Source organism: Agelaius phoeniceus, chromosome Z, assembly GCF_051311805.1.
Source record: "Agelaius phoeniceus isolate bAgePho1 chromosome Z, bAgePho1.hap1, whole genome shotgun sequence".
In the NCBI taxonomy this organism is placed as follows: Eukaryota; Metazoa; Chordata; class Aves; order Passeriformes; family Icteridae; genus Agelaius; species Agelaius phoeniceus.
This window is the reverse complement of record NC_135303.1, coordinates 13100721-13171848: the sequence shown is the minus strand read 5'-3', so window position 1 is coordinate 13171848 and position 71128 is coordinate 13100721. Positions and strand designations below refer to the sequence as shown.

The following is a 71128-nucleotide window of genomic DNA, read 5'->3' as shown; positions in this document are numbered from 1 at the left end:
TGAAATTTTCATGAATATTTTCTTCAAAACAGTCATTTTTATCTTCTAATTAAATGTCTAAATGTTCATTTAAAAAGATATAATCTCTCAACTACTGCTGGAGAGAGCAGGTTGTTTTTTTTATTGGAAAACAGTTGGTGACACAGTCCCTGGTGAATAGTTTCCAAATGTTACATATACTCCTAACAAAGAAATCTATTATTATATTGCAACCAGTTCTAACATCTCTGATTTTGCCATTTTTAAATCCTAAGGTGGAGCAGTGGCCGGTGGAAAGTGAAACGCCCAGGCTAGATAAGTGTCCAGCCAACCTCCAGCCAGTCAGGTACTTCCCCAACCCGAAGTCAGGGCCTTGTGCCCAAGGCGATGTCAAGCCTTGCGGACGTGTGGCCGCAGTAGAGAGCTCCGAAGTCGCAGGATGAAATGAAGAGGCGACCCTCAGTTTCTTCGGGGGGGGGGGGGGTGGTTTTATTGGTAGGGAAACGTGGAGTTTCAGGGAGAAGAAGCTGAGGGCCCCGAGGCAGGGAAAGCCTCGGTTTTACAGAGGGTGGGAGGGGTGAAAGATAGCAAATCAGAGAGGGATACATTAAGGATTGGCATGATCGGAGAACCCATCAAACACAGTTGCGGGAGGGACCCTGGCCCCTAACCCAATCACTCGACACCCTGGCCCGAACTCTCTAGAAAAAGAGGCAGGGGTGTCGAGTGACAGGCAGGCTGCCAGGGGTGGGGAACAAGAAAGATAACCAAGACAGCTGGGGAGGGGTTTGGGGATTGACACAAACTGGTAACAGGGCAGGACCTTCTGAGAGAACAGTGGGGGGAAAACTGAACAAGCATAAAACACACCACAACACTAAGGTTTTAATTCCAGTATATTTTAAATTGGCAAGTGAATGTGACTGGAGATAATTTTTGCCCTCTGTCCTGTCACTGTAAGATTAGCAACCTTTCTCTTTTAAAGTTTTTTTTCTTTCTCTGTGGTTTTCTTTGTCTTTGCTTGAAGGACTTTCCAAATGAGACTCCACACTGCTTTTCCACTGGAATTTCATTACAGCTCTACACTCACCATTTCAGCAGCACTGTGTCCTACTTTGAACTTGATTAATAGTGACCACTCTCATTACTTCTCACACATTTTTATTTTGGTTCATAAAGACTGTTTTTCCTGTTGTATTTTTCTACTCCCCTAACCCAAATCAATTAACATCAAATTCACTTTGTAAAACAATCATATATTTGAAACCTGTCTTCACATTCACTACACTGAAGGTCCACCATTCTTCCTGCTTTCTTTTTAATACTTTATTTGTTAAGCAAGCAAAACTCTAGGTACCTGCAGAACATTGTTATCATTACTACAGGTATTCAGACACTGAAAGGAAAAACTCTAGTTCTCAGTGCAGTACTTGTGACCAACTGCTAACTCTAACCCCCAAGATTCAGTTAAGTAAATAAATGTGAGCTACATGTTGATAGACCAGAAGATAACTCTGTTACTGTAAAATGCTAAAAAGCTCATGTCATTTAATTCTGGTTTGAAAGCAAAACCAGTGAAAGACTCCACCTCAAAAATACAATTTATTAGGAAAAGGGGAAAAAAATACATTCAATAATACAAAAGAAAAACGACTGACAGAGTCAAAATACAACCTGACACCCTGCTAGTTATGGTGGTGGTAGCAGTCCCGATGAAATGGTCTTGTGGAAGTGGAGATCCCGTAGAAAATATCTGGTAGCTCTTGTGGTTCTGGAAACCAGTGGGTAAGGGCAGCTTGTTGTGTCCCAAACCCCAGATTATAGCCAGGTGAGGATGCTTAGCTCCTCTCCCCTGGGCAGAGCATCTCACAATGGGCTGATACCACTCTGAGTCATGCAGTGGGTCCCTGATTGCCAAGGACCATCCTCCTGCAAGCCTGACTCCCTACATCGAGCTCCTTTACTCTCGTGGGTAGTGAAAGACTCCGAAGGGCAGTCTAGGAGAATGGAACTCGCTGCTGCTAGACCAGACTTAACAGAGTCTGCCACTGTGGTAGGAACACTCAAACTGAAGTCGTGCACTGGAATCACATAATGAGGTGGGAAAGGACCTCAGGAAGCCTTTATCCCAGCCTCCTCCTCAACACTGCATAAGCCATGGCAGATTACGCAGGGCTTTGTCCAGTTTCTCTTGAAAACTCAAAGCAAGGAGAGTGCACAGCCTCTCTAGGTCTGCACGGGAACTCCCAGAATCTGGTTAGTTGCTGAAAATGTCTGGCCTGCAGAACACTAGTCTCCCATCTTAAAATAAAAAAACAAACCAAAACCAACAGAACCCCAGCCAACCTCTAAACCAAACCAATGTTCTCATTGAATTGTGGCATTACAAAAAAATTTAGACTAGTATTTTCTATCAAGAGTTATCACAACATGATCAACCTTTCTACCAGATGAAGAGCTGTTTGCGCAGCTGGTGGGCTGATACAATGTTTATTCTTCAAAAATGACCGGCCTATGGAACTGCACAATACTCATTCTAGGACCATGTTGAACATTAACCAAGAAGAATAGGAGAGTAAACAGCCCAGTTATGTCAACTTTTCCGCTAATTTGGAAAGAAGTACTCAATTTTTAGGTGGTCAGTTATGACTTGGGGGTCACTGACCACCAGGGACCAACAAAGAGACCCTTGAGACAGAAGATCACGTGGACAGAGTGGAACAATCATTTGAATAATTTGGAGAAAATGATTATGAGATGTATGTTTATTCCAGGAAAATCAATGATTACGTACATAAAATATAATACATTAACAGAAGTTTTTCTATATTAGCATGCGTGGTATTTCAGAGGAGATATCCCCTTGTGCACCTGGCTAAATAAAGGCTGCCTGCTTCTTATTGATTAATTGGTGTTAAGGACTTTTATATAACCGATTTGTGGCAATAACTTGACTCCGAGCAGATGAACTAAACCACCTAATCATCTTGTGGCAATTTTGTCAGTACTGTATTTGTGTAAGCTTGTGCCTTTATAAAAGTTTATTTGTATGGAAAATGTACAGAAGTTTTCCTTGTACAGTTCTCAGTCCCTCCACAGCACACACATGTGCACACACACACATACATAACTCACGACAGCCTTTAAGACATTTTATAAGAAGCATTTGTTCGTGATAAACCTCTTGTTGAAAGCAGTAGCTGTTTCTCACTACCTGAAGAACAACAGCAGAAGAAATTTCCTCATATACCCCAGTAGATAATTTTCTTGTTGGGATCTGACTTGGCAGAAATTACTCTGCTTCCCCACATTCAGCCTTAGAGAGGTCTGAGCTTTGTTCACTGAGAATGGGGAAGATGAGGGCAATGCAAGGAGTCAGAAAGAACATTAACAGAGTTGCATTTTGCCCATAACTGTTACATCCTCAGCTCCAAGGAAGTTGTGAAGCTCAGGCCCATGTGTTAAAATAACTCTCGCAGCTCAGAGAGAGGGAGAGGAGTGCCTTGCCTGGGTGGCAGAGATGTAGAATCTGAGTGCAGCAAGTCAAGGCAATGGTGGAGATTTAAATGCAGCACAGCACTGCCAGCACTGACTGCTCTCATCATGATGAGGTGACTGGTACTGACAGTTTTCCTTTCCTTTTTTCTGCAAACCAAGGCTTTCAGTGTTTCTGTGTTTGTATTAATGAGAAGGATAGCATTTAGGTTTGTGGTTTAATGGAGAGAAAAGCAGTGTCCAAATTCAACTGATTTCATTTTTGTTTTGATTACATTTTTTTCTGTCCTAAAAGTCTGAAAATCAAGGACATCTTTTTGGAAGTGCTCAGAATCCAAAGTCTCTGACTTTGCTTTGGTAGTAGCTGAGTGATCCCTCAGAGCCTGTTTGCCTTGAACTGAGTACACAAAGATGTGAGCTTTTTCAGCCTCTTTTTTTAGAGAGGAAAAAAAAAAACCCAGACTCAAACTTAATTCAACCTGTGTTGAACTCTTTAAAAAAATCTGACTTATTGAAGGAAGTAACATTTTGTGACACCTGTTGTATCAGAATGTGCAAAATTTACAATTCATTGAGACCCTTGTTAATCCAGACCAGTTATTAATGTTTTAATACAGTTGATAGAAATAAAGTTACTTGAAATTTTTGCTTCAGTCTTCAATGATATTTTGAATATGAGAATATTCATTTGGGAGAGGAACAGAATGTATTTACACAGTTCTAGTATGGTTTTTTTCAACATGCAGATCCTCTCATTTCTCTTCTCTAACTTAAGCAATAAAGCAAACTACCTGCTTCTAAAATGCAGCTAAAATGTAACTGTTTCTGCTATTTTGCTTTTTTTTTTTCATTATCTGAAATATTCAGATGTAATTTGCTTTGTAGCATGCTTTATAATTGTGGGACTGAAAAAATGACCAGAAGAATTTTTCCCAACCATAGAATGTATATAGAACAGTATTAGACTCTTTGTCAACATTTGTATTTTGCTTTATATATACCATTATTAAATCTATGCTTTGTAATAAATTTTACCAAGCAGTTCAATTACAGCAATTGCTTTTCAGCAAGCTAGACGAAGAAAGCATTCATTTAGGAAAGCAAGTTTTCCACATACTCCTTGTGCATTATTCCCCCTGAACGAACTCCTTGCAGTTCAATAATTACAGTGTAATATAACAAAATTATCAGCTACCATATAAGAGTATAAAAGGTTCATTTATTCAAGTTAACGTCTTCATTCCAGCACCACTGCTGTATCTGGGACTACATTTTCAAATGTGCTCACATTTCAGTGTGTCATGTTCTGTCACTTACTGAGGGATCTTGGACCCCCCAGCACCAGAGAACTGCCCCAGCAGGGACTTCACCAAGCACTGCATGGAAGCAAGACCTGGGAATATGCAGTTGTTTCCCAAAGTTGCTGTAGGCTTGCTTGGTCCAGGTTTCATCTCTTCCTCTGATGAGAGCCCCTCAGGACTGCAGGGTTGCACAGGTGCCTGCCTTGGCCTCTTTCTGGGTGGGGGAGAATCCTGGGGGCTGGGAGCTCTCCTCTTTCGGGCACACCGAGGCTCCCTGTGAGACTGGTCCCAGCCCTGCCCCTGGCTGCAGATGCCGCCCTGGGCAGATGGACCTGCCACCACTGCCTGCTCTGGTTCCTCCTGGGACTTGTCCCTCTCTGTGGGAATGGGCGCAGGTGGGCAGTGCCTGGGACCCCCTTGGAGGGCGGCCTCTGCTCCTCCTGCTTCCTCCTCCACATTTGATCCTGCTGGGACACTGGCAGAAATCCTCTCCCAGGAGCTGCTGGAACTGGAGCTGCTGGACATGGAGCTGGAGCTGGCCCTGGCCACAGAGCTGTCAGTCTCCTCCCTGCCAATGCTGAAAAGCAGCACCCTCTGGGCTTCATCATTGCACTTGGCCACAATGACAGTGATGAGGTCATGGACCAGCAGTGCTGTGTGTTCCCCAAGGCAGTTCTGCAGTGTCCGGACCAAGTTCTCCACATTCAGACCATGGAGGCAGAGACCATGCAGGATGTTGCTCTGTGCAACTTGTACCAGCCACCACTGGTCCTGGAATATTCCCTCCAGCCTCTCACACAGCCAGGGCCGCACAGGATCCAGGAGGTCCTGTCGTTGTTGGAACAGTCTTGCCCACACCTCAGGCAGAAGGCCACCCACAGGCTCTGGTCCAGCAGCCCCCTGCTCAGCTGGGGACAGCGTTCCCTGTGGAGAAGGTGCAGGAGACACCAGAGGCCCATGGGGGCTGTTTTCATCCAGGAGGATGGGAGCTGCCCCCATGTGGCTGCTGGTTTCTGGTGACTCTGGTGTCTCTCCTTCAGGGGAGATGACAGCAAACAGCAAATAGTCCTGTTCACCCCGCTCAGAAAACCTGACAGTCTCTATCAGTGTCCTGCAGAGTGGGCATGACGGATTTGCTTGTGTCCACCGTATGATGCAGCCCAGGCAGAACTGGTGGTGACAGGGCAGAGCAGAAGCCACATCCTTTGGAGTGTCCTGGCAGATGAGGCAGTTACTGTAATTTTCTCTGGCCATTTTTGTGCTTGGCAGCATTTTGGGGAGAGCTGAGGATCAGGAGCTGCTCCCCTTCATTGGCGTCACGCACTGCAGGAGAAGCTGTAGTCACTGACTGTCCCAGGGAGGGGAAGAAGGAATGGCCAGGCCCCTGAAGAAGAGCACTCTCCCGCCTCCTTTAGTCCCATCACTCACCCCATGGCCACCCCAGTGGCACATTTTTGTGCACGGCTCACCCTCAGTGCTGCACCTGCAGTGCCCAGCTGCCCCAACCAGGCAGGGCAGGGAAATAGGAGTGATGGCTCTAGGATGGGCACTCTAGGAGAGATGTTGATGGCAGCCCCCAACACACCCCCAGTGCTAGGAAAAGCCTGGTTTGACTCTGCAGACCCCAGAGTCTTCCTCAGCACAAGTCAAGGCCTGGGCCAGATTGGCCCAGTTACTCCTGGTACCCAAATAAAATTAGCAGTAGGTATGTTGTCACAATCTGCTACTTGGGATGTCACCTTCCAGAGCCTGGTGTTGTCACAATGGGATGTTCCCCACTACAGGTGCACAGTGACAGGAAAGAAAATAAAAATAGTTTCTTGTTTTGAACTTCTACATTTTCATGTTGCTCTCCCTTGGTCATCTGTGTCATGCATCCATGGCTGTGTGTCTTGTCCCTGCTCCTGACATATTGCCAAGGTGTCCCAATGAACAAGAATGCAGTGGGAGCAATCAGCATGGACTGCCTATGGCTGGATGATGCCTCCTTCCCTCACTGCCTTTCCCTGTGCAATGCCAGAATTTGGAGTATTTGGGTGGGGGTGGCCAGCCCTGGGTGAGAGGAAGGATCCCCTCCAGCTGTAGGCATGTAGGCCACTGTGCCCAGCTGCGAGAAGAAGCCCCTGCCAGGCCCCTCAGGCACATCTGGTGTGGGGGAATATCTCCTTGTGATTCCCCATGCTGACACCCTAGGGTGGTGCCCAGGTTTCCAGGGATACTCCTTTTGGGTGGGAAGAGCTCAGGATGACCTCCAGGCACTGGGACCAAGTGGGGCATCAGGGAGCTGCCAGCAGAAGCCAGGAGTGATGCCCAGTTGGATCCTCAATGTACTTGTGGCAAGATAATTTGCCTTTCCTGCGCACTCCACCTTTGTCATCTGCTGCACCGTGGGTGCGTGGCTGCAGCAGGGTTTTCTGTGGGAGGAGGCACCACTGATATGGCCCTGAGACTCCAGGGCTCATGGCTGTACCCGTCGGCATGCAGGTGCCACCAATAGTGGGGCACAGGGAGAAGGGTAAGGGCATTAGTAGGAAGAGAATCACAGAGACTGTGTGAGTGAAACAACTATTTATTTGCTTTTAATATTTCCTGACTAAAGGGTTGCAGGAGTCCTGCTAGCATTGCTGTCAGGGTGGGCTCCTGCTGGGAGGAGGAGAATCCTGGGAGCTAGGGACCCTCTTCTTTGGGGGGCCCTGGGACCCCTTGCGCAAGAGCTTCCTGCCCTGGCTGAGAGCTGAGGGGCTGTGGCTGCAGCCCTGGGCAGAGGGACCTGCCACCACCGGCTGCTGCCGTCTCTCCTGGCTCTGGTCCCACTCTGAGGGGTTGGGTGCAGATGAGGAGCAGCTGGGGCTCCCAGTGGAGGTGGATGCTGATATACCAGGCTTTTTCTCCACCTTGGAGGCTGCAGAGCTGCTGGTAGGGGTCCCCTCCCAGGAGCTACTGGGCCGAGAGTTGCTGGATCTGGATCTGGATCTTCTACAATTGCTGGAGCTCCTGGAGCTGGAGCTGGAGCTCCTGGAGCTGGAGCTGGAGTTGGACCTGGATCTGGAGCTGGACCTGGAGCTGGCCATGGGGCTGATGTTCTCATCCCTGACAGGACCAGAGCACAGCAGCCTCTGGGCCTCCTGGCTGCACTGGCCCACGATGACACTGCTGATGTTGTGGATCAGTGGCACTGTGTGCTCGCTGAGGAGAGGCTGCAGCACCTGGACCAGCATCTCCACATCTGGACCATAGATGCAAAGGCTGTACAGGATGCAGCTCTCTATGTCCTCAACCAGCCACCACCGGTCCCAGTATATTCCCTCCAGCCTCTGACGCAGGCACGGCTGCACGGGGTCCAGGAGATGCTGCTGTTGTCGGAACAGTCCTGCCCACACCTCGGGCAAGAGGCCACCCACAGGCTCTGGCCCTGCAGCCCCCTGCTCAGCTGGGGACAGTGTTTCCTGTGGAGAAGACAGAGGTGGCACGGCTGCATGACTGGGGCTGTTTTCATCCAGGAGGAAGGGAGCTGCCTCTGCCTGGCTGTTGGTCTGTGGTGACCCTTCAGAGGCTCTGATGACCATGTCTATATAGTCATCTTCTTCATGGCCAGGAAACCTGACAGTCTCTACTGGCCTGCTGCAGAGTGGGCACACTGGACTTCTCCTTGTCCACCGCAGGATGCACTCCAAACAGAATTGGTGGTCACAGGGCAAAGCAGAAGCCACATCATTTTGAGTGTCCTGGCAGATGGGGCAGCTCCACTCTGTCCCTGTGGCCATTTCTGTGCTCTGCAGAGGGCTGGGGAGAGGTGAGGACCATGAGCTGCTCCCACTTGTAGAAATGCTTGGCAGGAGTCAAGGTTTGAACCAGACTGGCCCAGGCTCTGCTGGTGCCCAAATATCAGCAGTGAGATACATGATGTCAGAATCCATCCTCTGGTGAGGTTACAATCTGTCACTTGTGATGTCATCAGGATGTGAGACAAGATGCTCTCCCCTGCAGGTGCACAGTGCCAGGAGGAAAAAGGAAGAAGGAGTTTCTTGTTTTGAACTTTCATATTTCCATGTTGCTCTCCCTTGATCACCTGTGTCACACATCCATGGCTGTGTGTCTTGACCCTGTTTCTGATGCATAGAGTGTCTGCAGCTGGCCCTAACTGCCTTTCTGTGTTCAATGATGGGATTAGGAGGATTTGGGTGGTCTGTGGCTAGCCCTGGGTGAGAGTCTTCCACCCCTGTGGGTTGATTTCCTGCTTTGGGGAGAAGCAGAAAGGAATGTTTTACTCCAGCCCTATCCACTCCCACTGGCACTTGCCCACAGTGCCAGATCCCTCTCCATTTCCCAAGTCTCCGTGTTTCTGGAAGCCAGTGTGTTGGTCCTCCTCAAACTCACCAGCAGTGGAACCTGGTCTCACAGCCGCAGGAAGGAGCTGGAGTTGCTGCCTTCCTGAATAGGGTAGAAGGGCCCTTTGCCCATGACTCCAGAGTGCCCAGGAACCATCACTATTGTTGGTCCCACTGTCCCATCATCCCTTCTTACCTCGAGCTATTGTCAGCACATTTGAGTCATTAGCACTCCACCACTCCTTTTCACATTTAGAAGAGCACACTTCCTGAGCCTGAGGGCTGGGTGGTGCAAGTTGGGACTGCTGGGGGGGCAGCGCAGGCGCTGGCTCTGCTCAAGTGACAGCCTCAAGTAACACCTGCTCGAGTGACAGCCCTTTGTCTCTGTTCACGGGGCTTCTCCTCTGCCCCCCTGGGACAGGCCATCACATCCAGGTTTTTCAGGCCCACACCAGATTTTCCTGGGATTTTTTGAAGTCGGAGTCTGTCATCTCTAGAACACTGCTGGATCAATGGTGATGGCACAAGGACACTTTTTGCTGCTTTCTGGGACTGTGTGACTGTTCTGCTTTGCTTAACCATTAAAAAGCTTTGGGAGTTGAGTTTGGGAAAATCCCCAGATGCTCAGACATAGATGTTCTCTCTTTTCTCTTTAAGGAATTGTAAACTCCTTCCCAGTTTTTTCCCAGACACCTAAAAGCTACAATTAGGTCAGGCTTTTTAAAAAGGTAATGAGAATCAATCAGTTTCATTAGACAAGTTTGAAGATTCCTTATTGACTTGAGGCAATTCAGAGGTGTCCAATATAAAATATCACAATCTGTTCTGAAATATAATAAAGAAAATTCTCATGACAAGTTTTGTAAGTATTGCCAGTGGTTCCATCTCAGAAACTCTTGCTTCTGTTCTTCACTGTTTTGCAGTGGTTTTCCTTGTGCTTTTTAGCATGATTTATTTATAAATAATTTCCACTGTTCCTCCAGGGGGAAAAAATGAAACCATCTACTAATCCTAAAAAAAAATAAAATAAAATAAAATATGCACAAAGTTTTCCTATTCACCAATGCTTATAGAGCATCCAGTTGATTAATACTGGGGCCAAAACATCATTTAATATCCTGGTGAATGACCTGGAAGCTAGGACAGAGAGCAACCTCAGCAAGCTGGGCTTGTCCTTAATTTTTGTGGTTATAGAACTGCATTGTCCAGGGACTCCAGTGGCACCAAGGCTAGCTGAGCACTTGCAGGTTTAACCATCAGAACCTTCTTTATTATCCTCTCTCAAAATGCTCAGTCATGGTCTGGTCTTTCTTCAGCAGAACTAGAAGTAAAAGTTACTTCTTGCCTGTCTCTGGTGATGTGACTCCTCTTCATGCCAAAATGCACGGATGGAATTTGGTCACCTCATAAAAGATGATGAACAAATATTGAAATGTGATTATTGGTGTCCTAAACACAAGTTTGAAACACAGTGCAGACTGTAAAAAATGAAAAAAAAAAGTTTCTGGATATTAATAATCCTTAATCCTCCAAAAGAGAATTTTTAAAAAGTTTAAATAGAACACTTTTTCCTTCTTTTAGACTAGTCTGTAAAAACCCCAGTAATATAATTAGCCATACCTTTTGGTTCACAGCAAGGACATAACTAACAATTGGCACATAGCAATGTCAGCTCCTTAGGGAGCACCCTGTAGGTAAATGTGCCACACATGTAACACCAGCAGCAGACAAAAGAAGAGATACAGAGGTCTGGAGCCTTTGATCACCTGAGGATCCACAGGATTCTGGGGGCTCTGTTTTTAACATAACCATTAGTTTTAAGACCAGTAACTTCAAAGCAGAAGAGAGAAAATTCTGCAAAGAACTCTGCTGCTCTTACAGTCTCTGAGCACTCTGAAGTGGTGGGTGTTCCTGAGTACCAGTTCCACCTGGAATATGCCATCACACCATTCTTCCCAAGTTTAGAACTGGATCTCCATACAATACTCTTTTTTTGCCTTATTTGCATTGCCAGCCCTGTGCCACAGCTACACTCTTAGGTCTGCAGCTGTGCAAGGCAGAGTCCCAGGCTTGGCTCCAGCAGACAAAGGGAAACCTTGTGGAATTGGCATGCAGACGCTGCATGGGCTGTCTCAGGTTTTTGCAAAACCCAGCCAAAAAAGTTGTTCAGCCCTCAGATTCCACGTGATTGAGCTGTCTGTGGATGTGCAGCAGCATGAGATACATCCCAAAGAGAGTCTTCAAGCATGAGCTGTTTTTAATGCCTATTGACAGGTTTCATTGCAGATCTTGGGTGACATAGGGGGTTGAGATTTGTTTTTGCAAAGCAGGAGAATGTTGGCTCACAGAGAAGAAAATGCCTTGTGTCAAATTTAGTGTATTTTTAGTGTTTTACATAAGTTTACATTTTCTGGTAGTGCGGAAATGTTCTCTGTATTGACTTCATAGGGGGTTTTTGTCCTGAAGATGCTTCTTAGAAAAGTCTTAAGAGTATCAGAAGACAAAACAGTCTCTGGGAGGCAGTAAACTCTGAGTCTCACTCAAGGCTAATTTAAAGCAAAGAACATGAAATTCTAAACTCTGCAGAAATGTTTGCATGCCCTAATTTTATCTCTCCTTTATAGTTTGGCCACAGATACTCTGAGGTGAAGAACAGATGCCAGTATCTCCACAACAAGCTGTTAACATGAAGAGATTATTACAGGAACTGGACAATCAGGAAGTGGAGTCCTGGTGCCAGTTGTCTGCTTCAGCCAGCCAGTCTATCAAGGGTAGCTTATTTACTTAAAATTCAGGATTAATACCTGTAAGATTATGTATGCCATTATTGAATTGTAACTTAATTATTTAAGATTATGCTAATTAGTGTCCAAATTTGGTATTAAAGACGTTTCAGTAACTACTTTTGTTGTTATTGCTTATACCATATTTCAAGCTGCTTTTTTCTGGTCTTTTTCAAGGCTTAGTTTTTGTGCATTGAAATTAATTTACCAGTAGATACTGGAGGCACAGTAATTCTCCTGTGAAGTTGTGCACATTTTAAGAAAAATATTGTAGGAAATTGAAATACTTTAGGATAAGTCTAAGTCTGTTTTCTCTTCTCTCTTGTTATAACTATTTGCCTGGAGTGATAGAGGGACTAGAAATTTGGAGAAAAGAACAAGAAATTACCTTGTTTTGGAGGGTTAAAGAGGCAGAAACTCACCCCTGCAACTTCAGCCCCCATTGTAGTGATGGCTAAATGTACTTGCTTGTAGCTGTAGGTTTTTCCTATAAAATTGCTACTTCCATTGTGGAAGATAAGAGCATTCAACAATCTAGTGGTTCCTCAGCTTTAATAATATTGGGAAAATGAATGTTTTACAAAAATGAAACATATCTAGGTTTTGGGCAAGATTATAATTGAAACATGTTAGTATCTATTTATATGCTATTATCAAGTATTTTTTGAAAAGAGAGAGGAAAATAAGGTATTGTTTACATGAAATATTTATTGAAAGACTTTTGTCCTGGGTGCCATAAATATAACAAAGATGACACATCTATAACAATAAACTACCATGATTGCCAAATAGCAGAAACTTTTATTTCATGCAGCTTTTTGGTTTATTTTAATGTAAATTGCTGCTTGCTTTATCCTGTGAAAGCACAGATTGTTTGGTCAAAACTGAGTCAAATCTTTGAGTGTTTCACTGCATTTGTCATTTCAAAATGCTGCCAAGTGAAAAGGGAAGCATTGTTTTCAAATCTTTTTTTTGGTGCTTTTGACACAGATTTTGGTGGTATGACTAGCTGACTTCATCCCCAGCACCAAATTACCCTGTTGTGTGTCATTGTGAGCCAGAAAATGTTTCTCTTCCAGAAAACAGGCAGTTCTCCACACTGGAATCCATTCTGGCAGTTCTGTGTCCTGTATCTAAGCCACACGCCCTGGGTCTGACATGAGCGGCCACGTGGGACACAGCGCTTCTGTGCATGTGCCCATTCATAGCCCTGTCCCTGTGTCACTGAGACCCAGCACAGCTGTTGGATTATTTTCTTCACCCCTCTTTCATAGCACTTGAAATAAATAGGGCTGGAGATCTTTCACCTTTTTTAAAGCCTTTATTAAAAATCAGCTTGGGTGGGAAGAACTGGCAGGTTGCGCTCTCGCCGCCACTGCTTCCAGGAGCGTCACAGAGGAGGAGAGGAAGTCAGCTCTGTCTGCTGGTATGCACGCAGAGCTAGAGCTTCCGTCCTCATGATAGCACCAAGAGATTCCCAGATATTCAGTTTGACATTCGAGATCTTCTTTCTATCCGACATGTTTTAGGTTAGGGTGAGGGGTAAAAAGGGTCTTAGTGGACATTGGATTCTGTTGCTCACGTCTAGACATCACTTCAATCTCTCAATTCCATGTTGGCTTGTTGTTTTTAGGGGTTTTTGTTAGGTTTGGTGAGGGACTTCTTCATTTGCATGCCAACCCCGATGTCCCCTCCTCTTCACCGTTGGGGTATCATCTTCCAGGAAGCAGCAGGGTGTTACTTGACAAAAAAGGGCAATTCCCAACCATCAATAACAGGTAGTTAACAAAAAACTATTCACAACAGGTGATTATAACAACAAACAGTTAGAACTCCACCCTGGCAGCAACTGGCCCAACCTGTGAACTCTGCAACCTTTCAAAAAAATGGGCAACTTTTCTACTCATAACAGCCCTGACCTGTACTTGCCTGCACCTCTGGGTTACAGGCTGTGCCTACACTGCAGCTGGAAGTCAGTGCTGCTGCAGAGGTCCAGCACTGCAGTTCATCGTTGGACCTGACAGGGCTTTAATGGGAGGTTTTGCTCCACCTGCACTGAGCATTTCTGAAGCCTTGTGAGTGTCCACAACAGCCTGTGTGCTGCAAAACAGTGAATCTGCATCTCTCTTGTGTACCTGGCATGGATACTGCTGTTCAGCAAATGCTGGGAGCCCACTGGAGCAGGGCTCGTGATGGTGTTAGTGCCTGCCCTGTAGACCTGACCTGCTCACACAGACACACAAACACTGCCTGTGGTGACATGCTGGCTGGGGTGGCTGATAAAGTGTGCAAGAGTGCTGCTATCATGTGCATGCAGAGAAATGGGAAAGATGTGCTGGTGAAGAAGAGGGGATTTGTTCTGGCCCATTTGGGTAAGTGTGCTGCTTCAGAAGGTGCTGGAAATCCAGTGCTATTCCTTCAGGATTCCACTCCATCACCACTCCAATGCTGCAGGTGCTGTAGACAGGTGAGGTCCACACGGGATCTCACTAATCCTTGATCCTGGCTGCTGTAAATCCTCATGCTAGTATCTAGCAGTGATCAAACAGCATCTCTCTGCTCTTTTTTCTCCACCATCAAGCCAGTGCACAGAACTGACTCCAGCTCAAGACATTCCACATGATCAACAGGAAACCTGGCTTTGGTCTTTCTGGCATGCAGTTCTGTTCAATGAGGGGATACATCTTAACTGCATCACTTGTCTGAAAAATCAAAATAGGCTTTGAACATCTTGTGTTTTGAAAGCATAAACTTTGAGAATCTAAAACTTCTGCCAGTTTCAGCAATACTGTGGAAAATATAATGGGAGGTAAATGAGTATAAACAGAAGGTTATACCTCATTTACAGAAGGTATATATCTCATCTGCATAAAGCATGAATCTTTTAAAAATCTTTTAAAAAACTTTTATTGACAGTTTCTTTTATCAAGTACATATCATTATTGCCAATTTCTGCTCCCATCACTTCTTCCCACTCTTGTTCCTCCATCCTCACTAACACCATGGAAGGATAGAGTGGGAAATGTCCTCAAAACAAAAAATGAAAAGACTTGCAATACTTGAAAGCTTTCAAAGGGGGGGACACAAGGAATGGCAGTGCCAGGCAGAGCTCTCTGTGGATCTTTGCTTTCATTGAATCCATTAATAGTTTGGGTTGAAAGGGGATTAAATATCACGTCATTCCATCCCCTTGCCATGGCAGGGACAGCTTCCACTACCCCAAATTGCTTCAAGCCCTGTCCAGTTTGGCCTTGGACGCTTCCAGGGACGAAGCAGCCACAGCTTCTCTGGGCAACCTGTTTCAGGGCCTCACTACCCTGACAGGGAAGAATTTCTTCCCAATATCCAATTTAACCCTGCCCTCTTCCAGCCTGAAGACATTACCCCTTGTCCAGTCACTCCAGACTTTGTCTGAAGTCTCTCTCCAGCTCTCTTGGAGTCCCTGTAGGCTCTGAAAGGGGCTCAAAGGTCTCCCTGAAGCCTTCTCCAGGTTGAGTCCCCCAGCTCTCACCACCTATCTCCATAGCAGAGGAGCTCCATCCTTGGGATCAGACTAACTAAACTAAATCTTATGGCAGAAATCAAATACTTGATTGTGATGAACCATCAGGATTCCAGATAGATAAATTATGTTTAACATGTCTCAGCAGTGGCAGAAGATACAGAAAAATAATAAAAGCAAGTAAATTGAGGTAAACTAAAACCAAACATAACACAATGCTGACATCTTCAAATCAAGGACACATGGCCAAACAGCCAAGACAAGACCAGATTATGAGGAACAAAATAAGGGCAACTCATCAAACTGGGTAAAGTGTAATTGTGGCAGGGGAAATTGTGATCACCAATTCATGGCCACCAACCCAAGAAACCCACTAACTCAACAGATGGCTGAAGGGCTGGAGCACAAGTTTGATGAGGAGGAGCTGAGGGAGCTGGGGGGCTTAGCCTGGAGAAAAGGAGGCTTGGGGGACTTTCTGGCTCTGCACAACTCCTGACAGGAGGATGCAGCCAGGTGGGGGTCAGGCTCTGCTCCCACAGAACAAGGGACAAGATGAGAGGATATAGTCTTAAGCTGCATCAGCAGAGGTTTAGGTTAGACATTAGGAGGTATTTCTTTCCAGAAGGAGTGATTAAACACTGGAAGGGGCTGCCCAGGGAGGTGCCGGAGTCAGTGTCCCTGGAAGTGTGTAAGGAACGGGGCACACCAATGCCATGGTCTGGCTGACAAAGTGGTGTTGGTCACAGGCTGGATTTGATGATCTCAGAGCTCTTTCCCAACTAGTCAGAGGAGAGACCTCATTGCTGTATTCAACTTTGTGCAGGAAGCGAAGGGACAGACATTGATCTCTGCTTGGTGGTGACGCCAGCAATTTATTTACAGATGCGAACAGGACGGGGCTGCTATGGAAAATGTCTCGAGCTATTTATTTTTTCAGCATCAGTCTCATTACATGATTATGATAATGGAAAGATGCTAACAGCTCACAATCCAGGCAGCAGGCCAGAAAACTTAATGTTACAGCATACTTTATAACCTTCTAGACCAATCACATGAAGCAAAAGCATATTGACAGTAGTTCTATCCAATCACCATAAGCACACGTAGCTTTGGTTAAAACAATGCTTGCTTATTTCAAATACAATATCCGTTTATAAGAGACAACGCACAGAGCTCCATTTAGAAGCTTAACCTTCCTAATATCTTGCTAGATAAACTTTCTGCAACTTAGAAAGCTAGACAAGCACTAATACATAGCTTTATTGTTCTATTTGCCCATGTCTTTTCTACAGCTTAAATAATTTTTCTGCTGACTTATCTCATGACTGTTGCTTTTAGCTCTGCTGAAAATTTTGCTGCATCTGAGGCCTGCCTTCTGCAGTTTTCCTAAAACCCTCTGATTTTATGGATTCCCACAGGTGGTGCCCAGTGACAGGACCCAAGGGGACCTGAAATTGTATCGGGGAGGTTTAGGCTGGATATTTGGAAAAGCTTCTTCCCCCAGAAGGTGTTTGTGCACTGGAAGAGGGACGTGGTCACAGCACCAACCTGACAGAGCTCAAGGTGCACATTTGGACAATACTCTCAGGCACACGATGTGATTGTTGGAGTGTCCTGTGTAGGGGCAGGAGTCGGACTCAATGAACCCTGTGGGTCCCTTCCAACGCAGAATGTTCTGCGATTCTGTAATTGATTCTGTCATGAGCACAAGAACAAAACTGAATATGCGAACTGAAACTGGCATATGAGGAGCAAGAGAGCCCTTTGACAGCAGCGGCCGGGTTCATCAGCCCGGCTCCTTTACCTGCCCCAGCCGCTTCTGCCGCCCTTTTTGCTGACTTAAGCCGCCCTTTGACTCCCTTCCGACTCCCTTTCCCCCCTCAAATGCCCTTTCTCGGCCCCAGCTGCCCCTTGCCCGCTCCTTCTCTCCCTGCCTTTTCCCGTGCCTTTAATTCCTTTCCCGCCCGTGGCTCCCCTCACAGCGGCCGCCATGGGGGACGCGCTGAAGCGAGCTGGGAGCACCGCGGTGCTGCGGCCGACCGGGCCCTCGGGCGGCGTTTGCATCAGCCCGGGCCGGAGCTGCGACACGGGCCGCGGCCGGGGGGTCGTGAGGAGCAGCTGCGAGGGGGAGCCGCGGCAGGGTGGGGATCGGGGCTGCCGGGGCTGGGCGGGCGCCGCCGTGGGGAGCGGCATCCCTGGGTTGTGCCAGTCCGGGTGTGGCAGCGGGACCAGGGCGGGGACTGTCCCCTGTGCTGGGCACTGATGCGGCCACACCTCGAACCCTGCGGGCAGTTTTGGGCGTCTCATGACGAGAAAGACATTGAGGGGCTGGAGGATGACAAGAGAAGGGAGTGGAGTGGGGAAGGGGCTGGAGCACCAGGAACGGCTGAGGGAGCTGGGAAAGGGGCTCAGCTCAGCCTGGAGAGAAGGAGGCTCAGGAGGGAATTGTGGCTCTGCACAACCCCTGATAGGAGGGTGCAGGGTCAGGCTCTGCTCCCAGGGAACAAGTGAGAAGAAGCAACCTCAAGTTGTGTCAGGGGAGGTTTAGATTGGATGTTGGAGGAAATTTCTTCACCTGCAGGGTTGTCAGGCACTGATGGAGTGCCCAGGGCAGTGCTGGGTTAGTGGTTAGACTGAGGGATCTTAGAGGGCTTTTTCAGCCTTAAGGATTGCATGGTTCTGGGATTCTGTGGCTGCAAATAGAGCTGTTTTTGAAGCTTGACTCTATTTCTCGGTCTGGACAGTCATGGTGTCTGTGAATGTCAGCGCCATTCTTCTAGCTTGCCAACTGATGGTGTATATTGTCCATGACTTCCTAGACATTTGCTGTATTAATAGAATATTGCACACATTTTGTGTGTACGCAGTTTGCACTCCTTCAACTGTAAACAGAGTTTCTAAGTTATAGAGAATGCTAGAACCTAACTTGATTTTCACTTTGTTTTACAAACTAAAATTTCTGCAACTGTAAAATTATCATCAAGCCTGATAGTACAATTCTGTCTGTATCTTGTGCATCAATAAATATTTGTTCCAAATTTTTTATTTATTTTATATTTTATTTTATTTTAACTGTGACTGATGCTTATAGAGACCAATGCTTTTCTTTAATATCTGGCAGGCCAGACAAATGTTTCTGGGAGAAATGGCAAGTTTGGAAGCCATCCTGAAAACACAGACAGTAAGAGTGCCTAAACCCATCAAGGTTGTAGAACTGCCTGGGGACGATACTGTGCAGGTGATGGAACATTTGGAAATGAAAAGCTTACACAGGTAAAACAGTTATTTTTGCCTCCTTTGAGCAGAATTTTCTGAAAAATCCCTTCACCCAGGATTTTTCTCCTGGGAAGCTGAGAAGCCTCAGAGAAAAAGGAAAACAAATTCTTATCACATTTGCTTCTCCTCTGTTTTGCTCATGTGGAATGTGTTTGGAGATTGTTTACCACAGGTGGTTGCTTGTTTGGTTTCTGCTGTGAGTGTTTTGACTCAGTGGCCAATGAGTGCCAAGCTGTGTCGGGACTCTGGAAAGACTCACAAGTTTTCATTATTATCTTTTTAGCCTTTTGTAAGTATCCTTTCTGTATTCTTTAGTATAGTATAGCATTCTTTAGTATAGTATAGTATCATAAAATAATAAATTAGCCTTCTGAGAACATGGAGTCAGATTAATCATTCCTTCCTTCCACAAGTGTCTCAGCAAATACAATAGGGTGCCTGTCAGGTAACTTTTATTCCAAGGGATTCTACTGCTTGTGCTTTCTCATATCAGTGTATTTATCAAGGATAGTTTGACCCTTATTCTGTCACAATGATCAGTAAATCACACTGTTTATGCCTCTGAAACTGGGAATGTGCCCACTCTTGATTGTGCACCTTCTGTGTGCATCTGTGTTCATGAGAGTCCTAAGGCGGACATAGAGTGCTGCACTGTTCACTGTAAAATATTATCTGTGAAGGTCTCCCAGGGACTCAGACAGACTAAGGAGGGGAAGATGTAGACATCTCTGGGCCCAGAACATCTTTGGATAACCTGGAAAGCAAGGAGGTCTTCCTTTCGTACATTTTTACATCACAGTCCCCGCTGAGTGCATGTGCTGTAGCTCTTGTGGTAGGAGACGTGAAACCAAAGAAGATAAATAAGTAATTCAGACAACACCTCACCAGTGTCAGAAGCCCATGATGGCAGTTCCACAGACTATGGCTCCAAGGTGTTAATAACTCCAAGGTAATAACATGTCCAAGGTGTTAGTAGTGAAATTGTTCTCTTCTTGATGTAGGCTAGTAGCAGTGCTTCTGTGCAAACATACCAGGTAGGTGAGAGAGATGCATGACATCTAACGTGCACTTTGAGTGTTGGGGAATTACTTTTATTAACAAAAATGGCTTTGCAATGGACATTGGCATATTACTGAGGGGTTTTTTGGGTGCTGATTTTGCAGTTACTTACACAAAGTTAGAAGCAAGTTTGGAGAAGGCTGTCACTTCCTACAGTTTTTGCTCCTTGATTCTGCTATTTGTGTCACTGGCTGTTTGAGTCTTCCTGCAGAAAATCTGCTTGGTAAAATAGGTTTTCATTTTACCTTGTTGCTTAAATAAGTTTTCCAGTTGATTATGGTTGTCTCTGTTTCTTAAAATAAAGCCTTACATCTTGTGTTTATTCTTGGGGAGCTGCTTGCTCCAACCTGCTAAAAGTTGCTACTATGTGAGAGGGTTATGATCATCAGAGGTGTTTATGGGAATATGCATGGTCATGGATTGGTCTGGAGCAATGTGTCACTGGAGAAAATGTATGTGCTGTTCATTACAGTGCAATTTCAGGACCTACTCTGCCTTCAATTTTTTATGTATTTTACCAGTGTGTGGATGCTGATGATAAAATATTCTGGTTGTGCCTTTTTCCTTGCTCCATTCACCCAAACTTAGTCCAGTTGGTTGAGAAAATGCTGTGGAGCTTTAGCCAGCAGTCAGCCCGGTTAGATCTCTTAACTGATCCATCTTCCTCCATAATAAACTTAGAAGTTACTTAACAAGGTCATTCTCTTTACAAATCTTCCACAAGGATGTTGATTTTTCTAAAATACCAAATACTTTTTATTATTAGCAGGGCAAAATAAATACAAAAGTGGATTTTCTTACAGTCTTAGATGTGAAATAAACTCACTGATACAAACAGTAAGTCTTCAGAGGTGACCTTTTCCTAATAGAACTGAATCAAAGTATTTTTGTCATTGAAGAAAAATAGTGTTATTTCTAAGTTATACAAATGTAAACAATTGTATTTACAGTGTTAATGTAAGGGATATTGTGTTAATTTTTTCAAAGCTGTTTTGTGCTGTCATTAAAATTGGAAGGGGCATAAAGAGGCAGACAAATGGGATGTAACAGCAAGCTCTCATTTTCTGTGGATCCCTTGTCTTTGAGCACTTCTAGGCAGCAGCTGAATCTGGGGCTGGAGAAGAGAATGAAATCTCTCCTGAAGGCAGAGTGCTGGTGGTTCCTCAAAAGATAGTGCAAGTCTACAAGTTAATTGGGTTTTTTTAAATACATTTTGTGTAGTTCTGCAACGCTCTTAGAATTCTTTCTCCTGAGATTATTTGTTCCCTTAAGTGTTCTAGGAATGCCTTTGTTAGTATTCACCTTTTTCTCTCACATTTTGAAGATTGTGTCCTGCTTTTCATCTATTCCTCTGGTTTGGCTCCCTCTGCTAGTTCTTAGTCTGATGAGCACATTTCCTTATATCCATGCTCTTATTCTGTATGTCCTGGTTGTCTGTCCATAATTTTACTGACTTTCTATTTTTGTTTGGATAAGGAAAAAGGGTAAAAACCCAAACAAACAAATCACTGGGTTTTTCTGGAATATACAGTGTATTTGTAGTTTATGTTGTAAGCAGTTATAATGTCCTCTAAATAATAGTTCCAAGATGTATCTTGATGTATCACACCACATCTATAATTTAAACTAAATTTTGAAATTAATTCCTGAGGGAATTATATGGTGAATTGGGATATGATTATGTATAATTTGAGTAACATTGATTTCTGCCTCGGAGAGAAGTCAGGGGAAGGGAAACATGGAAATTGGAACTCAATGGGAAGAATCTTAGAAAAAATTGGGTTGGGATAGACTTCAGAAGGTCACTTATTAGAATCTTCTCCCTAGAGCAGGATGAGCGACAAGGGCAGGCCAGGTCACTCAGGTCTTTGCCTGGTCTTGTAACCCTCCAAGAATGGAATCTCCACAACCCTCTGGGCTTTACTGTCATTTTTGTGCAGATGCCTCTCTGCAAGAACCTGTCTTCCTGTTGAATTGCTTATGGTTCCTGCATGCCCAGCATTTCAGTGTCATTTCTCTTTTCATTGCCAAGGACTGCTGCCACCTGCAAAAACTGCCTGCAGATACAAATATTGCACTATAGAACTGGTTTTCCATGTACTTTTCAGTGCTGTTCCAAAATAGATCTGGTGAGGTAAAGTTCTGTGAGGCTGTTTTAACAGAAGTAAAAGCAGGCAGGAAGTGGTATAGAATTAGCTTGTCATTAGGCATTGAATGTGACAAAAGAACAACTATTTATTGAATTCCTAATAGTCCTCACTTGTCAATTTGTTTTTTTAGCATCCCCGCCTGCCCCTGCCTGAGATCCATCACAAACCCTTTATTTTGTCTTGCATGGTTTCCCTTTGTGCAGTCGTGCTTTCTAGCATTGTTGCAGCTCTGTCCATGTACAACTCACAGAACTCAACCATCCTTTTCCCCTTCTATTGGAATTAAACTCTCCACCCAACTTTTCTCAACCAGGATGAATTTGACACAGAAATATTAGATTTTTATTAATATAAGATTTTATATTTCCTTGCAGATTAGTAGTGAGTACCTCAGTCCCAATTTGTCTGTTAAGCATAACTCTCTCCTCAACTTTTTATTTTAACTGATTATTGCAGAGTTCTTGACCCTATGTGACAGTGCTGTATTGCTTTTTTTCTAGAATTTTGCACCAAGATTTTACCAAGCTATTGCAAAAACCCTGCATTTATTGCTAAAAATAAAATATTGAAGGAAAAAGCATGTCCCATACATTCAGGAGCTTTTCCTTTCCTCCATGGGAGACCTTAGTTAATCCAGCTGAAATAAATAGAAATTGTTCCATGAGATATCAATAAAACTGGGTTTGTTACAAGTGTCCATGTTAGGTTTCTTTTGCTTCTTTTAGAGGCAACTCCCACCCCTTTCTCTCCCAATACATTCTATACATCTTCCTATATTTTTCTTTTTTTAAATTCTGGAGGTGTAAAGTGTGAGAAGAGACAGAATGAAAGACATCACAGAGTTGCATTTTTAAAATGCCAACAAAATCTTAACAGAAAGTACTGAAAAAATATTGCTTGTTATTATTGTGTTGTATTTTAGAAATAGGCTCGTATCACAAGTCACTATGGCTTTGCGTCAGTTATAGGTCTGAGTTAGACAATAAGCAAAGTAACTTCAGGTAAGGACTGGCAATGCAGCCAGAAGGGTATTGCAAAAGTATAACACTATTGAGGAATAACATTATACCTTTGGGGTAAAACAACATTAATATTAAAAAAAAAAAAATACAGACAATTACAGCAGAGGAAAACTACTCCTTTAAAACTTACTATTTCAGAAAATTAAACAGAATAAAGTTATTTCTGTTTAACTAGTGGGGACAATCTGTAGTTTAAAAAACACTTGTAATGCTTTATATTGTAAGATAATAACATTACAAAAGTTTTCACTAGCTAAGATATGTTAATATAGATTAAGTGAAATTATTCTCGGGCAGAAAGAACAACAGAAAGAACAACGAAATCCACTTATTCTTAGTGCCACACTCACACTTTTTTTTTTTAAAAGGAGATAAAAAGCTTTACTCTGATTATGATGCATTAAACTCAACTCCAGCATGGAGAGGGAACATCTTTTCACACACATGCCTAAGTTTGCCTGTCATACGTGCTCACAGCAGTCAAATAATGAAAGGAATTCTCCACTTTGTGAAGCCAAGATTAAATTCTAAATTGCACCATCTGAGAACTAATTTTATGATCATGATCTCCAGCTTTCAATCAGCCAGGATTAAAAAAAAAAAAGTTTTTCAAGAAAGAAAAAACATGCTACAGTTTCTGATATGATGATACAATTTCAATACTAGAAAGTATCTGTCTCTTCTATTGTTTCCTTTTGTTGTTTTCATGTCTCCTTGGTCTAGCTGGGAGGCCTCCCTTAAACTTTCAATTTACTGTGGATATTGCATCCAATAAATATTCAGAAGCCAGGAAAATTTATGGGCTTCAGATTGCTAAATTAGGTACATGATAGCTCTGGTAGCATGATATCTAAGAAGTCACATTAAAATATGATCCATCAGTTTAATTAAAATGAGGTCAAAAAATAACCAGGATTATTCTTTTATATTCTTTCTATCATTTATGTTACAAGGCATGAAGGGTGAAACAAACTCAAAATATATGAGTTTTTATGTTTCAGATGCAAAGAGGAGGCACAACTCAAAGTCTTGAAGCAGATGAAAGGCAAAATTCTTGCTCACTCAAAAAGGTCACTTACTGTCAGTCCTATGAAGAAAACTTCAGATTCAGAGTAACAGAGAGTCAAAGCTTGGGGGATGATGCCCTCTGGAAATACACACCTGCACTGAAGGTAGAGTGAGGATAACAGAAGCAGGCTCCTCTGTATCTCATCCCAACGTGAGGGATTACTTGGGAGGGAGTGCAGCACAGAGAGGAAAATGCAGGCTACAGGGCTCCATGTTGTGACAGCAGAGAGATGGATGTTTTTAGAAATGAATTGATTCTCTGAAGCCAGAGATTTATGGCCATAGAAAAAGACACCTGGAGGATTCCTTCATAAGAGAGTGGCTAATTTAAAGTAGTGGTTAAATTAAAAAAAATCTTCCCTATGAAGAGACATCTAAAAAAAGGACAGCAACTGGCTTTTGAAATCAGTGTTGTGAAGGAGGTATTTCCTTAAAAACAGCATGGTTTTCTTTTTATCTTCAATAGAACATGAAAAGTCATAACTGTACTAGGAATGTATTTAATATTGATCTAATAATCTAAATATCTATTACAATTAAATCATATGGTAAGAAATAAACCTATTTTAGAGTTCTACTAGCACTTCGCTTTCCACTGTATGGAAAGACAAATATCTGTCATCTATTGCTATCTATCATTTACAAACTTCTCACTCTTCCTTCCTTGCATTTAGAACCTCCAGAAAATAGAGATCGCTAGAACTCTGCCTCTTTGAGAGGAATTACGGAGCAAACAAGCCTAAGGATAGAACTGAGCAAGGAAGAAAATAGAGGATTCACTGACAAAGTTATGTCTTGTCAAACATCCCTCCTTAGCCATACAAAGGAGCAGGGGAAGGGAAGATGTACTGGCGGCACGCACGAAGATCCCGGTGCGGGCGGCAGCGGGGAAGGGGCTCTGGGTGGGCCGAAAAGGAGGCGGGGAGGAGTTTCAGGCTGCGAGCGCGGCTCGTCCCTGCCCCTGGAGCACGTCCCGCTGCCAGCGGGTGAGGCTGCTGCGGCCCCGCCAGGCAGCCCAGAGCCACCGCCACCTCCCCATCCCGCGGCCATCCCCGGGCACCGCTCGGCTCCTGGCGGGGAAAGGCTTCAGCCGCTGCTGCATCCTGGCAGAGTGGTAGAGTGGAGGAAGCTGGGGGCCGCAGGTGAGAATATCCAGTGCCAGTGAGTGCCAGTAAAAATGAGAATTTGGAATTTTCACATTTAACACCCTAAACTGCCAGTTACATCACTTCCTGTTACTTGTAGAACAGCAGCAGTGTCTGCTGTGGGAATCCATAAAAACCAGAGGGTTTTGGGAAGGTGGTACAAAAGATAGGCCTCAGATGCAGCAGGAATTGTGAAGTGCTAAAACAGCAGAAAAAAGATATCTAAGCGGTAGAGAAGACGTGAGAAATAGAACAATAGAGCTGTGTAGTTTGCCTTTCTAAGTTGCAACAAGTTTATTTAGTATATATCTAGAAGGTTATGCTTATGAATAGAGCTTTATTCGTTGTCTCTTATAAACGAGCCGTTGTGTTTGAGAATAGGCCACTATTGTTTTAACCAAAGCTACGTGTGCTTAAGGTGATTGGATAGAACTACTGTCAGTATGCTTTTGCTCTATGTAATTGGCTGAGACACATTTATGGTATGTTGTAACATTAAGTTTCTTTGCCCTGCTGCCTGACCAGCGAGCTGTTAGCATCTCTTCATTGCCATAACCCTGTAATGAGACTGATGCTGAAAATAAATAGCTCAGGACGCTGATCCCAGTGGCCCCGTCCCATTTGTGTCTGTATATAAACTGCCGGCGTCATCTGCTTATGGTGACTAGAAAGATAAATGTACTGGTGTTTGTGAAGGGCTCCTGGCGCTAAGAATGAGCACTGTGTCTGTAGGGATGGTATTCTAGGGTTTGTTAATGTTTTGGGGTTTCTTGCCTACTGAGTACTGTCCAGGTCATGTGAAGACACTGAATATTAAAAAAACAAAACAAACCAACAAACCATCAACCAAACAACTCCAAAACTAATCAGAATGGATACACAAATGAGACTAAATTCCTGTTGGTCAGCTCTGCCAGTACTGATGATTAAAACAGAAATATTAATGGAATCGTGTTGAGATAGCACTCTGGGCAAATGGCAGTGACATATGAGGGATAAACACTCTGCCAAGCAAAATATTGAAAAAATTCTAAATGACTGCTGAATACTGCTTTTAGAGATCTCTGTCAGTTGTATTTCATTATTATTTTAAGATTAACTTTTTGCATCTACTGTAAGCTACTTTTATCTTCAGAATAAAGTAGTTGGATGGCAGTAGGGTTTTTTGTGCTTTAGTATTGTTTTGTAGAACAGCACTTCAAAATGTGCTTGTGCCAATAAATATTTTAATGATTTCTACTATTTATGTTTCTAAGCTCCAGCAGACAAGACACATCGTGCACTAAATGATTATTTCAGCCAATGAAATCAGGTTTTGTTACATCCAACTAAGTCCCCAAGTTTTGGAAGAAAAGTTAAAAGAAAGTAACGTCACCTCTCGCTAACTTAGCAGAAACTATTTCCATTTTACATTTATGGAAATAATTGTGCATCTACAATTGAAGAAAAAGGCTTTTTGTGCCTCTGCACAACAAAGACACCACAACTCAGTTATGACAAAACACTGCTGGAAATTCCTGTCATAATCTTAATCAATACTACTGATAGAATGTAAATTACAGTCAACAGTTTTGACTAGAAACACAAAACACAACCTCCCAGTCAAATTTACAGGAATGAGAATAAGATTTATTAACTGACAGTAAAACATCTAGTTTGCATAGAAGAGATTGCTCCTTTACATAAAAGGATTATTGGTAAATTAGCATGATCCTTTTAGCTGTATACATTCCTCATGTTCCACAGGAGCTTTAATGAATTATCCCCAGAAATTGGCTGCATCCAAGCTTGACTTAATGTTGTGCATATTTTCTCGACGTTGCTTGGTGTAAATATTTGCCTCCCCTTTTTGCAGCCGTTGCTTCAGAGCAGATTTCTGCTTCTTGGTCAGCTGACGCTTTATCTTCTGTTTCACCAGCTCCTACAAACAAACACGCATTTGTCATCGAAACTTCTTTAAATCATTTAGCAGTACGACATGACATGACATGATGTCGGAATTTTTTCAGAATTTTTTTTTCAGCATGAACATTCATGACTCATGACGTTCACCTTGACTCTAGAAATGAACAGAGTTCTATCCTTGTAAGAAAATCATAAAACAATTCAACTGACTGAAAAAGGAGATTTTCTGCTATGGACAAGGTCTGCACGGAGTGCTGTGTGTGTGCTCTGATAATCTTCATTACAATAAATAGAATTTTAAATATTTTTATAATTTTGAAGTTAATCTTCAAATGTGTTCCCCACTGAGATGCTAAAGGACCCACACCTCTCAGTGCAGAACACAGGCCTTACACAAAAATGTGGAAGCTGATTATACCGCAGAATATTCCACGCCCAGCAGTAATTGTTAGGCTTCTGCTTGTTTCTTTAGCACCCTGGTTATTCTGAAGTTTAGATTACAAAAATATGACTGATTCTAACAGAAAACAACAACTCTGCAACACAAATGTGGCTAAGAGAGAAGGGGAATTAGTGATTTATAATTCCTCCTCCAGGTTTTCCCATTCCAACAAGCTGGAGTAGTTCTATGAAATCTCATCTGTTACTTGCACTGTGGCTCATTCTGAACTCTGCTCTCCATTGTGATGGCAGTATCTGCCCACAACAAAAACAAAGCCATGATTTTGCAGATTGTGGCATGGTCCCAGCTCAAGTTGCCACACTGATGCCAAGTGCACACTTGTGTATTTTTTCTTGGACAAAAAAGAGAAATCAAATTGTTTTCATCTATTTAATCATGGTGGAGTTGAATCTTGCTAGACACCTGCTAGAATAAATTCTGCAAGGCAGATACCATTACGACATGTAATCTAATGTAAGTTCACCAAATTCTATTGCTGAACTGCAGCATTTGGTGTAGAAAGACCCATCAGTCTTTCCACCATCACATCCTATATGTGTTCCTAAATTCCTGATACCAAGTAGACATATCACCTGCTGCCTGCTCTGGGGTTGAAGAAAAGCACATTAAATTCTGCTGAAAATGTCCTGATTTATGTAATTCAGAAGGTCAAATTCAAATTGCCAAAGAGATCTCTGTTGAAGGTGAGTTCCCAGAAATCTTCCAGAAAAGAATGTGAGAAATCTCTAAGAAGAGAGGTGAGAAAGGCAAAATTAAATCTTGACTCAAGTATCCACATTCAAAATAAAAATATTAATTGTGGCTAGCAACAGAAATGGATGAACTGATGCTGTTAGTGCATTACCAGATATTAATATGAATTAGTTATTGGGTAAATGAGAGTTGTTAGTGTTGATATGGAGCTTCAGTGAGAGACCAAAAAGCAAAATATGAAGGAGAGTGCTGGAAATCACTCCCTGTAAGCAGTTACAGCAGTATCAGTCCTAATTTAATGTGGGAATGGAGATACACACTGGAGAGGTAGATGGTAACTGTTTTTAAAGATGATTCATGCCAGAGAAGAATTTCAGAAACAGGGGCTAACAGTTATGTGCAATTTAGGATGGTCTGAGGGTAAAGTAGATGAAAACATAACAAAATAATATTTACTGGAGGAATGGTTGAACAGCTCCCAACACTTCTGACTGATGTGATGCTCTTAGTCCTTGTCCTGGGCCCAGCAATGGGAACAATACACTCTTCATTACTGAAACACAAAAATCAATGTATTATCCCATGAGCAAGATAAACACACCTTTGCTTTTATGAGCACCCTCTTTGAGTTTTCACTTTCTGGGCTACAACTTGAAAACTTGCAACAAAACATGCAAGTTTTAAACACTACATGTTTAAACAACCAGCTTAAACATTAACACTGGTTGTTCAAGACAGGCATTTTGTGAAAGAAGAATTTGTTGCACAACAGCCGTGTAAGTATCGAGCACAAGAAGAGAAACCTCAGGGCACTAAAACACTTCAGATCCTGCACGTTTTGACAGTATTTAACTGAAAAGCAAAAACAAATGAGGAGGAGTATGATCTCTGCATCCACATACATGGTGGGCTGGCAACCTCAAGAAATATAACTTCACACACAAGGGGTTAGTGCAAAGGCAGGCAGGAATTTCTAAGTATGTCAGGAAAGGAATTAAAAGCTGGAACAACATACAGTACAATATATTTGAATTAAACACTCCAAGCAGGCTTGTTCTTGATAACTTCAGCTGAGTGAGTAGCAGAACATTTGCCTTTGACACAAAGTATTTGAATTTTAAACTTCCTCAGGGAAGTTATTTAGAAGCAGGATTTTAACATCAAGAACTCCTTCATTGTCAATATTAGCTGAAATGAAGAAAAAGGGGAAAAAATCCACCACAGAAAATAGGTTGGTCTTTGAAGTTCAAAACCTGTTTTCTCATTAGATAAATACAACAGAGGTGGACAACCACACCACCAACAGGAGGGTATATTTTCAAAATAAATTTAATTTTTAGTCTTCAGTTTAAACAAGGGCAGCTGAAGAGCAGTCCTTCTAGAGCTACTTGACACATATCCATTTTTGGGGCCAAGGAAAGGGCCAGACTTCTAGACAGTAAATGTGAATCTTTACCTGTAATGACTGAATTCCTCATTTAAAGCTGAATTGACCAGCTCAGGGCACTCCTCTTCATTCTCCTTAGCCTCACGGCACCCTCCTTGACCTGCCTGATCTTCCAGTTCAGCAGCATTTTCAGTTAGTCTTTTGCCCTTAAAAGAAGTAACTGCAGAACTCTCTGCATCTTCACTGGACTTCCAAGGCACAGCTGGTCCTTCATCTTCTTCCAAGGCTGAACTCAACTCTGCCATATTTAGTCTTTGTGTATTTTCCCTGCTTTTAGCTGTATCAGCCTCCTCCTCACTGCTGCTTGCAGCGCTGTCAGAGGCTCTGCTTTCAGAGAAATCACCCGCTTCACATGTGAAGTCTTCACTGTTCTGTTCATTTCTGCTGAAGAAGTTGAGCTCTTTCTCAGCATCCTCTGGAAGTTCTAACACCTCTGTATTGTCATCCTCATCAGAACCTGTAGGGTAAAGCAGTTCACCATCTTCCTGCATCTCCTTTGCATAGCCACTGGCAGCAATCTCTTTATCAAGAGAACATTCTCTCCCGTGGAAAAAAAATGTTTTCTTTTAATATGCTAAATTTAATAAGCCAAGTTACCAATATACTACATTTTGGGTTTAAAATGCTAACCAAGCTAGACTAAAATTACCCACTATTAACAAAAAAGATACACTGTTGAATCACACAAAATACATGATGGTGCTGAGCTTTAGGTGAAATACTAACTTAGAATGTAATCCAAGAGAAGAAAACTCCTCCAGAAGATAATAGCATCTCCATAACCTGCATTTATAGTGGTTTGGTTTTTTTTTTTTCAGGAAATTGTTCTACTTTAGCAGGAATAACTTTTTGGCTTAAGTTCAAATCATGCTTAAGCAAACAGAATACTAAAGGGTCTGACATACAAAGGCTGATTAAAGTGTGGAACTCCTTGGGTAAAGTGCTCAGAATGAAATAAACTCGTTTTCATTGTAACAGTTTAGGTCTCTTTACACAGTTTCAGTGTAAGTTTTGGTCTTAAAATGAGTGAAAAGTAATTTTACTTTTCAGAAGGATCAAAAGACTCTAGAAGTTTAAATGTAATAATCCTAAGGAGGCAGCCACTCTATTTACAAGCGTTTAAAATAATTTTGAAACAGAAACCCAGATTAATCTTCAATATATTAGATTATTTAACTGTTAATTAAAATCAAACAGGCTGATTCTGCATCACTGTTAAAATTTCCTGGACATTCACCATTTGGATCAAGCTTTCAGGTTGACCTCTCTTTCTTGGTTGCAGGAAGACAAGGCAGCACAGGATTTTAAAGCACACTTGGAAACCACTCACAGTAACTTTGAGAAAAACACAATAGTAATGAGAAAAATGTAACTTAAAATTATATAGTCTGGCCTATTTTTTTTATTTCTCCCACAGGCATCTCTCACAGGAATTCACTTTTCTCAGAATACCAACACTAGTGCCATAAGTAGAACTCAAATTCATCTGGTCATTTCTACCTGATGTCTTTGAAGGTTGGGAAGAGCTCACTCTCATAGTTGAAGCGTTTCTTGAAGAACTCCTTAATACAGTTAACATCTCTGTTAAAATACCTGTAAAAAATACAGAATTGTACAAACAAAAAATCAGTGAAGTCTGTTGCAATAAGAAGCATTTACCCTACATGGTTTTATTTGAAAATTATTTCCATTAGTAATCTCAAGTCAAAAGGCTAGGAAGAGAAACTGGATACAGTTCATTTCTGTATCCAGAGTGTCACTTAACCAAACACTATTATCTCTGAGAAGCAATTAATCACATATTTATTCTGCAGAGACATTTCTACTCATTCTTTGTTTGGAACATTACTTGTGCTGCATCACAGCACTCACAGAAAAAGATTCAGGAGAAGACTTATGGAAACAAGTCATGGTTGACTGTTTGCTTTCATCAGCATTTGTCAGATTCACCTGGAAAACACCTTTGGATCTAAACTTACCATTCAGCATTTGCATGTGATGTTGACATCATCTGAGGGAAATCAATCAAAGTGGCATGGTTGTTATTATCCAAGATGAGATTAAACTCATTGAAATCCCCATGGATCAGACCATGATTGGCAAGTTTTACAATCAGGTCCATTAATTCACTGTAGACGGCAGCTGGATCTTCAATTTGGCGCACCTGGCACCTGGAAAGTTAAGTAAAATTAAATAATCTCAACCTTGAAAGACTTCATTTAAAAATACAGATAAAGTATATGAAATACATTTGACAGAATGCCAGAGTAATTCAAATTAAAAGGGCCCTCAAGTCTCTGGTCCAGCATTCTCCTGAAAGAGAGAGACCAGACCAGACTGCTCAGGTCTCTGTCTAGTTGGGATAGAAAACTTCTGGGAATGGAGATAGACAGTGAAACCTTCCCAAGCAACTTGTGCCACTGCCTCTCTAAGAGGAGAAAATACCTCCTTATATCCAGGCTAAACCTCACCTGAACTCACTCACTGTCTCCCACTGAGCACTGCTGTCATAATGCATTATGTAAATAATGGACCAGCAAACTTTTATGTTTTTCCTGTTTTAGGTAATCTTATCATGTCAGTAGGAGCTAAATCTTTTTACGCTGAAATTCAAATGGCTCGTGGCATTTTCTTATACAAAATCAGATTTTCTAGATTATGTTAGGAAAAGAACAAAAATTAAATTTCCACTGCAGACTGCCACAAGGAACTTTAAGTGTTCTGTTTACACAATGGATGTGGAATTATTTAACAAATGAGGGTGGGAAGTCTTTTCCACATTATTTTTCAACTGCTTTACTTTGGAATTATTTCCCTTTTGATTAAACTTAAGATCTTGAATCCTATACAACACAATGGACTGGTTTGTTCTGTAACTAGAAACTTTAAATCTCTGGATTAGACCTGGGTTATTGTATGAAAGAGACAGGTTTTGGTTTTGAATGCTTTTGCATTCAAATCCAAACCAACCCTTAACCTAAAAACCTCAATAATATTTAATATTTCTAGAGGTTGAAAAGCTCAAGCAAAATAATCCTTCTCAAAGATGCAAAACCAGATTATACATGGTAGTCTGTTATAAACAGTGCAGAACTGAGTTACAAACTCACCTGTATTAACAGAGCAAGGATCACAAAGTGGAGCTCAGAACATGAGGGATATTAATACTCTATATACAAAGTAACGTATAGAATGTGCAATTTCTCTGTAGAAAACAAGAAAAAACCCTAACCCTGTTACTTTTTCTAAGGTTGCCAGGGTCTCTGTAACACAGAGAATTCAAGCTTTCACTACTTACAAAGGATATCCATCAACAAGTTCCATAACAACTGCATGCCTGTTGTAGTCTATGGGCTTTGGAACAGGAAATTCTCTGTCATGCAAAGCCTGGAAAGAGACAACACAGTGAAAAATTAAAATTAAATTGTTAGGGAAACATTACACATATTGACAAACCCACACCTAAGGTAAGCTGTACATATCACTGTGATAGCAGTATATATTGCCCAAATCACGTGCCTAGGAAGGAAAACAGCCTCACAGCCATTGGACTTCCCACTGCAAAGACAATAAAATTCAGAAGTTTAGACACTGAGTGCACTGCCTACAGTTTAATTATCATGCATCTAGAAGAAAATCACAACAAACTGGAGAAATGACACAACCTCACCTGGTACATTAGCCTGTGGAATCAGTAATAGAAATAGGAAATGGGGTTCTTGGCATTAGAAAAGAATTCCGCACTAAGCTGCTGCCAATACACTGCTGCCTGATTAGCCAATCTATACTCAGTTGCTGTAAACACAAGCATGTGTTTGTTTGTGTATGTGAACACAAGTTCATTCCTAAACAGTAATAATCGGCTTTATACCACACTAAGATTAACCAAAGATAAGTCATAATATTTTCAAGCTCTCCTGTTTGCATTTTCTAGCACAAATTTAGTCATTCATTGGATCCACTCAACTTTTTTACAGGTTCATTCTGTTTTTACTCATTCTGTTACCAGTGAACTTTTCTAGAGAGTCCTGAGTTAAAGCAACATAAATGCAGTTTTTGTTACTTAAGTATTTCTTCTTTTCAGCACTCAATTAAACCTCCCCCAGTCCTCTGGTCAGGGAACCTGACCCCACAATAACATTCCTACAAGTTCTGACCACATAAGGTTTTACCAGCCGGACCACCTGGACAGAGCATCTAAATGATGGTGTTAGTTCTTTCTCTCTCTGTGGAGGCCACTGAGACAATTAATCACGGTTCTTTATTTACAAGAACAAGAAAATAATTTCATGTAAGTATTACTCTTGAATAACACAAAAGGAGAAACGAAAATTAGGTTTTTATGAGTAATTAGTTTTCGGCTATCATCTTTCATCACTATACAATACCTGTGGTTTTTTGAAGCAGGTAAAAAAACACAGAAATCAGGATTAGCAGTAAAATTAAATCTTTTCTCACAGCACAGAACTAAGTGTGCCTTTTTAGATCAAAACACTAGTTTTGATCTGAAAGATTTCCCTCAACAGCACAGCAACACGTGAAAGCTTGGTAAAATAAAAAACAGGTTAATTTTAAGAAACGACAACTGCTTCCTAGTTTATGCAATAAATTTTGAAGGAAAAACTGCAGAACTGGTGATATATAGATTATCTATCCATAAATAACATCATTAATTTGAAATTCTCTCATGATACCTGAATTTGTTCCATGTGATTTCAATGGCAAAGCTTAATTTTGGCACTGGGAAGTGTACAAACCATGTTGCATTGAAACTTTCTGAAATGTATACTTTAGGTCCATTAGGGGAGAGATAAAAATGAAGCATAAATCCTGCCAGTACTGTGAACACAAAGTGACCAAAAGACAGCCTGAGAAGCATCTTGTAGCCTGTCCTACCATTGCTGGCTCTGTGTGAGTGGCCACTTACCTTCATGTAGGCAAACTCCTTCATTGCTGCTATCCGGGACAAGTACAGCCAGGACATTTTGTGCCTGTGCTTGTGGTAGTCACGTTTGTTTTTCAGGTTGCGAAAGGAGGTTCTCCCCAGAGGGTGCAATTTCAGTGCAAACTGTTGCTCCTCTTCATTGGCAACAATATAAATATCTAGAAAATATGTCACAGCACAGATCTAAGAAATTACTCATATCTAACAAGCCAGATGAAAAAGTGCAGTGAAAGATTGTTACCTCACTCCTCACCCTTTCTGACCCACAAGTTTTAGCAAAGGCAGCTAATTACACAATGTGTATCAAAAGTTTGAACACGAAGAAATTACTGTTAAAAGAGTTCATGGTACTCCAGTAGAAGAAATGCTGATGGGATCTGAAGTATCTTTCAGTGCTCTGGTGCTTTTAACTACATCCTGGAAGAGCTTTTCCTTCCTGAGCAACGGACAGACAACCCAAGGGACCAGACTCCTAATTTAGTGTTAACAAATACCCTAAACTTCATTTCTAGTATTTGTCCCAAATAATCCCCTTCTCCAATTACAAAAGTCGCATTCTGTGTCAAACTACATGAACATGCAGGAACCAAGATAGTGTTCCAATAGTTTTGAGCCTATTTTACTTTACTACCTTATCTTTAAGTGGGATGAAAAAGCTGAAATTATCTTTTTGTTAAATGGTTTGAAACTTTTCACAAAGCACAACACAAGCAGCACCTGCCTGCAAAGTACCTTTTTAAATAATGAACTAAGAAATGAACAAATTGGGCAAAATGCAATTACACTGCTGTAAAAAAATATTCAAATGCAGCCAGAAGCCTCACAGAGCACCTGAACAAGCTCTGTTCAAATACATCTCGGTGTTTGACAGATTAACTGATCTGCCTATCCAGAGGAAAACTCCCTTACTTTCTAGCAAAATATTTGCAGTATTACAGATATGTTTGCTTTAAAAAATTAAAAAAAAATGTTATTTGACTTTACCTGATTCTTTGCCAACACCCATCTGGTTCCCCACAGAACTGATGACTTGTCGGGAAGAGAGAGTTTTCAGAGCCAGGTAATCATATCCTGCATTAGTTAACCGATAACCCTGGACAGCTGGGTAAAAATAAAACACATTTCACTCCTTGTTATGCAGACATACTATTTAAAATAAATCTCAATTTAGTCTTGTTTCTTGCAGTACACAGCACCCAAGTAATATTTCACCCCTTGGCTCTTACCAGCCCCATTTGACTGAATGGTGAAAACGTTTAAATTGGATTGGAGCAACCCTCAATCCTCGGAAGAACTGGGAGGGAGAACACAGACATCCCCACTGTGTTTGCAGGGCCACATCCAACTAAAAGGCTGAAGGGAATAGGGAAAGGCCTGCACCACCTTATCAGATGTTAGATAACAAATACTGCTTTAGCAGCTATTCCTGAGGCAGTGAAATGTCCAAGGATTGTGTAGTCTGTTCCAGAACTGTGAGGATATCACTCACTTGGATTGACTCCTACACACACTTGAACACTGCTTCAAGTGATGATTCTTTTTACCTTATTCTGAGCAAAAAAGAAAGTTAACTCTTCATCTTTTTTCTGTCTCTTACTTCTAAAGATACAAGCAGACACAGCATCTGGTGCTGCACAAACCCACACTTCCAGGCTGAGTGCAAGAGAAGGCAAAGCAAACACTCTGGGCACTCCTACATCCCAACCTGCTGGGCAGGTGCCACTGTGAGGCACTGGGGACAAGATAAGAAGGGGAGTCCAACAAAAATTCAAACTTACTTTTAGTTCGTTCGTAAGCCAGAAGTTTGTGCTTCGCCAGCTCTCTAAAAATTTTATTACAGCCACCATGTTTAAGGCTGGCAAGGGAAGCAATTAAGCTAGCAGGAACTATTTCATGGTTCTTCATGCCCATTTCCACCTAAAAGAGTAATTAAAAAGAGATCTCTCCGCACTGTGTTGAAGTACAATGAAATACAGATCCTGCTCAAGAGTAAAATCTCTTTTCAAATAGGCAATTTTTAAAGACTACAGATTTTAAGACTTAACTTTCTATGTTTTAAGCCTTAACAAACCTTTCCACTTGCTTCACTGCTCCTTGGCAGCTGTCCTAGGGTGACGTTATGATGCTTGTATCCCCATTCATGTGTTCTGTTAATGTTGGATATTATGTTCTGTACCTTTAAGACTGGCTCTGAAGAGGGAAAGTTTTGTTTTGGTTTTCTTATCGGCCTGGCAGGACACAGAGACTGCAGCTTTTGCTTTTTCTGCTTTTGCTTTTTGCTTTGCTCTCTCTCGCTCTTGCTTGCTTCGCTTCTGCTTGCTTTTGCTCATTAGCTAGTTTAGCTAAACTGTCCAATTTCTTCCTGGACTGTTTCTCCTTTCCTTTTCCGACCATTTCAAACCTGGTCCAGACTGGGACCTGGGAAACACCGAGAGTTTGCACCTTGTGGCCTGCAGCAGCTGCCCCAACGCCGGAGGGACTGAGAACAGAGTGACCACCGCCAAGAGAGACTTTCTGAATTTGTCATCTCTTTTCAGAGTGTTGCCATCCGGTATTGTTCATTTTGTGTGCTGGGGGGTGCTGTGTCTATTAAATAAACAGGTTCTTTCCACTCCTCTCCGAGGAATCCTTTCTGAACCGGCTGGGGGGAGGGGACATGTGGGTTTGCTTACTGGAGGGGCCCTAATTTGGAAATTCTCCACCAAATTTGCCCTAAACCAGGACACTCAACAACAGGACCTGAGCCAAAGCTGCCCTCTGGATGCCCTTCCCAACCCAATGGTCTATGTATCTGCCTCAAGTATTACTATCAAAAGGATTGTTGCATCCATTCACCGGTGAAACATGTCTTCACCTTTCTGCATGAGGAAAATGGACAAGGCCATACCTGGCCTTGCTTCCTCCTTGAGCCCTGGGCAGGCTCAGGGAGAAAGCCGAGAGGAGAATGAAACCAGCTGTCCCCCCAGCAGAAGCTCTGGCACATTGCTCGTCCAGCACTATCAGAGCCGGGCTACTCTCACAGCGCACTCGGAAGCCTCGTGGCCAGCAAAGGTGGAGGCACCGCAGGATTTCCCAGTTCCCGGCCATGGCTCTGCAGGGCTTGGCTGGGACAGCTTCCCCCAGCTGATGTGCAGCTCTGGATGAAGGGGAAAGCATTGGGGTACCTGGTGATGTACCTTCCTTAATCACCAGAGGTACCCTTTTGGAATAATGCTGAGGTGCATTGCTTAGCTTATCCTTTCCTGACTCTTTCTTGCACTTTTGCATTACAAAAATGCAAAAGTGCAAAATTACACCGTTCCTTCAGCTGGTGTCTGTGTCTGCATCTCTGACCCTCTCCACCATCAAAACAAACACACAGCCAATTTAGCATGAGACCTGCCTCTCTGCCAGCCCATCTCTTGGCAAACACCCCTGGTGGCCATCTCCACCAATGAAATTCCCACTTTGCAACTTCCTTTTCTGCAGGCAGGTGACAAAAGGAGCCACTGCCAGCTCTGGACACCTCCAGAAACCAGCTGCTTTCAGCAGTCACAACCCTGAAATATCAACCTCCTACCTTAACCTGCCACAGGGAGCTCCCACCAAGAGGCGTTTGTCCAAGGATACCCACAGAAGAGCTTGAGGAGGGAGCAGTTTGAAACACAACTGCTTCAGAGTTTAAAGCTGCCTTTATCACATGAGCACACACCAACCTGTCCCAAAGGGAAAGCAGGCAGGAAAGAGAAGCTCCTCTCCCACAAAAGCAAACTCTGTGCTTCCTTCTGTTCCAGCTGGAGAGTGGAGGCCATGGGCTACACCTCACTTTGGGAAGGAGCCCGGGGAAATGGCCTGATCTGGGAGGGCAGCAAAAGAAATTCCCCAAGAAGTAGGAAAATATTCTCTGGAATGTTGTGGTTTGTGTTTGGTTTCATCCGTTCTCCCCTCATTAGTTGGATAAGTTGGTCTGGCTCGACCACCAGTTTATGTCAATCACTGTTTTCCCCTCCTTGTTATCCCATATTTGTCTCTGTATCCCCTCCCCAAGTCTTGTGCCAGTCACCGGCACCCCGCCTCCAGTTCTAGAACTTTCCAGGTTGGGTGTCGAGTGATTGGCTGAAAGGCTTGAGCCCCCCCCTCAGCCTGCCCTCATTGGTCCGCACCACCCATCAGTTTTACTGTATCAATTTCTTCGTGTTATGATTGGTTGTTTCTTGTACCCACCCCTTCCCTTTAAAACCCGGTCCCCAAAGGGGTTCGGGGCTCTCTCCTCCTGCTCTCCTCTTTCCTAGCAGAGCTGCGGCTCTCCTCTTTCCCCGCCACCCACCCTTCTTCTCCGACCCTGGAATAAACCAAGTTCACCCCACCTAAGCAGAGTGGAGAGTCGTCTCTTCCTTCAACCCTGCAGCGCGGCTGCATTTATATCTTGGCTTCTCCACCCGACCCACGGTAGGCACCGGCCTCCGGCTTAGTGCTGGGGGAGTGCCTGGACGACTGAGGCTGTGGCTAGACTTGCTTATCCTCAGCCGGGCTCCTCTCAAAGACAGCCACAGCAGCACTGGAAGGAATAGATGATGACAACATTTCTACAGAAAAGCAAAAAAAAAGAATAATTGAAGCATTTCAAGAAGTGCCCAGACTGAAATTTGTTTGCCGATATGATGACCCCAAAGTCTCTGTGGTGTGTCAGGGAGCTCAGGAATAAACCTGCAAGGCTTGGATAAACATCACTGGTGTCCATCCCCCAGAGCACAAGCAGCTCCCCAACAAGACTTCAAGACTAAGGGACAAAGCTTCCCCCTTCAGCTCTCCACAGCAGCTCTAGGGAGTCTCTCTCCACTGCAAGATCTCCTTTGTCAGTCTGCAGTGACAATAGTTGGCTGCAGGAGGCATTTGCATTGGAGCTCTCCCCAGATGGGGGAAAGAAAAAGAGGTGATTCCTGAGGAAAAAAAAAAGGCAATGCTGTTTGGGAAGACACCAGCGTGGGTTCACTACAACTCTAGGCCAGAAATCCCTGGAAGAAAGCAACATCCATCCATGGGGCAGCACTTTGGCTTTGATATCAATGCTGACAAAATTGCTGCCCCTTCCTGCTAATGTAGCTGACTCCAAATCACGAGAAATGTGCCACCTCTGCGAAAGACAGGCAGACATGCTGAGATAACACCAGCTAGTGTGCTGAAAAGGAGTCCAAATGAATGTTTTCTAACCCCCCCTTTTCATCCTTTCTGCAGCCAAGCCAGAGCAATGTCCTTCCTCTCTGTCCCCGATGGTTACCCAGGCACGGGATGCAGCGTGGGGACAGAGCCTGTCACTGCTCCCAGTGCCCTGCCCTGCCCATCCCTGCTTGCCTTGCCCTTCCCTGTCCTGCTGGAACTTTCTGTGCCGTGCCATGCTGTGCTGAGCCCAGCCAGCGGTCACGCATTTTGGGAATGTCCCTCCCCTGTGCCACCCGCCGGTGTAATGAACATACCACTTTCAAACTTTGACTAGTTAGAGAGTCTTTGTCCGTGATTTTCAGTTTTACCAATTGAGGGAGCTTTTGTTTTCCCTGACAGAAGTACAGTTGCTGCCAAGGGAAACATACCTAAAGACCAATAGTGACCCAGCCTTCCCTTTGCTTCCCTTTTCCTTCCCTCACTGCTACACAGCGCTCTCATACCAGGACCTCAGTGCTGCCTCACCTGAGGATTCAGAGCTGCCTCCAGACCCTTCCAGGCTAAGTGCAGGTGCTCAGGACTCTGAGGTTTTCCTAGCTTCTTGGGAGGAGGTGTTTGCTTCCTCTGGACTTCTTGGGGTTTCATCGGAGAAGCCAGGCACAGGCAAATTTCATCTCCACTGTGAGCTCTTCATTCTGCTGATTCCCATGAAGCTTAAATGCAGCCTGAGCTCATCATTCCTACTGGTTCCCATAGACCATCACAATCCTTCCATGGTCTCTCCAGAGAGGAGCAGCTGCACATCTTCAGAGTAGCAGTTGCCAGCCCGCAGCCCATCAGGGAGGGAAAGAGCTTCTACCCTTGCTTTCCAAGCAGGTCCTGGTTAATGACCCTTTAAAGTGTTTTCCTGCAGTGCTCTATCATGGGTAGATCTCAAGTGAGAATCAGGTAGAAAGTGTCAAGTTGCCTAGGAAGGGGGACCTTGAAAGGAGAAAGATTCTCTGCCTGCTTTTCCTGTCCTTGCTGCAGATTTGGAGGATGTTTTGGGTGTTTTATTTCCAGACAGGCTCTGTGAAGGGATAGAAGGGCAAGGTGAAAGATATTGCCTAACAAGTGGTCAGTGTTAGGTGCACTCTCCTCTTTCTTTGAATGAAGCCAAACTAGGACTCTGATAGAATATTGCAGATGTTTAAGACTGCCTGCCCTGCAAATCAAGGCGTGCCATTGAAATGAGCTCTGTGTGCCCCACAACAGCTGCAGTTGCAGAATATGGCCTCACCCTCAAGGTTGTTTTTAGAAAAAACTCACAGTACAAATTTAGCACGCATGTCTGCAGGTCTTGGCTGTTCCTGCATGAATCCATTTTCTGTGGTCTTTTGTGATGAGAAACCAAATGTAGCCAAATCCCAAAGGTGCTGGGAAAATGGAAAAGGCTGTGATTATAAGGTGTTTCTCTGTGTGTGTGTGTGTCTATATCAGATTTAAAATCCATGCTTTAATCTATGTACATGTCAATTAGGATAAATATTTTTAAGAGGAAGAACTGACTCCTCCAATCCCCTGGGAAGTCTGAATGCATTTCTGGAACAGAGGTTGCTGTGTGCTTCCTGTGATGTTTGATGCAAGGCAGCACCAGAGCTCTGTGTCCCAAAGACACATTGTGGAGCCTGACCAATGTGTTTGCACTCCTGCAGCCAGGCCAGACACTTCAGCCTCCAGCACTCCAGCTGGCAGTGCAGGTTCTGCAGCATGGACAGCCCCCAGCTGTGGATATACTCCTGGGGAAAAGGAATTGCCACCCCTGGATCTGGACATGGTGCTTGAGATGCTGGAGGAGATGTTTTCTCCCTCTGCTGAGGTAACTGCATTGGGCAGGGAAGAAAGGGGCTGGACTGAGAGCTTGTGAATGTTGTTGCATGGCTGAGAAGGAAAAGCTTCTTGAGTTCAGCTGTGAATGGACAGGGAAGGCTTTGCTTGGTAAAGCAAGACTTCCTAAAGAGGAGGGAATGAAAATGTCATCCCTGAGTAAGGATGAAAAGGTGTGAGCCTGTGTTGGCCAAGTTTGGGTGCTTGTTTTCCTGGGAAGAATCCCTGGTGCAGGGGCATTTGTGGTGAGGAAGTGGAAGCTTTGTAGGTTCTAAGAGGCTTTGTTTGATGGGAAAGAAGAGAAGAGTGTTTGGAGAAGTGGCACTGAAGGCCAAGTGTCCCGTGCAGGCAGGGGCATGCCAGAGGTGCCTCTGTTGCAGCAGCAGATGTGGGCTGTGCCTCTTTTGGGTGGGAAGGCCAAGGCAAAGCAAGGGCTGGGCTGCAGCTGCTGCTGCTGTGTGAGCCCTGCCGTGCGTGTAGGCACTCCCAGAGCCGTGGCTGGGGCTGGGCTGGAGCTGCAGCTTTCTTGGCCTCTCAGGAAGCTGCTGCCTGCAGTCCAGTTTCCATCTGGGAAATCCTCAGCTGGGCAAACTGGCCAGTCTTGCTGCCCATGTTGCAGAGCTCAGTCCCCTTGCTCTTGGGCATCTCTGTGGGAAGAGATGTGTGTTCCCATGCTGTCCCTGCCAAGCTGCAGCCTGGATGAGACTGCTGTGCTCAGGGCTGTGGAGGGAGGAGCACATCCCTGTGCCAGGAGCTGGCAGGACTCCTTCCTTAGCAGCCATTCCACGTGTTCAGTGTCACCCCCATGTTCAACCCTGTCAGCTTTGACAGCTTTTGGACTGTGTTTGAGAAGTCAAATCTTTTTGACTGTTGAAGGCCTTTGGGGCCCGGAGTTCTTGTTAGGAACAAGGGATTAAGTGTGTGAGCCATTGGACCAGGTGTTTTGTGTAAGTGGTGAGAAGGGTTTCTTCCTTTCTGTTTCTCTTTCAAGGGGAATATGAATGTTGCCCCTGAGTCTTCAGGAGGGGAGCCTGTGGACAGAGCTGCAGCAGAGGGAGCTTTGCCTGGCACCGAGAGCTGCAGAACAATTCCCAGGAGCCCGAGGAGCTTGGTAAGGACAGAGCCCCCATTGGTTTAGAGAGGTGTGAGATGGCTGCTCTGAGCCTGCCTCTGGCAGCAAGGGAGATGAGAAGAGTTGAGTTCCTATCTGCAGGCTTGGTGCTTCCTGGTGCCTTGAGTTCAAATCCTGCACGGGCACAACCTGCCTGAGCCCTGCCCTCCACGCTTCTCCAGAGGCCCTGACACTGAGTCCTCTGCTGTGGCAAGAGAGCAGGGAATAAACCTGACCTTGTGGGAGTTGTGTCACCAAGCCGGGTGTCCCAGTTTTGTGCTGATGTCCATGGAGAAGTTTGCTGCAGGGTGTCAGTGCTCTGGAGGCAACACTGAGTGACTCTTGAAGCAAGAGAGGAAAAGCCCAGCAAAAAGTCAGTGTAGAAGGCTGAGCTTTTTGTCTCCAAGCATTAAATCAATGTAGTACCACAGTCTGCTGATAGCTGTAGTGAGATACATTAAAAATACAAGGAGCAGAAGCTCTGAGGCCAAGGAAATCATCAGTCGCAAATCCAGTAGCTCAAGGAAAAACTGAAATTACCCCTTTAAATTAGCGAGAACTAAAGGAGAGAGAGAGCACTTTGGATCTGCATTCTTGAGCAAAGCTGGTGCAGCCTGCAGGCCTGGTAGGGAGCTCTTTCCCTCTGGGATGACCCAGAGCTGCTGGTTGTTTTGGAGGAGCTGTTGCTCACTGCAGAGGGCAGGCTGCAGATGGCAGGGAACGGTGCTAGTTCATAACTCAGCTCCCAGCATCTTCAGCTTCAGCCATTTCAGTGAGGACTGAGGTCTCTCTGTCAGCACAGAGAAAGAATCAGGCTGGGCTTCTTTGTGGCAGCTGGCACTGTCTGTGTTTCAAGCTCTTGTGGGGGCCCTTTGCACTGTGAGAGCTTTCAGTGTATTGGATACTTCAAAACTTTAAAACTTTACTTGGAAGGAGTCTGGCTCTTTGAAGAGCAGGCTTTAAACTGCCAAGTGAGAGTCTGCCTTTCTGGCCATCTTTTACAGACTTTGATTGAAGGACAGTTACCTCCCAAGGGAAAGATGCTCAGAGGCCAATATTGACCCAGTGTTCCCTTTGCTTCCCAGATTTCCACCTGATCTGCCTTGCCAGGAGGGCTGTCCTGCGTGGGAAGAAGGATTAGAGGGGGAGCCTGTGACCATCAGGGAGGTGGAATCCCTTCGTGTATACATAGATTTATAGATTTTACAATTCTATTTCTATATCCATATAGTTAAATTTATAGATTTATAAAGGTGTGTTTATATGTGCATATATATACATCTATACAGTTAAAAAGATCTGTATTGTTATAGATGGGATAGAATTAGTTACATTTCTAGATTTTGAGATTTACATTTGTATATTTATAGAGTTACATTTAGACACCTACATTTAGACCCTTACATTTAGATGTTTACATTTAGATGCTTAGATATAGATTTAGAAATGTGTGTAGTTATTTAGTTAGAGGCATGTGGAATTTTAGATGCATAGATTGAGCTGTGTAGGCCTGGGGTGCATTTTTAGCTCTTTCCCCCCTCAGCTGCCTTTTTCACCTCTTGCTTTTCCCCCGGTGCCCCCTGTGTCCCCTGTCCCTGTGCTGGGTCCCAGCTGGCGGCCGGGCCGGGCGGAGCAGCACTTCCAGCCCCGGCTGTCCCTGGAGCGGTGGGAGCTGCCGCTGGCCCCAGGCACTGTCCCCTGAGGAGCTGCTGGAGGACGGTGAGACAGAGGGGGCTGAGGGGACTGAGGGGGCGGTGGCGCCGAAGGGACGGTGACCCTGAGCTGCTGCTGGGGCTGAGGGCTGTGGGGCAGCCGAGGGCCATGGTGGCACTGAGGAGACAGGGAAGTGGCACAGGCTGAGGGGCTGGCGGGTCTCAGGGGACGGGATGGCTCAGAAGGGACTGAGGGGGGTGAGAGGGACTGTGAGGGGCTGAAGAAACTGAAGGGGGCTGGGGCTTCAGCGAGAGCATGGCAGGGCTGAGGGGATGGAGGGGGCCAGCAGGGAGCACAGAGGGCTCCGGGACTGCAGCTGTGCCAGGCCTTGCAAGCAATTCCAGAGCATCCACTTTGGCCACAGCTGCAAGGAAGACCTTGAGGACAGCCGGAGACTGACGGGAGCCAGCAGGGAGGAGCTGAAGGCCGGCAGCAAGAGCAGTGAACGGGGACCTGCTGCTGCCAGCCTGGAGAGAGCCCGGCTGAGGCCACAGGCCCGGGGAGGCAGGCTGGGGCTGAGGCTGGCGTGGGCTGTGGCCGTGGGCACTGCCCGGCGGGGCAGGAGCGGACCCTGCCCGTGCTGGGGCTGCTCAGCGCAGCTGCCCCGGCTGGCACAGGGGCTGTCCTTGGGCCAGGCAGCTGTGCCGGCAGGGCCCGGCAGCTGTGCCGGCTCTGCCGGGCTGCCGGGGCTGCGGGACAGTCCCGCCGCGGCTGCGCTCACCACAGCCTGGCCCGCTCGGCTGCTTTCTCTTTCTGACCCCCCTGGGGAGGCTCTGACATTTCCTCTTCCCTGATGGAAGTGCAGCTGCTGCCAAGGGAAACGTCCCCATACTCACTCAGTGTTCCCTTTGCTTGCCAGATGTCCCATCTGCTGTCGCTGTCCAGGAGAGCTGCTCTGCACGGGAGGAGGAGACCGAGGGAGAGGCTTTGAAGATGGGGCAGCTGGGATCCCTCTGCTTGAAGGTCTTTGGACTTGCACACAGGCAGTGATAATTACATCAATCTGTACATATCTTGCTATTTGTATTGGTATATTTCTATACATATGATACTTACTATATTTCTAGAAATACAATACTTATTATATTTATACATGTACTATGTATATATGTACAAATACTTACATACACGTTTGCAGTTACATATTTGTGTGTAGGTGTATCTAGCTTCTTATGTATGTTGTAATATCTGTGTTTAGATTTCCATATGTATACAGTTGTGTAGGTATCTAATTGTATTGATGGAGTTTTTGGTATATGTCTTTTTAAAGAGGGATATTGCTATTTGTGTTGGTATATATGTCTATTTTTATATTTATATATGTAATTATATTTACATATATATTGAGATGTACAGCTGTATATTTGTATTGATGCATTTGTATGGATATTTAGCTTGGCACATTTTTTTTGTATTTATAGATAGGTTTGTCTTATATATCTGTTTATATACATGTTGTATGTTATCTATAATATTTAATCTATATTTGCATCTGTATCTAGGGAGTTGTTGTAGAGGTTGGCTATAAGTTTGGTTTTTTTTAACTGAAGTTGTATTTTTATATTTTTAACTAGACTGGCTGTAATAATCTAATGAATTCCTGGTTTTAACCTAAGCTGAGATTTGTATTGTTCTGTACTGTCAATGTGGGTGTAGCTATTTGTAATAAATGACATTTTTCAACTGAAATTGATTCTCGTGTATTTGTTGATCAGCAGTGCGGCTGTGGCAATCTGCAAGAAATGCCATTTGTCAGCTGCGATGGGTGTTCTGTGATTTGTGCTCCCCAAAGCCATGAGCAGATGTAAATGCTGGAGGATTTTGGCCATGCAAATCTCCAGCCATGCCCAGCACATGCCCCACCTGCACTCAGGCTGGGCAAGGGAAGCGCAGATTTGGGCTGGCAGCAGAGCCCCCCGTTGGCTCAGAACTCGCTGCAGAGGCCTGCTGAGAAAACTCCCGGACTCCACTGAGCACAGCATCCAAGCAGGAGCCACCCGGGGAGGACAAATCCGCCCCCCATCCCATGGGCAGCTCTTTAGGAAGTGCTCCAAGTGTCCCTCTGGAGCTCATCCCTGACCAAAAGCCAGCAGGGATCCTGAGCCGGCTCCACTGCCTTTGGCAGCACTTTGGCAAATGAGCTGCAGCAAGGGGGAGGCAGCAGTGACTGTGACTGCTGCAGGCTGGGCATGAAGGAAGGGCCATGGACACAAGGGCTGAGATGCCCCAAAATCCAGAAGGAGGCTGGAGAACTGGGAATCAAAAAGATCTCACAAGTGCTGAAATGATGGAAGCCCTTTGAGTGAAGTTCCCTGGAGGAAGTGACAGGGAGTTGCTGCTAGGATCAGCAGTAGCAGAAGGCAGCAGGATCTGCTCATTTTCCTGGCTCTGTTTCCAGGACACAGCCTGAGATGGCCCCTTCTCCCACAAAGCCCTTGCCCATGGAGGCTGCCGGGCAAAAGCAATCCCATTGCAACGAGAGGCTTTGCAGCTGAAATCCACTGCCCTTGTGTTGAGGGGATGAATGACTGCCCTGCCAAAGCACAGCAGCTGCAGGGCCCCTCTCAGCTCTGTGTGTGTGTTGCAGGCCTGCCTGAGGTGCCCGTGCTGCAACAGCTGCGAGAAGGGCAAAGTGACCTGATTGCATCCTTAGCACAGCTACTGCTGGATCTGATGGCACACTTCCCCACCAGCCAGGGCCAGGCCTTGGCCAGAGCTCAGGCCTGGGCTGGGAGGAGTTTCCCCTAAAATACCCTACAGAAGCCCGTATTCATGTCAGTTGGGAAAGTTTCCTAAAGTGATACGTTTCTTGCAGATAACTTCATGAGGTTATGCAGAGCTAGCGTAAGTGTCTTTGTAGTCTATTTTTAGCTAAATACTGATGGGGTTGTTGACTCCAGGATTCATCTTGTAAGTCAGCTCTGGCTCAGACTTGCTGCTCAGGCTTCAGCACATCAGACACTGAATTTAGAAAACCTTTTGATAAAGATTGTCATCCATTTACTTCTTTTAGCCCAATACTTCTAGTCCTGATAAATTTGAATTCTTCCTGTACATTCTGGCAAACAGACCATCTAAAATTTTCACTGTTTATCAGTGTGTAAATTCTATCCACCAAGAGAAACCCAGTCACTTCCAAAATGAGCTTGAAATAAGCTACTATTTTAAAACAAAACCAAGAATTTTTCTTGCTAAGTGAGAAAAAGAGTTTCCAAACCTCCTCTGTGAAACTAATGCAGATTGTTTGAAGTATCCTTTTCCTGCCAGGAGCAGAGGGACGCCAACCTGGGCAGAGTGCACTCAAAGCTCATTTAGTAGAAAGGTGATACAAGAGACACTGGGGATGGACAGAGGGGCTTTGCAGTTCTGCTGGGGCTGTTCAGTTCAGGTTGCTGTTCACAGCTGTAAAAGGAACTCTTGCTGCTGTAGCAAAGCTGTTTGAAGATGCAGACAGTTTGTTCATGAGCCAGGTCCTGGTTGAAGAAGCATTTGTTCCCCAAAATCTACCAGCAGCATTACCACACCATACTTTAGCCAGCTTGCTGCCAGAACCTGTAATCCCAGGAGCAACTTCCAGGGAAAGGGGAGTGGGTTCTACTCTCATTCCTTCTAACAGCTCTTACACCATGGCAGGGACTCTCAGCAGCCCAGGTTCCCCTTGGAAAGGCAGGATGCCGTGTTCCTTCTCACTTTTCAGGATTCCTCATCATTTACAAGCTTTACTCAAACATTCTGAATGTTTTCAACAAGATAATGAATAGTGTAAGAGCCTGGGATGAACTCCTTTCATTTTGTATCTGCTATTTCCTGCAGGGAGGGGATGGAGGAAGGCAGGAGATTCCCTGCTTCACAGAAGGGACACCCATGAGACAAACCTCTGACAGGTGCACCTTCCATGCAAATTAGGTTTACAGGGAAAACACTAGACCCTAGGAAGAAATGTCACAAATCAATAACTTCCCATTTTGATTTCAGGAGCAGACTTCAAATGCAGCCTCCAAGCACAGGGAGCACTGAGACTCTAAGCCACACGACATCTCTGCCAAAATTCCCAGCAGCCATGACAAAATGACTGCAGAAATAATGCAGCGTCCTGGCCCTCCTGATGTGTCAGGAATAAGCCACTGGGGATACAGCCAGAGGGACAAAAGTTGCTCTAGCTGAGCACATTTTGAAAGGAGAGGAAGGAAGAAATTGGGCGTCTCTACTGTTGAAGTTTAAAGCTTGTGAGAAATGTTTCCAAGAACTGGACAAAGAATGGGAGAACAGACAGACAGTACCAGAGGCAGGAGAACCAGAAAAATCAACCAAACACCAGCTTTAGTAAGAATTTGGGCATAACAAGATTCTTTGTGGTAAAGCTGCAGCAAAGGGAGATGAAAGTCCTTTTCTGAGAAGGGCAATGACAGCAATGCCTCAGCCTAGGGGAAGGTGAGCACATCAACCAGGGCTCCGAAGTGGAATGCTATTTCCTAAGGGTCTCCATAACCTCTCCTTTCTCCTCTTCTGGATATTTAGATGTGTTTGTTTGGGGCTAGGGTTTCCTAGTGCACCAGCCCTCAGGGGTTCTTGGCCTGGCTCAGGAAGATCCCAGGTGCCTAAGGAGTTGCTCCACTGAGACTACAGATTCATTTCCTTGGCCTCTATTGGGCCTGGGAATTGGGAAACTCTTCCCTCCCAGGAGCAGTGCCATTCCTTGATGGGATTTAATTAGCAGAGCCCTCAAATGAAGCTCTCACAAATCTCTGCTGCAGCTCAGCTTCCATCCCACCAAGGCAGCACTTCAGCAGCATGGTCCCACCTTGGCAGTGTGGGAACACTGGGATGGGAAATTTCCCAGGGATGGGAAATTTCCTCTCAGGAACAAAGAACACATAAAAACTGAGGGCAAGACCCAAGGGACAGGGCCAAGAAAGGAAGCTGAAATAAACAGGGCGGGAGACTCTTTCTCCTTTTAATGCCTTTATAAAGGTGATCAGCTAAAAATTGGGAAGCTCCACAGGTCTCTCCCAGGGTGCCTTGAAGGAGAAGGAATGTGCAGCTTTGTCCACTGGGGACAGAGCTGGGGGTCCCATCCTCACAAGAGCCATAGGGCGTAACCCCAATTTTGCAACTCTCCAGTGAGTCCCACTCGGGGTCTTGGTTTCAGATGAGGTCTGCTCAGGGTGAGGGGCAACAAAGGTTCTCAGCATCTCTGCAGGCTCAGCACTCTGTTCCTCACGTCTAGACACCACTCTAATTTCCTAATTCTGTATTGGCTCATTGTTTTTGGGGGCTTCTTGGTAAGTTTGATGAGGTTCCCATGGCATGCTGGTCTCCAGGCTATTTTGCATTCTCTCTGATGCCCCCCCCCCCCCCACCTCTCATCCCCTCACTGCCTGGGCAGAAGTACAGTTTAGCCCCAGGCAGGGCTTTACCAGTACAAAAGGAGCAATTAGTTACAACAACCCGTGATTACAATAACAAAAGAGGTACAATTCCACCTTGGCAACAACTAGTCTGACTGGTTTTGTAACTCTTTTTCTTCCCAAAAGAAATTGGCAGATTTTTGTTCATAACAGTCCCCCCTCTTTTTCTTTGATCGAGCTTAAACTTAAGCTCACATCAACTTGCAATTCTTGACTCATGAGCTTCTTATTTCTTTATTTTTTTTAAATAAATTTCTTGAGCACTCTGGTAATCATGATTATTCAACTTGGTTACTTTTCTTGGGGTTTTTTTTCAGGTTAGAATTTTTTGAGATTTTTAGCTTGGTCTGTAGGGCCAATACTATTATTTTAATGAAACAGGGAAATAAGCATAGTAAAAAGAACAATCTTCCAAGTATACACACAGTGAGGAAAACTACTTTTTCCCATACATTGTTTTTTTTGAAAATCTATAGGTTATCTTACCAACTGGAATCAAGTGTAGGAGTTTGTTCTTGGTTATTTACATATGCTAGTTTTTTTTTTATTTCATTTGAGATGTTTTTAATGATTGCATTCTTTATCTTTAATACTGCTTGGAGTCTGATGATTCTGTTTAACATAGATATTGGGGTCTGAACTTACAATTTTGGATTCTGTCAATTTCTATTGCACTTTGCTTCTTCTGTTTGGTTTCTCTTAAATCATTGTATATAGCAACTCCTAAACTTGACCCAGTTTCTTGGTTTTATCATTCTAGCAGTGCAGCTGCCAGACCAGTCTCTTGACAATTTAGTGTATGCTGTAGTACTAGAGATCAAAACCAGGTGTTTAAGGCTCTCTTGAAATGTGTTAGTAGTTTCTGTTGGGCCTTCTCAATATCTACACAGTTCTTCCATTTTCCAAAAGGGGTTTATCCCTTTTTCAGTACACTCATAACATTCATATACTTCATGGTGGGTACACTTGTCTCTTTCTTTTCTTTTCTCTACAGACTCTAATTTATTTGGATCTCTTGGGATCCACCGGGTAGCCAAATTCTTTACTGCTAAATACTTGTTACAAACCACCTTTCTTACTGTTTTTACCATTTCTTTTCTTTTGACTAGATCTACTGAGCTTGCTTCAGCAGCATCACATTCAAAGCACAACCAGGCTTCTCCTATATGGCACTCTCCCAGGAGTGGCTGCCTAAAAGTGGCAGTATTTGGGCTATCCCATACATTCTCTTATCTTCTTGATAAAGGACCAATTGGGAGAGGTTAACACAATTAGGGTTAGAATTGAGGTGGACTCTAGACAAGGAGCTCCCTTTTTCCTCCTCATAGAGGGGTTGGTAGCACTTACTGCACGGCTCTCCTGGGCTCCCCAGAGCACCACCAGCAATTAGAGCCATCATTACTACCCTTCCCAAGAGTCCGGTATGGGTCACCTTGCACAGCCTGCCCACCCGGCCTGGCCTCTTGGGGAATTTTACTGAGAAGAAGCTTCCAAGCTCTTTAGAGTCCCTTCTACCTGCTTCTCTTGGTCTGTTCTCTACTAATTTTGGTTTCTCTTAGGGGAGTGCTCTGCAGAGGATTAACTTGGATTAATTTTGAACCAAATTGGGGGAACTTAACCAGAATTACTTATTTAAAGTCTTAAACTTTTTACAAACTTATTTTACACACAGAACTGTCTTGAAACATTTTAAGCTATGTTATGGTTCTGATACCAAACCCTTTTCCTGTACAGTTCAGTCTTTTGACTCTTCCTTCTGAGAGTCAACTTTAAGTCTTTTGGTCCTTTTATAATGGTGTACTCATGTGAATTAACTTGTGATGTGGTTGACTCTTGTCCAGTCCCAGAGGTGAGAGTGGTGTGGACTCTGGCCCAATGCCAGAGGGAAAAACTGATGTTGAGTCTGGCCCAATGCCAGAGGGAGAATGGGATGGAGTCTGGTCCAATGCCAGAGGGACAAACTGATGTTGAATCCTGGTCCAATGCCAGGGAGTGAGAGTGATGTGGAATCTGGTGATTTGGGTGGGTTCAACTTTTTTCCTTTGGTTTGCACAGTTGAATTAGCAGTGAGGAGTATCTGAAACATGCTTTCAAATATAGGCATTAATGGTCTGTTATTTTATGATTCTATGAAAACTCAGTTTCTTCAGTTAATGTTATGTATAATTGAATAATTTCTCTTTTTCTATAGCTTGCATGTTTCTCTCCTCAACTTCTGCATACTCTGTATTTTGCAGGGAGTTGTATTTCTGTTAGCTAACTTAACTCCAAAAGTGCTTTTATTCTCCTGTTTTTCTGTGTATTTAACTTACTGGTTTTCTGTTCTATTTTCAAGATCTTATCTATTCATCTCTTGCCTCTGTTTCTTACTTTCACTAACAGCTTAAATACTACTTTTCTTTCAACCCCTTACACTTAAAACAAATTTTTTCTCACACTATTTTTCAACACGATACACCTCCCTCCAAGGAGATGTGGTAAAACTTATAATGTACAAACTACATTACCTATACTTTAATTTGTCTACATTCACTCTCTTTTATTTCTCATTCACTTTCACACATTCCTTCACACCCTCAAGACACAAAGTGGATCCTTATTGCTAGTAAATCTCTGTGGCCTCCCCCTCACCTTGGCATTGGCCTCTAGGTCTCAGGATCTCTGGGCCTCTTGGAAAAGGGCTCTGACATGGGGTTGGCTCCGGTGCTCGTTCCCCTGTGAGGCTGTCTGTGTGTCACTCACGCTCTTCAGCTATGGCCCCCTCACACGTCTGGGGAACACTGGCCTGGTGTGCAGGTCACACACACCCTTCAGCTAAAGCCCCACCTGCCTGTGGAACAGTAGCCTGGTTTGAGGTCACACACAGCCTTCAGCTAAAGCCTCACCTGCCTGTGGAACAGTAGCCTGGTGTGCAGGTCACACACACCCTTCAGCTGAAGCCCCACCTGCCCAGGGAACACTAGCCTGGTTTTGTTTGTGACTCACTCTTACACACACAATAAGATAACAGTAAGGTACTTTTTACTTTCACATCACTTATTACAAGTTGAGATGTTACTGGCCAGTCCTGGTGCTATTGGATATCCTTCCACTCAGCCATTTCTCCACAATAATAGCAGCGTTGTTCACTCAAAGGGACTTGAGGTCTCTCCATCCCTCTTGTGCCTGACACTACAAGAGGCCTATCCTTGCCTCCTCCTGGTGGGGGACCTGCCCACCCCACACTTTCTCTGGCTACTGCAACCATGATCCTAGCCTTGGCCTTTGCTTTTTCTTCTTCCTTCCTTAAATACACCCTCAATGCTTCTCTTAATAGCTCATTAATGTCCTTCTCTTGCCAATCTTCAGTCTTTTCCAGTTTTCTCCGTATATCAGGCCAAGATTTGGTAACAAACTGGACCTTTAGTAGCACTTGACCTTCTCTGGTGTCTCAGTCTATTTTAGAGTACAGTTGGAAGTTCTGCTTTAGGAGATTAAGCCAAGCAGCAGGAGCTTCATCCTTCCCTTGTGCACCCTCAAATGCCAATTTGGTATTAGTTCCTTTGGGAACTGACTCTTTGATCCTCCGTATTATCAAAGATCTATATTCCATCATGGCCTTCCTCCCTTCCTCTTGATTAGGGTTCCAGCTGGGATCTATTAGTGGCAATTTTTGTTCACCTGATGGCACCTGGGGTCCCAGAGGGTTGTCTTTCTCCCAAATTCTTATGCCAGCCACCCTAATCATCTGGACCTCTTCTGGGGAAAATAAAATATTTAGAATGGAATTTATCTCTCCCCAGGTCTAGATATTTGGACCTAAGTATTGATCCACTTGGTTGACTATGCCCGCTGGGTCCTCAACTAAATGCCCAAACTCTTTCTTGAATCCTTTCACCTCAGAAGCCATTAGAGGAGCATTCACAAAGCCAACACCTCCCACTACTCCTCCCATAGGAACTTCTCTGAGGGGAAAAAGTCTCTCTGCCTTGGAGGTCCTGGATCTGGTACTACAGTAGGGCCCAGACGCCAAAGTACTAATTTGAGAGATATGAGGATTACCCTAAACTTTCTGCAGATCAGCAGGTGTATTTGGTGGTAACTGTTTACCAGGCAAGGAGGCATTTGTGTCCCAACTAGGAGGAGGTAAAGGGACAGCAACGGGAGGGGGAGAAGAGCTTGAGTACATATTAAGTGGAGCTGGAGAAGGGGTGGAGAATGCAGCAGGTGGAGTAGGCACTTGTAGCGGTGCAGAAGGAACTGGAGGAGCCGAAGGGGGTGGTGAGAGAGTGGTTACTAGGGGAGATACTGGGAGATACCATAGGGGAAGCCAAAGAGGTAGAAGAAGGAATTTGAGAAGGCGTTAATGAGATGGCAGCCGGGAGAAGAACCGGATCTGCCATTTGAGGTGCCCGAGGAAGAGGATTAAAAGGTGGAGGGGCAGCAGGAGGCAAATAATCCAGGGGGTCCCATTTTTTTCCAATTCTAGCATCCCCTCCTTCATTCCCCTCTTTCTTCTTCTGCACCTTACAAATTCGCACACCTTCATCCCCAGTAGCACTCTTTAACCAGCAAGCTACATACAATAATTGCTCAGGATCGGTATCCTCCCGAGCTGTCAGATAATGACTCAGTTGTTGACACATCCACTTGTCCCTTGTCCCACACCAAGGCCATCCTCCCGGTACCTCTAATTCTGGCCAGACTTGTACAGAGTAGTGGATCATCTTCACCTTATCTAATCCCTCTGTGGCCTCTACAGAATCCCATTTGTCTAACAGTTCCCCTAAGAGACTATTGGAAGGTATATTCCTCAATCTCTTGCCTGTCTTCTTACTATTACATTCTCCCATTTTTCGGGTCTCAACAGAAAAAATCCCAAAGGTGCCTCTACTGACAGGTAGTCTCAATAAAAATATATTTGCCTGACGCTCAGGACTTTACACTGAAAGAACTGTCTGATCTCTTGATTGCCCAACTTTACCCATGTCAGGTCTTATATCTATCAGGACTTAAAAACACGAAACCCTGGCGTAAGAGCCCAAGTCGTGCCTGACTCCCCTCTGTCAGGAAAAACAGCTGCCTGATTTCTAGTTTGCCTAACCTTCCAAATGTTAGCCCTGACCATATCAGGACTTAAAAACCAACCCCAGCTTCCTTCACTGGGATTTGTGCCTGACCCCTTTGTCAGGACTTGATTTGCCTGCAGGGCTTGTGAGCTTGCCCGAATCCGTCTCGGACTTGCAATCTGCCTGACTTCCCTCTGCCAGGACTTTTGGGGTGCGTGCCACTCATACACTATTTCCTCCTCACGCCCGGAGGGGGGGCCCTCTCTGCCCCTTAGGAGACGACTCACTCACGCTTATTCCACTCGCTTCCCTCTGTTCCCGGCCAGCCCCCTCGCGGGGGTTCGGAACCGCGGTACTGAGGGCTCCACACTGAGGGCGAGGGTCCGAGCTGCCCGCTCTCGTCTCACTCACGCTCCACTCACTCGCCTCCTACTCCCGCCGCCGGATTTCTCACCAGTCCGGTGCTCCTCTGCGTCACTGGTCCTGAGCCGGTCTCTCTGCTCCTGATAGCCAGCTGTCCTGGAGGTCCAAGATGGCCAGTTCTGGTGTCCTCTTTGGGCATGGCAATCCCGGACGGGTCCCCAGCTGAAATAAACAGGGCAGGAGACTTTTTCTCCTTTTAATGCCTTTATTAAAAGTGATCAGCTCAAGGTTGGGAAGCTCGACAGGTCCGTGGTTTGCTGTCGCTGCTCCCAGGGTGCCTCGGAGGAGGAGGAATGTGCAGCTTTGTCCCCTAAAGGGCAGAGCTGGGGGTCCTGCCCTCATGAGAGCAATGGGCATACCCCATCTTTCCCCACTTTTTGATTTGCCATCCAGGGCCTTGATCTCAGTTGAAGTCTTCTTGCTTAGGGCGAGGGGCACTAACGGTTTTCAGCATCTCTGCAGGCTTGGTACTCTATTCCTTACGTCCAGACATCACTCTAATCTCTTAATTCTGTATTGGCTCATTGTTTCTGGGGTCTTTTCCGTAAGTTTGCTGGGGTAGCCTCCCATGGCATGCTGGTCCTGGTGGGTAATTTTGCATTCTCTCTGATGCCTCCCCCCCATGTCTCCTCCCCTCACTGTCTGGGAAATAGAACTATCAAATTAGCCTCAGGCAGGGTCTTTCCGATACAAAAGGAGCAATCAACTAAAAGGACCCGTGATTACAATAACAAACAGGTTATTGTAATAAAAACAAACAAACAAACAAACTTCACCTTGTCTGGCAACTGGTCCAACTGGTTTTGCAACTCTTCTATTTTTCCCCAAAAAAATTGGCAGATTTTTTATTTATAACACTGTGCACAGCCCGGCCTGGAGGCATTGGCCGTCTGGAGTGTGCCCAGGAGCAGAGAAAGGCCAAGGGCAGCCGAGGGCTGCTGGGCTGGCTGAGGATTCCTCCTCTTCTGCCGGCTGCCCTGCAACTCCTGGCCAAGGTCAGCAGTGTGTGCAGCACCCTGGGCACCGGGGCAGGGAGCCGGGCTGCTCGGCAGGGCACGTCTGCAGGAGCCAGCGCCTCACGCAGCTCTGGCAGGAAGCACCTGCAATCCTGCAGTTCTGCACTCAGCCAGAGCAAAGGTGTGAGATGCAGAGTGTTTGGCAGAAATATTCAGGCCCACCAGGCCAGCCTGCTTTGTGCTCTCTGGCGCACAGCAAGCGCTGTGCAGTGCTGCTCTGAGCTGCTGGGAGAGAGGCAGTCAGGGATGTGCCTCAGGCTTGTGCTTGAGGAGTGAACTGATTTGGAAGGGGGCAGAAGACTTTCAGTAGGCAATTTGTGTTTTCTTCATTAATTTCTGAAAGAAAGTCATCATGTGTTGCACACAGGTAGGGTTATTAGAAAAGAAAGTCCTTATAAAATCAGGCCTTGCTATGGTAAATTCCCAGCTTGCCTGTTAGGTCTTCTACGTGCAGCCAGCTAACTTCCCATGGGAATAGTCATGAGTGCAGTTAGCACAACAAGTTATTGTGCTAAGAAAACTGTTTGCATCTGGAATAAACAAGTCCCATGAGTGTCCACGAAAGAAAAATGTAATCACCTGAGTAAGAGCGTGTCTTAAAAAGAGAGAGTCTTAGCATGTACACACTAATACACCTTCTAAACAATAAATTGTGTGGCAAAGAAACTACCAGCCAGTTGGAGTTGAACATGAGGTCTGTGAAAACAGTATATAAATGAGTTATGTGAATAAAGAATTGGCTTTCCCTGCATGAAGAAACTGAGTCCCGGCTGCTTTATTGACACAGCAATGTGGCTTCACTCAGCAGGAGCACTTGCAGGGTGTATTGATGAAACGCTTGTGTTTGATTCCCAGAATAGGAAGGAGAGGCGTTAAGTGTAACAAACAGGGCTTAGTCTTGTGAATTCCTTTAGCTTTAACAGGAGTGGTGAACCCTGTATTCCCTCACTGCAGTGCTTACTGTGTGCAAGTGGCTATCTTGGCCTTGAGAATAAGGAGAGTGGTCCTGCTAAGAAGGTAGCTGGAATGCGTTCAAAGAGAAGAAAGTATTTTAGGAGGCTCTTGGCCACCAAACGAGAGTTTGAGCAATGGGATTATTTCCGAAATGACTGTGTCAGGAACCGGAGTCGTGTCCCAGGCCCTGCCATGTTTGATCCATGTTTGAGCAGGTTGACAAGACAATGAAGAAAAATGTCTTGTTTAACAAGTGACCCTTGAAAGAGAAACAATCTATTGGTCAATCAGTGAGCAGTCAAGCTTTGAAAGGGGAACAGTGCATAATGGAGCCCTTGGTGGCAGGGAGTCATGGAGTCATCCTGAGCCATCATCTCACAGTCAGCCATGTGTGAGCTGATGCTGTAACTGGGAAAATGGCACTCCTGAGCAGGAGATACAAGGCCTGGTTCTGAGCTGGAAGGGTGAGAAGGATGAGATGCACACTGTTTTGATCCAGGGGATGTCCTGGAAGTGCACTGCCTACCTTCCCAGGTGCCGAGCACCACGCTCCATAGCTCCTTCTTCTGCTCAGTGGATTTTTGGGAATCCAGGGGTTGGTATGTATTATTTGCTACTGCAACTAATGGAATAAATTTGCTTTGCAAGCCCAGTTGTGTCTTAGGTTCTTTTGTGCATGGGTCTCCTCCTGAACCTGTGGCAGCGACCACCAGGGACCTACAGGACACTCCTACCCTGATGCCAATAAATTCTGAGAAGTGATTGAAATATGTCAATAAATCTGGGGTAATGTTTAGCCTGTGAGTTTCAGCAAAGTATTGAACATGTCTTAGTTCCATGCATACAAACTGGTAGGTGGGATTGCTGGCTGTGCAGGCCTTAGGGAAGAGGTTGCCTATGCACCCAGCACTGAAATAAAGTGATGCCTCCTTTCTAACGCTCAGCTGGCAGCAGGGATCAGGCCCCGCTTGGAAATTTTCATTTTGGCAACTTCTGTTAGCAGGTGAGAAAGGTCAAAATGAAAGCTTTTCCAGCTGTTTTCCTCTGGTTGATCTTTTTAGGCACCAAAGCTCTGTGCCACATGTGGCCTGGGTGTGTGCACAGCAATGCAGCCCCCACAAAGCCCTTGGTTTCCCCATGAGTTGCCAGTTTGACTGCTTCCAAAGGGGAAGAAAGGCAGAGATGTACATCCACAGGAGTCCTGGCCATGTCCAATAAATGTGCAAACATGGGGGGGGATATGTTAGGAATGATTTCAGCTGTGATGCCAACAGTGCCTTCTCTCCTGGTTCTGTGCATTATAGGTGAGTAATGTAATAGTTGGCTCTCACAATTAAGAGATAGCTATTATGTGGACAGATATTATGTTCAAATGGAAAGTGCTGTTATTGTAATATGTCCTCCCACAGTCCTCTTTCTTATCCCCCTTGTAATCGCCTGGGTAGTCAGGGCATTTGGGGAGGGCTGGCTTGTGACCAGCAGGAGGGGTGGAACAACCCCTGACCTCCAATCAAGGTGCAAGAAAGTAATCTCCACCAATGGACAGCAGAGAAAGAGTTGACTGACAAAACTTTTGGAGGGGCTAAGGGTATGAAAGGCAGAGCATTCCTTTTGTAGATGAGCATGTGGCTGCTAATCATGGAGACTCCCAGTGCTGCAATCTTTCCTTATTCAGTCCTTTGTTATTGTTTAATAAACCTTTAAAAAGTTAAAAGAAGGGTCATTTCTCAGATGGGCAATGCTTTGGGCCATTTTCTTGCTCTGGTTTCCTTTGCTTGTGTCCCATCTGAGTGCTCAGTTGGGGTACAGGCTGTAGGTGCTTTGTGCACTCTTGGAGTTCCTCTTGGATCCCTTGAATGACAGGCTTTGGCCCACAAGGGGAATTTGTGCTGCTTTGTGACAGAGGAGAACTTCCCAGGCTCTTTTGTGTTTGCTGTAGAGAAGGTTGGTTAGTGCTTGGCAAAAACTCACAGAGCAACATGGAGCATTTGCTTTGTGATGTCAGGGCATGGTTGCCACATTGTCGTGGTGACATCAGAAGGGTGCCTTGGTGCACGGAAGGCCTGAGTGTCAGAGCAGCCCTAGCGCTTGCTCAGTTCAGGAGAATCCTCCTGGGCAAGGATTTTGTTAGTGGCCTATTGCCCACTGACAGGAGCCTCGTTTTTTCTACTGTGAGAGCGCAGCCTGCAGACTTGCAGGGCAGTATCACAATGATTGAGCGACTGGCACCTGTCCTTTTCGCCGCATATGGCGTCACTTATGGTGCCTATTTCATTACCCACTTCGCACGTAAGTAGATGTTTCCTCTTCTGCTTAGGTTAGGGTGTAACTCTGGCTTTTGTATGTCTTCCTGCTCTTTCTTAGTGACTGAGCTTCTGATTTTGAAACAGAAAGAGCATTAGGATGCCACTGCTTTGGTCAAGCTCCTGTCAAGGTGTTCAGCTAAAAAGGGGGTGTCTGTAGCCACAGGGGCAGCATTTGCAAGGCAACCTGCAGGACTTCTGTTCCCTCCACGGGAGAGTCTGTGGCAGCAGAGTCTGTCATTTCCTCAGTTTGCTGGGACAAGCAAGACACCTTGGAAAATGTAGACTGGCAGACCTTCAGGGAATGCCTTCTAAAAACTCCGCAGTTGTTCCCAGAAATCAGGGAAAGCTTCTTTCTTTCTAAATTTTGTCATGAAGGGATTTGGCTGTCTAACTTGATCCTTTAGTGAGTGCTAAAATAGAGATTCCCTTTGCAATGAAATGCAAACTCCAAAGCACTGAGTGTCTGCTCCAGAACCCTGGAGTTACTGTTGTGCTGTTTCACAACAGAACTGCTGCAGCTCAGGGGGATTTTGGGGAAGCTTTTCTGGGCAACAGTTTTCAGCAAGTTAACGAGAATTGGTGCATGCAACTGACTTTTTAAAAAAAAAAAGTACCCGTGGGAGAGATAAAAAAAGCTGCTTTATGTATTTGGCAGAAGAGAAACACAAAGTGTTCAAGAACAATTTGAATTTTCTTCATCATGTTTGTAGTCATTTACTGACAAAACAGGCACAAGTGTAGGCACAAGCAAGAATACTATCCTGATATATTGTTTGCTGTGTGAATGAAAAGCATCTCCTGGAGGGATGTTGTGAAATGGGAAATCATCTCTGTTTGGGTTGACTTGTTCTGTGGGTTTCACAAGCCCAAGCAGTTTTCTCAAAGCATCTGGTTCATTTTCCATTGCACACTACAGGTCACCTGAAGCGTGTATTCAGAGGTGCTGATCCTGAGGTGAGTGAGATTTCATGTTCCTGCTGTTAAGAAATTATGGACCCAGCTGTCAGCTTGGCCAGTAGCAGTAGAGTGTAGAGGGAGGCCAAAAGAAAATCCATTTTCATGCCTTCAAGAAAAAAAACATATGGCATAAGTGGATAGTTCCTACTTTCCATCTCAGAGCCCTGAAGAAATATAAACTCAGTTTGACAGGTAGAATGTCGCTTCCAGACAGCACCTAGAGGGGAATACTGAACTAAGAGCACTTTCCTACAGAGCAGAATTAGCCGATTTCAAATTAGTCAGAGAGACTGAGAATTCTACAGTGATAAATGTAATGCTATCTCCTTAGGAGATGCAGCTGTAAAAAAACAAGGACATCGAGCAATGGTGTCTGCTGTACTTGAAGTATTTTAGGAAAATTTGTGGCAGGGGAGCTGCGTGGGCCAAAAGGAGCCAGGGTTGCTGGCGGCCTTGATCAGCTGAAGATGAGGCAGCGTGTGGCCAGGTGGCCAAGAAGGCCCAGGGCATGGTGGCCTGTGTCAGCAGCAGTGGGGCAGCAGGAGCAGGGCAGTGAGCGTGGCCCTGTGCTGGGCAGCGCTGGGGCCACAGCTGCAGTGCTGGGTGCACTTGTGGGCCCCTGGGCAGCAGAAAGTCCTTGAGGGGCTGCAGCGCGTGCACAGAAGGACAGGGGAGCTGGGCAAAGGGGTGCAGCACAAGGCCAGTGAGGAGGTGCTGAGGGAGCTTTAGCCTGGACAATGGGAGGCTCTTGAGGGACCTCCAGGCAGACTTTCATCGATCCCTGCATGACAGTGCTCAGCACAAGGGCTGGTTCACACCAAAAATTCATCCCTCATTGCATCCAAGGGCTTTAGACACTGGAGTGGGTGACACTTCGATCTTGTGGTTTGTTGGCTCGTTGTTTTGCTAGCACAAGAAGGCCTGTTCATTTTCCTCTTTTTCCTGTAAGCAATGATGCTTCTGTACAATGTTCCCTGCCCTTTTGCAGCCCTGGATGGGATTGTGATCCAGTTTGAGTTTTCTACATCTGCAGCAGCAGTAGCAAAGGTGTTGCTGTCACTTTCCTAGTTTTCCATTTCAGTGCTTTCAAGCTCTAAAAGCTCCATTTGTCTGAGGCAACCTTGCTTGCTGATGGCAGCCATGGAGGAAAATCAACTTCATATCCATCTAGAGTGGTGTTGAATTGTCCCATGTTAATTTGGTGGCTGTGATTTAGAACCCCTCTGTCACTCTGAAATGTTATGATTTTTTCCTTAGAAGATGTTGTGGTAGATCTGAAAAGAAATGAGGTTCTACATGATAGGAAATGGCCTGTGCCTCATGCTCCTCTCTTGCCACAGGTGACAGAAGCAAGAGCCGCCTCTCCCCTGGCCCCCGCTGCTCCTGGAGAAGAAGCCAAAGAGGAGCAAACTGAGGTGGATGACCGCCAGCCTCCATCAGTGGTCAGACCACCATATTCTCAACGTGTAAGTGCCAGTTGTGTGTGGTGCTGTCTTTAGTGCAAGGCAGGGCTGCAAGATTTGGAGCAGCCAGCACTTTGCTGTTGCTGGCTGAGGATGCTGGGTGCTGGAGTCCTGCCAGGAGCTGGGGATTTCCTCCAGGCAGCGACCGCAGAACTTGGCCTTTGAGCTGTCATGTTGAGGCAGCAAAGGGCTGGTGCCTGTGGGAGAGTATGTGGCTGCCTGGCTCAGGGAAGCTCTATCTCTTGGCTTCTGCAGTGCTATGGCCAAGGGCAAAGGAGGGAGTGCTGGAGGTGCAAGGCCTTGGTTTGTTTGTTTTCCCTCTCTGGAAAGGTGTGTTTGCCTTGTGAAAGCCGTCGGCAAATTCCTTGAGTAGTTCTCCACTTGTACAGTCTCTTTTGGGCCAGCTGTCTTTTGGCTTTTGATAAGCTGCAAGGGGAGGATAGTGTGGTCCATACAGCTGTGGGGGGCCATTCCTGTGCCGCGTGGCCAAAGAAACAAAGTGCGGAGTCGCGAAGCTTTCTTGTGAGGCCAAAAGCAGAAGCGGCCAGTTTCTGCTGATCCGTTTAGTGGTGATGTCTGCAGTTGTGGCAAGTGCATTGGAGCCCAGAGTGGGGGTGAAGCTGCAAGTCCTTGACTGCTGTCTTGTGTTGCTCAGAACAGGAAGGCCATCTTGCAATGGTGCCTGCTGTATCTGAAGTGAAATGAGCACCTTTGCGGCTGGGGAGCTGCGTGGGCCAAAAGGAGCCAGGGTTGCTGGCGGCCTTGATCAGCTGAAGATGAGGCAGCGTGTGGCCAGGTGGCCAAGAAGGCCCAGGGCATGGTGGCCTGTGTCAGCAGCAGTGGGGCAGCAGGAGCAGGGCAGTGAGCGTGGCCCTGTGCTGGGCAGCGCTGGGGCCACAGCCGCAGTGCTGGGTGCACTTGTGGGCCCCCGGGCAGCAGAAAGTCCTTGAGGGGCTGCAGCGCGTGCAGAGAAGGACAGGGGAGCTGGGCAAGGGGGTGCAGCACAAGGCCAGTGAAGAGGTGCTGAGGGAGCTTTAGCCTGGACAATGGGAGGCTCTTGAGGGACCTCCAGGCAGACTTCCATCGATTCCTGCATGACCGTGCTCAGCACAAGGGCTGTTTCTGTGCGAAACATGGCATCACTGCATCCAAGTGCTTTAGACACTGGAGTAGCTGACACTTCCCATCTTGTGGATTGTGGGTTTCCTAGGAGGAGAAGGCCCGTTCATTTTCTCTTTTTCCAGCAAGCAAGGATGCTTCTGTGCAAACTTTCCTGTGCTTATAAGCACTGGAAAGGATTCTGAACCCCTTCTGGTTTTCCATGTCTACAGCAGCAGTAGCAAAGGCCTTGCTGGCTCTTTCCTACTTTTCCATTTCAGAGCTTTCAAGAACCAGAAGCTGCCTTTCGCAGAGACAACCTTGCTGGCAAATAGCAGCCAGGGAGGAATATCGAATGCATAGCCTTATACTCTTCTGTTGAATGTGGCCATTTCAATCTGGTTGGAGTGATTTTGAATGCCATTGCTAACCAAGTTGATGATTTCTCCTTAGATGATGTGGCTGTTGATATGAAGAGAAATGGGCTTATAAGCGTTAGGTAACGGCCTGTCCCTGTGATTGTCTCTTGCCACAGGTGAGAAGAGCAAGAGCCAACTTTCCCCTGGCTCTCCCTGCTATTGCAGAAGAAGCCAGAGAGGAAGAAAATGAGCCAGAGGATTACGGCAGGCGTCCAGCCGTGGTCACATCACAGCCTGCTGATCATTCTAAGAGAGTAAGTGCCTGTTGTGAGGGGTGCCATCTTTAGTGCAAGGCAGAGGTGCAAGTTTCTGAGCAGCGAGCACTTGCTATGTCTGGCCCAGGATGCTGAGTGCTGGAGTCCTGCGGGACGTAGCCATTTCCTGCAGGCAGTGACAGCTAGAAATTGGCCTTTGACCTGTCCTGTTGGGCCAGCGTAAAGCTCGGGGCTCCGGCGGAGCTTCTGGCTGCTCGGCCCAGGGAAGCTCCATCTCTGGGCTTCTGCGGTGTCATGGCCAAGGGCTCACGTGCTAGTGCTGGAGGTCAAAAGGCTTTGTTTGATTCTTTTCTCTTTTTGGAAAGGTGTCTTTGGCTTGCGGAAGTGTTCTGCAGTTTTCTTGAGTCGTTCTTCACTTGCAGACTCACTTCTGGCCTAACTGACTTTTGGCTTTTGAGAAGGTGCAAACAGCAGAAGGGGCAAGTTTCTGCTGATCCGTTTAGTGGTGATGTCTGCAGTTGTGGCAAGTGCATTGGAGCCCAGAGTGGGGGTGAAGCTGCAAGTCCTTGACTGCTGTCTTGTGTTGCTCAGAACAGGAAGGCCATCTTGCAATGGTGCCTGCTGTATCTGAAGTGAAATGAGCACCTTTGCGGCTGGGGAGCTGCGTGGGCCAAAAGGAGCCAGGGTTGCTGGCGGCCTTGATCAGCTGAAGATGAGGCAGCGTGTGGCCAGGTGGCCAAGAAGGCCCAGGGCATGGTGGCCTGTGTCAGCAGCAGTGGGGCAGCAGGAGCAGGGCAGTGAGCGTGGCCCTGTGCTGGGCAGCGCTGGGGCCACAGCCGCAGTGCTGGGTGCACTTGTGGGCCCCCGGGCAGCAGAAAGTCCTTGAGGGGCTGCAGCGCGTGCAGAGAAGGACAGGGGAGCTGGGCAAGGGGGTGCAGCACAAGGCCAGTGAGGAGGTGCTGAGGGAGCTTTAGCCTGGACAATGGGAGGCTCTTGAGGGACCTCCAGGCAGACTTCCATCGATCCCTGCATGACAGTGCTCAGCACAAGGGCTGTTTCTGTGCGAAACATGGCATCACTGCATCCAAGTGCTTTAGACACTGGAGTAGCTGACACTTCCCATCTTGTGGATTGTGGGTTTCCTAGGAGGAGAAGGCCCGTTCATTTTCTCTTTTTCCAGCAAGCAAGGATGCTTCTGTGCAAACTTTCCTGTGCTTATAAGCACTGGAAAGGATTCTGAACCCCTTCTGGTTTTCCATGTCTACAGCAGCAGTAGCAAACGCCTTGCTGGCTCTTTCCTACTTTTCCATTTCAGAGCTTTCAAGAACCAGAAGCTGCCTTTCGCAGAGACAACCTTGCTGGCAAATAGCAGCCAGGGAGGAATATCGAATGCATAGCCTTATACTCTTCTGTTGAATGTGGCCATTTCAATCTGGTTGGAGTGATTTTGAATGCCATTGCTAACCAAGTTGATGATTTCTCCTTAGAAGATGTGGCTGTTGATATGAAGAGAAATGGGGTTATAAGCGTTAGGTAACGGCCTGTCCCTGTGATTGTCTCTTGCCACAGGTGAGAAGAGCAAGAGCCAACTTTCCCCTGGCTCTCCCTGCTATTGCAGAAGAAGCCAGAGAGGAAGAAAATGAGCCAGAGGATTATGGCAGGCGTCCAGCCGTGGTCACATCACAGCCTGCTGATCATTCTAAGAGAGTAAGTGCCTGCTGTGAGGGGTGCCATCTTTAGTGCAAGGCAGAGGTGCAAGTTTCTGAGCAGCGAGCACTTGCTGTGTCTGGCCCAGGATGCTGAGTGCTGGAGTCCTGCGGGACGTAGCCATTTCCTGCAGGCAGTGACAGCTAGAAATTGGCCTTTGACCTGTCCTGTTGGGCCAGCGTAAAGCTCGGGGCTCCGGCGGAGCTTCTGGCTGCTCGGCTCAGGGAAGCTCCATCTCTGGGCTTCTGCGGTGTCATGGCCAAGGGCTCACGTGCTAGTGCTGGAGGTCAAAAGGCTTTGTTTGATTCTTTTCTCTTTTTGGAAAGGTGTCTTTGACTTGCGGAAGTGTTCTGCAGTTTTCTTGAGTCGTTCTTCACTTGCAGACTCACTTCTGGCCTAACTGACTTTTGGCTTTTGAGAAGGTGCAAACAGCAGAAGGGGCAAGTTTCTGCTGATCCGTTTAGTGGTGATGTCTGCAGTTGTGGCAAGTGCATTGGAGCCCAGAGTGGGGGTGAAGCTGCAAGTCCTTGACTGCTGTCTTGTGTTGCTCAGAACAGGAAGGCCATCGTACAATGGTGCCTGCTGTATCTGAAGTGAAATGAGCACCTTTGTGGCTGGGGAGCTGCGTGGGCCAAAAGGAGCCAGGGTTGCTGGCGGCCTTGATCAGCTGAAGATGAGGCAGCGTGTGGCCAGGTGGCCAAGAAGGCCCAGGGCATGGTGGCCTGTGTCAGCAGCAGTGGGGCAGCAGGAGCAGGGCAGTGAGCGTGGCCCTGTGCTGGGCAGCGCTGCGGCCACAGCTGCAGTGCTGGGTGCACTTGTGGGCCCCCGGGCAGCAGAAAGTCCTTGAGGGGCTGCAGCGCGTGCAGAGAAGGACAGGGGAGCTGGGCAAGGGGGTGCAGCACAAGGCCAGTGAGGAGGTGCTGAGGGAGCTTTAGCCTGGACAATGGGAGGCTCTTGAGGGACCTCCAGGCAGACTTCCATCGATCCCTGCATGACAGTGCTCAGCACAAGGGCTGTTTCTGTGCAAAACATGGCATCACTGCATCCAAGTGCTTTAGACACTGGAGTAGCTGACACTTCCCATCTTGTGGATTGTGGGTTTCCTAGGAGGAGAAGGCCCGTTCATTTTCTCTTTTTCCAGCAAGCAAGGATGCTTCTGTGCAAACTTTCCTGTGCTTATAAGCACTGGAAAGGATTCTGAACCCCTTCTGGTTTTCCATGTCTACAGCAGCAGTAGCAAAGGCCTTGCTGGCTCTTTCCTACTTTTCCATTTCAGAGCTTTCAAGAACCAGAAGCTGCCTTTTGCAGAGACAACCTTGCTGGCAAATAGCAGCCAGGGAGGAATATCGAATGCATAGCCTTATACTCTTCTGTTGAATGTGGCCATTTCAATCTGGTTGGAGTGATTTTGAATGCCATTGCTAACCAAGTTGATGATTTCTCCTTAGAAGATGTGGCTGTTGATATGAAGAGAAATGGGCTTATAAGCGTTAGGTAACGGCCTGTCCCTGTGATTGTCTCTTGCCACAGGTGAGAAGAGCAAGAGCCAACTTTCCCCTGGCTCTCCCTGCTATTGCAGAAGAAGCCAGAGAGGAAGAAAATGAGCCAGAGGATTACGGCAGGCGTCCAGCCGTGGTCACATCACAGCCTGCTGATCATTCTAAGAGAGTAAGTGCCTGTTGTGAGGGGTGCCATCTTTAGTGCAAGGCAGAGGTGCAAGTTTCTGAGCAGCGAGCACTTGCTGTGTCTGGCCCAGGATGCTGAGTGCTGGAGTCCTGCGGGACGTAGCCATTTCCTGCAGGCAGTGACAGCTAGAAATTGGCCTTTGACCTGTCCTGTTGGGCCAGCGTAAAGCTCGGGGCTCCGGCGGAGCTTCTGGCTGCTTGGCTCAGGGAAGCTCCATCTCTGGGCTTCTGCGGTGTCATGGCCAAGGGCTCACGTGCTAGTGCTGGAGGTCAAAAGGCTTTGTTTGATTCTTTTCTCTTTTTGGAAAGGTGTCTTTGGCTTGCGGAAGTGTTCTGCAGTTTTCTTGAGTCGTTCTTCACTTGTAGAATCACTGTTGGCCCATTTGCCTTTTGACTTTTGAGAAGGTGCAAACAGCAGAAGGGGCAAGTTTCTGCTGATCCGTTTAGTGGTGATGTCTGCAGTTGTGGCAAGTGCATTGGAGCCCAGAGTGGGGGTGAAGCTGCAAGTCCTTGACTGCTGTCTTGTGTTGCTCAGAACAGGAAGGCCATCTTGCAATGGTGCCTGCTGTATCTGAAGTGAAATGAGCACCTTTGCGGCTGGGGAGCTGCGTGGGCCAAAAGGAGCCAGGGTTGCTGGCGGCCTTGATCAGCTGAAGATGAGGCAGCGTGTGGCCAGGTGGCCAAGAAGGCCCAGGGCATGGTGGCCTGTGTCAGCAGCAGTGGGGCAGCAGGAGCAGGGCAGTGAGCGTGGCCCTGTGCTGGGCAGCGCTGGGGCCACAGCCGCAGTGCTGGGTGCACTTGTGGGCCCCCGGGCAGCAGAAAGTCCTTGAGGGGCTGCAGCGCGTGCACAGAAGGACAGGGGAGCTGGGCAAGGGCGTGCAGCACAAGGCCAGTGAAGAGGTGCTGAGGGAGCTTTAGCCTGGACAATGGGAGGCTCTTGAGGGACCTCCAGGCAGACTTCCATCGATCCCTGCATGACAGTGCTCAGCACAAGGGCTGTTTCTGTGCGAAACATGGCATCACTGCATCCAAGTGCTTTAGACACTGGAGTAGCTGACACTTCCCATCTTGTGGATTGTGGGTTTCCTAGGAGGAGAAGGCCCGTTCATTTTCTCTTTTTCCAGCAAGCAAGGATGCTTCTGTGCAAACTTTCCTGTGCTTATAAGCACTGGAAAGGATTCTGAACCCCTTCTGGTTTTCCATGTCTACAGCAGCAGTAGCAAAGGCCTTGCTGGCTCTTTCCTACTTTTCCATTTCAGAGCTTTCAAGAACCAGAAGCTGCCTTTCGCAGAGACAACCTTGCTGGCAAATAGCAGCCAGGGAGGAATATCGAATGCATAGCCTTATACTCTTCTGTTGAATGTGGCCATTTCAATCTGGTTGGAGTGATTTTGAATGCCATTGCTAACCAAGTTGATGATTTCTCCTTAGAAGATGTGGCTGTTGATATGAAGAGAAATGGGGTTATAAGCGTTAGGTAACGGCCTGTCCCTGTGATTGTCTCTTGCCACAGGTGAGAAGAGCAAGAGCCAACTTTCCCCTGGCTCTCCCTGCTATTGCAGAAGAAGCCAGAGAGGAAGAAAATGAGCCAGAGGATTACGGCAGGCGTCCAGCCGTGGTCACATCACAGCCTGCTGATCATTCTAAGAGAGTAAGTGCCTGTTGTGAGGGGTGCCATCTTTAGTGCAAGGCAGAGGTGCAAGTTTCTGAGCAGCGAGCACTTGCTGTGTCTGGCCCAGGATGCTGAGTGCTGGAGTCCTGCGGGACGTAGCCATTTCCTGCAGGCAGTGACAGCTAGAAATTGGCCTTTGACCTGTCCTGTTGGGCCAGCGTAAAGCTCGGGGCTCCGGCGGAGCTTCTGGCTGCTCGGCTCAGGGAAGCTCCATCTCTGGGCTTCTGCGGTGTCATGGCCAAGGGCTCACGTGCTAGTGCTGGAGGTCAAAAGGCTTTGTTTGATTCTTTTCTCTTTTTGGAAAGGTGTCTTTGGCTTGCGGAAGTGTTCTGCAGTTTTCTTGAGTCGTTCTTCACTTGTAGAATCACTGTTGGCCCATTTGCCTTTTGACTTTTGAGAAGGTGCAAACAGCAGAAGGGGCAAGTTTCTGCTGATCCGTTTAGTGGTGATGTCTGCAGTTGTGGCAAGTGCATTGGAGCCCAGAGTGGGGGTGAAGCTGCAAGTCCTTGACTGCTGTCTTGTGTTGCTCAGAACAGGAAGGCCATCTTGCAATGGTGCCTGCTGTATCTGAAGTGAAATGAGCACCTTTGCGGCTGGGGAGCTGCGTGGGCCAAAAGGAGCCAGGGTTGCTGGCGGCCTTGATCAGCTGAAGATGAGGCAGCGTGTGGCCAGGTGGCCAAGAAGGCCCAGGGCATGGTGGCCTGTGTCAGCAGCAGTGGGGCAGCAGGAGCAGGGCAGTGAGCGTGGCCCTGTGCTGGGCAGCGCTGCGGCCACAGCCGCAGTGCTGGGTGCACTTGTGGGCCCCCGGGCAGCAGAAAGTCCTTGAGGGGCTGCAGCGCGTGCAGAGAAGGACAGGGGAGCTGGGCAAGGGGGTGCAGCACAAGGCCAGTGAAGAGGTGCTGAGGGAGCTTTAGCCTGGACAATGGGAGGCTCTTGAGGGACCTCCAGGCAGACTTCCATCGATTCCTACATGACCGTGCTCAGCACAAGGGCTGTTTCTGTGCAAAACATGGCATCACTGCATCCAAGTGCTTTAGACACTGGAGTAGCTGACACTTCCCATCTTGTGGATTGTGGGTTTCCTAGGAGGAGAAGGCCCGTTCATTTTCTCTTTTTCCAGCAAGCAAGGATGCTTCTGTGCAAACTTTCCTGTGCTTATAAGCACTGGAAAGGATTCTGAACCCCTTCTGGTTTTCCATGTCTACAGCAGCAGTAGCAAAGGCCTTGCTGGCTCTTTCCTACTTTTCCATTTCAGAGCTTTCAAGAACCAGAAGCAGCCTTTTGCAGAGACAACCTTGCTGGCAAATAGCAGCCAGGGAGGAATATCGAATGCATAGCCTTATACTCTTCTGTTGAATGTGGCCATTTCAATCTGGTTGGAGTGATTTTGAATGCCATTGCTAACCAAGTTGATGATTTCTCCTTAGAAGATGTGGCTGTTGATATGAAGAGAAATGGGCTTATAAGCGTTAGGTAACGGCCTGTCCCTGTGATTGTCTCTTGCCACAGGTGAGAAGAGCAAGAGCCAACTTTCCCCTGGCTCTCCCTGCTATTGCAGAAGAAGCCAGAGAGGAAGAAAATGAGCCAGAGGATTACGGCAGGCGTCCAGCCGTGGTCACATCACAGCCTGCTGATCATTCTAAGAGAGTAAGTGCCTGCTGTGAGGGGTGCCATCTTTAGTGCAAGGCAGAGGTGCAAGTTTCTGAGCAGCGAGCACTTGCTGTGTCTGGCCCAGGATGCTGAGTGCTGGAGTCCTGCGGGACGTAGCCATTTCCTGCAGGCAGTGACAGCTAGAAATTGGCCTTTGACCTGTCCTGTTGGGCCAGCGTAAAGCTCGGGGCTCCGGCGGAGCTTCTGGCTGCTCGGCTCAGGGAAGCTCCATCTCTGGGCTTCTGCGGTGTCATGGCCAAGGGCTCACGTGCTAGTGCTGGAGGTCAAAAGGCTTTGTTTGATTCTTTTCTCTTTTTGGAAAGGTGTCTTTGACTTGCGGAAGTGTTCTGCAGTTTTCTTGAGTCGTTCTTCACTTGCAGACTCACTTCTGGCCTAACTGACTTTTGGCTTTTGAGAAGGTGCAAACAGCAGAAGGGGCAAGTTTCTGCTGATCCGTTTAGTGGTGATGTCTGCAGTTGTGGCAAGTGCATTGGAGCCCAGAGTGGGGGTGAAGCTGCAAGTCCTTGACTGCTGTCTTGTGTTGCTCAGAACAGGAAGGCCATCGTACAATGGTGCCTGCTGTATCTGAAGTGAAATGAGCACCTTTGTGGCTGGGGAGCTGCGTGGGCCAAAAGGAGCCAGGGTTGCTGGCGGCCTTGATCAGCTGAAGATGAGGCAGCGTGTGGCCAGGTGGCCAAGAAGGCCCAGGGCATGGTG

The 71128-nt window shown here is 45.9% G+C and overlaps 1 protein-coding gene across 1 annotated transcript; it reads right to left on the bottom strand.

The window, feature by feature from the left end:
- Positions 1 to 26715: 26715 nt before the first annotated feature.
- LOC129133679 (serine/threonine-protein kinase RIO2-like) lies at positions 26716 to 40345 on the bottom strand. The gene is made up of 10 exons (XM_077171586.1): positions 40226 to 40345; positions 36340 to 36478; positions 35546 to 35662; positions 34544 to 34719; positions 32915 to 33003; positions 31596 to 31787; positions 31117 to 31209; positions 29626 to 30156; positions 28626 to 28722; positions 26716 to 27029 (listed from the first exon to the last, which is right to left on the bottom strand). The coding sequence occupies exons 1-10, from the start codon at positions 40343 to 40345 to the stop codon at positions 26868 to 26870; spliced, it is 1716 nt and encodes a 571-aa protein (XP_077027701.1). The 3' UTR covers positions 26716 to 26867.
- Positions 40346 to 71128: the final 30783 nt, after the last annotated feature.

Coding starts and splice junctions, on each gene's coding strand:
- LOC129133679 (XM_077171586.1), bottom strand. CDS start 40,345: ATGAAACCCCAAGAAGTCCAGAGGAAGCAAACACCTCCTCCCAAGAAG. Junction 31,210..31,595: donor TCACATGCAAATGCTGAATG/GTAAGTTTAGAT, acceptor TATTTTTTACAG/GTATTTTAACAGAGATGTTA. Junction 27,030..28,625: donor GCTGTTCAACCATTCCTCCA/GTAAATATTATT, acceptor GTTTGTTTGTAG/GAGCTGGTGAAACAGAAGAT.